This window comes from Varroa destructor, unplaced genomic scaffold (assembly GCF_002443255.2).
Source record: "Varroa destructor unplaced genomic scaffold, Vdes_3.0 BEIS01000006.1, whole genome shotgun sequence".
Classification (NCBI taxonomy): Eukaryota; Metazoa; Arthropoda; class Arachnida; order Mesostigmata; family Varroidae; genus Varroa; species Varroa destructor.
In genome coordinates, this window is record NW_019211459.1 from 29,115,690 (window position 1) to 29,184,556 (window position 68,867).

General features: G+C 42.7%; 1 protein-coding gene across 3 annotated transcripts; it reads left to right on the plus strand.

Annotated features, from left to right (window-relative positions):
- The first annotated feature begins 33,540 nt into the window (after positions 1–33,540).
- Positions 33,541–57,553, plus strand: LOC111252264 (zinc finger protein basonuclin-1-like). Of its 3 annotated transcripts, XM_022809822.2 has the most exons (3): positions 33,541–34,767; positions 39,506–39,753; positions 53,773–57,553. In XM_022809822.2, the coding sequence occupies exons 1-3, from the start codon at positions 34,662–34,664 to the stop codon at positions 56,773–56,775; spliced, it is 3,357 nt and encodes a 1,118-aa protein (XP_022665557.1). In that variant the 5' UTR covers positions 33,541–34,661; the 3' UTR covers positions 56,776–57,553. The 3 variants fall into 3 exon arrangements, with proteins under 3 accessions (XP_022665557.1, XP_086848644.1, XP_086848645.1); XM_086992518.1 differs by lacking the exons at positions 33,541–34,767; positions 39,506–39,753 and adding an exon at positions 48,042–48,593; XM_086992519.1 differs by lacking the exons at positions 33,541–34,767; positions 39,506–39,753 and adding an exon at positions 53,180–53,655.
- Positions 57,554–68,867: the final 11,314 nt, after the last annotated feature.

Sequence of the window (68,867 nt, forward strand, 5' to 3'; positions counted from 1 at the left end):
TTACAGCATCTATAATTACGAGGATGCTCGTATAGGCAAGAAGTAATACCAACTTGCTTTGCTCAGAGCTTTTTGCCTGCCAAGGACACAACAGACCTCCTCGGGGACTTTACTTTATGTACTATTCATCATCTCCCGTTAGCCTGCACTTTTGTCCCCTTTATTAGATCCTAGACCTCATCCACAGAACCGGTACTAGAACGTGAGGAAGATAAGGTATAGGTCGGTGAACGAACGCAGTAATGGTTCCATTAGAGAAGACAGGTTGAATCGTCATAAGGTACAAGATACGTTCGTTGCTGCTGCTGCTGCTGCTGCATGTGCCTGATTGAGCCCGACTGCACAGTGACCGTTCGCGGACGGATCGTGTTACCACGTAGATGGTGGCAACAAAACGCTTGTCGGCACTGGCTGGCTGTCGTTCACTCGACTCAAATATTGTATGTTATGTGCTAGCGCGGCAAAGGAATTCTCTCGATGCCACCTTGACGCAAGCAAGCGGGCTTGTCCATTAACATGGATGTCGATTGACCGCCCTCGCTTCGCTTATGACTCGCTTGCCCCCCTGCCAAAGCATCCAGGCCAGCCGTCCGAAGTGGGCGAAGGCTGATGGATGAAGTCGCCGGAGAGGCAAAACAACACCACTACTATTGCTACTGCTTGGACGACGACGACGACGACGACGACGACTAGCCCAGCGAACGGGAGCCATTGATGGACCTCCGCGCCCCCAATGTCAAACCACTTAAGTCCAAGACACCACCAGCAACAACAATGGCATTCAAGACCTCTTGAACGAGAGGTAGCTCCTGTAGTAACCTTGCTGTGGGAATGGTGTAAGTTTGTTTCTAAATATCTACAATGAGATATAATTGATGCGGGAATAGTTTGGTTTGAAGGAATGAGTTTAAAAACAACACTATCCTATTTCGCATCATCATATGCAGTACTCTTGCTTTTTTGCTAAATATTACGATTAAGATATTATAGGACAAATTGCAAAACAAGCTAATTAAGGTAATAAGTATCTAATGAAAGAAAAAATCGACAGATCTGTTAACAAAGTTTGATTCATCCAGTATTTGAATAACAAATAACTGTCAGTGATATTATAGGGCAATGTAATGAAAAAGAACTGAAATTTTCCATGTCTTGCGTATTGCTAATTGGCGCAACTGTTTGAACGATACCCTCCAGCAGCTATGAAAATGGTCAAATAGTTAGTCGTCTTTAAAAGAACGATGTGTTGAGATTGCGGCCTGAGTCTGCATGCGGCCTGCCACTTCGATCCTTTAAAGAGATTATGTTCTTTTTTGTTTACATTCTTAGGGAGAATATTTTTAGGAGGTAAATTTTTGTGTAAGATCAACCGTGCAAAAGGATAACTAAGAGATCTGGCGTTGAATCAGAATAACGGTGCAGTACTGAAGGTCTCTGCGCGCCTCGTTGGAGACCTCATCAGCAGTAACAAGCCCACTCTCGTGTCTCAGCGGCCTGTTTAATCTACTGCAGATGATGACCTTTCATTCTACTCGAAAGGGTCCGCGCAGCAAACACGACGTCAGAAGAGAGACTTGCAGAGGCGCTTTCAACGACTGATGCTGCTCTTGCAAATAGAGTTCATGTGCTGCTATCGATCGATGCAACGAATGGGAAAAGTTCACGAAACAGCCAACGTTACCGTCAATTAGCCACGGTGCACCTATTAGCTCTACCAGAACAACTGATAGAAGAAACAACAGCAGAGAAACAAGATCAGTTAGAATCGGTAGAAGATTTTAGAAGACCTAAATCTGTTCTAATTGTTAGCAGGAGCAATGGAAATAGCTTTGAGCAATACGTCGTAAATAAATTAAAAAAAAAATGAAATTAACGTTTTCCGAAGGCTACAGGAACAGTAATGGTAGAAACTACTAAAAGCCACGTGGAGCATCACGTTACTCGCTGATATCGGACGGTCTAAATAACACCACAAACCAAAGTACGTGCAAAGGCAACGCTTTTTATGAATATAACACGGGCTTTTCTCGATTTGACCGGGCATATTTTGTGTATCGTACTCTTCCTAACGATGTGCTTGATTCAAATCTACGCCAATTTATATTTAACTGTATATATATATTATTTTCTGGTGGCCGTTATTGCGTTTGTCAGAGTCGTGTTACCTTCTTGGGTGGTGTTTGCATACCCATCGACAATGTGTTTAAATATTGGGAAACAAAGTCACTTTCTGTGGTACAGATATAGACAGCGATGGATTAATATAACTCTATAGCTCAGATAAAGCTAATTATTCTTTTTATAGCTGAGATTTTGTTCGAATTTTGGATATGCATTTACCGCCAGCGTCGAAATTAGGCCCACTCAGGGGTACAGAAGATGCCTAGTCGAAGGGTATGTTATTGTAATTATTCGCGATTGTATTCATTTATATGGCCCTTTCTACGTTCTGACTCATTGAAATCGGGTTACATCAATCAGTGCAAAAAAATAACCTTCTTATTTAAACGAGTCAACGATTGAGAACCAGTCAAAAAATAGTAACGAAAAAAAATAGGCACTGTGAACGTTCTCTCAAATTTATAAACCGGAGCACTGTTTTAAGCTTACCTTTAACAGCTATCGTAGATAAACTGTTTATCTTCTTTTCTCTGATCTTCTCCAATCATGAATGAATTATTTCACATCGGTCCCAGGCCGCGAAGTGGATAGGCCTTGGACAAGCGAATAGTACTGCATTGAAGCTAGATCATCTTCGGAGAAAACCGCCTTTAAGCATTAATACTATTCACAGTATGTTGAGTACCTTATGGCGTATACTTTTAAGTTTTTAGACACTAAAGTCTATGAATGTGACAACTCAAATGACGCAGTCTATTATCATCGATAGTTATTTATATATTCTGTCGTTATGTATTTTTATATTAGTAAATTGTTGAACGTGTACCATCCAATGCGGACAAATGTTGCCTAAGTTTCCATCCAAGGGTCTGTGCGAGAGTAATAAAAGTAAGAAATCGATACATTTTTGTAACAAGACTAGAAGCCGCCATAGACACAGGTCTAGATACAAAAAAGAAAGGCATGCACTCGGAAAAGAACGTTAGAGGAATCGGATTTTACCAACACAGATGTTAAATGCTTGGACGTACAGAAACTAGGTGGAAGAGACACGGAAACTGTAGGGTTCTTTGAACCCAGATGGCAGGCATATTAAAAATTAATTTTTACAATAAAATGAAGAATAGTTTAACGTCTGATTCGATTCTATCGACGTAGAAAATGAAACCTGTTGATTATCAAAGGCTCTCCTCTGCATCTGCTGTAAATCCTCCACGATTAATATGATTCCAGCGTACCAAGAAGAAAAACTAAATGGTATAGATAGTTATAGGCCAAGTGCTCGGCTATTCCCATTAAAGATTATGCAACTCTTAACTAAATTTACTTTTATTCTCCTTCCTAGTAAATTCCTCTTCGCTCCTGAAAATTAGTGTCACGTCTGTTCATTAAATCAAAACGTTTATTTGCCCTCGAGTAAATAATAGTGACAGTAAATAGTGCCTCTGTATAAGGATACAATGCCAAATCCTATTACTTTTGTTTATGTGCACGAATTTATGTTCGGCTAATTTTCAAAAAAATAAAAGGTCCCAGATGCATTATGGAGATGAAGCACTAGAAATTATGCCATTGTTAAAACATATCAGTTTATGAATATATGCCAACAGATATCAGTCAACAAATGTAACATGTTACGAGTTTTCGTTGCTTTATTACATGGAAAAACGTTGGAACAAACATGAGTGGCTACATTTAATTTACGTACACTTCTGTAGACCATATCTCCAGAAACATATAAAAACAATCACAAACAAAACGTCTATTGCTCAGGTTCAGGACAAACGAAATATTCCTAATCTAGCTCCTACTGCAATTTCGCTTCAACAACGCTAACATGCGTATGTGTAGGAAAACTTTGAATTCAAACTCAGACGGGGAGAAATATTGTAATAATCAACGAAATGATCTATAGGGTCAAATCAAACGTTACTGTCGATCGAAATGGCTTGTATAGTTCAGCAAGAAACTCCTATAACGTTCCACTCATAGATTTGGCTACAAGTAAATGCTCTGAGTTGATAAAGAAAAATAATTTATGTATAAGCTTTAAACAAACCGAATTTATGTCGGAAACCGCTGCGAGGCCTTTGTATGATATCAACAATTCTCTTGCCTATTGTTGTCAAAAAAAAACGTACTCTAAATATGAATTATTCGTAGGAAAATTGTGTTTGTTTATAGTAGTGTAAAATAAATCCTATCTTCCTGCGATAACGCTTCCTCAATATAGTTTAACTCAGCTGTTAAAAACTAGTACGTTACATAATTGAAATGCGTAATAGCTTTCAATGGAAGCTTACGAGTAATTTACCGACAATCCTTCGAGGCTTGTATCATTTTTTCAAGTGTCACTTTGCTGTTTACCCATTATGCCTCCGAATCCAACATTCAGCACCTCTGACATCATTAATCATATGTTACAATAATTAAGGGCTCTACGAACATCGGTCCTGCTACTTGTACTGCTTCTAGCTCTGCCACTATGACGATTGTCAAGCGACCGTTAGAGCGTATTGGTCTGTCATCATTTGCCTCCCAATTTCTATCGCAATGTTAGCCCATTGCCTTTGTCGCTATTGATCATGACACAGCAAAACACGGGGAACGGCAAAGCTCGGTGACGGGACCTAAGAACAAGGGTGGGGCGCCTGGTGTTCGTTGGCCTAAACGGTCCTGCTTTTCGTTTCACTTGGGTCCTAAGTGGCAACGACCAACTATTATGATTATCCTGATATAGCGGTAGCAACCATTTCGGGTGTCCTCTAACAAACGGGAGTCTCCAACAGCAGCTGTACTGAATGAGCAGTCGTTGTCTTAAAGTATTTACATGCTATTTGGTTAACAGAGCTCGCTAGCCTGTTCTGCGTGGATTCGCCTAACTATGCTATTTAATATCATCCGAGTTCATCAAGAAATCTAAGTTAGCAAATAATATTAGGCATTACAGGCGGTTAGAATTCTCAAAGGAAACTAATAGTCCGATATCAGAAGTCGACGAACTGATAATGGGTCCGGTAGAATCAGTAACCCATTTCGTTTATAATGCCGCAAGAGCAACGGAATACGGATTTTGGTATTGCTCCTAAGTCCAAGAGTAAAATAGTTAGAAGTCACCAAAATCTGTGGGGTACGACACTCAAATGTCACTCTAGCGACATCGTGGCTGTCGGCGTCACAGAAACGTAAATTTGGAAAATGCAATCCAAGCTTTCGAATAATGCGAACAGACCCATTTTTGGGTAAATCACATCAAGAGCCTTAAGTAACATGTATAATTTTACATTAATTAATAATAACATTTGAAAGCCTCGCTACTACATGGCTCTAGAACATGCTGAGATGTCTGCACCCAAATTTTCGTGGTTTTTGGTTATGCAAAACGATGAACTTCTGTATTAGGTGCAGCAGAGTTGTATCGGTCGGTGACGTAGACGAATAGAACGAACCAGAAATCTTAATTTCTGACAGTGCCGAAGCGCATTGGGCCTGTGCCTTTTTATTAAGTCACGCTGAGGAAAATCTAAATCTTGGTGATCGCGTGCAGGGAAAGTACAACGAATTTTATCGCGAGTAACGTGTATAGGATATGGAAGGGTCTATAATCGAAGTTTAATATATGATTAGGGTATAAGCTCTGGAGAAATAGAAAAGCAACTGATTCTGAAAAAGGGTCACCAACCAGCGCATACGAATTTGGCTGGTTATGGATAACTGATAGTCCCTATCAGACTACGGTGGCGGGGCAAGTTTTGCGAGTGCGTAGCTCTCGAGATAAACATTTTCAGTATCGAGGGACGATTTCGATTGCCTAAAATTTACCGAAAACGGCGAGTTCTACAAATATATCTTCATCAATGTCTATTGAAAAATCTGATTTTTATCTTAATTTGATACGTCTGATAGTGCTATACAAAAACTGAGAATCCCATCATATTTTTCAACATTCTTTCGTCCTATAGTTTTTGTATGTATGATCTTGTATATATAACATAGGCAGGCTATATAAAGCACCGGATAGGCAGCAGCTGTATTACTCAAACAGCTCTATACACTCTACACCCTTTGCTCGATGAATTCGCTTTTTACCTTACGTTTTTACTACACAATCACATATTGTGTACTTCGACTACTCTTATTATATATTAATTATTATAGTTAGTTGTATTATTATGATTATTAATTTTTGTAGTATATATTAAGCATTTTTCGACCTGGTTAAAGATAAGATATCGCGTCTACCGATGATAACCAACATGTATATGGCAAAAAGTAATTCGTAACAATAAACGCGTCGTATTGCAGGAAAATCTTGCTATATTTCACACGTCACCAGATTACGCTTCTATTATCAGAATTCTCTATCTCTCTTTTGTAGTTTTTGTTGTTTGCCTCACGGCTTCTCTGGTGGACAAGGCAATAGGGAAACGATTTTGCCGAATAGTACTTCACAGTGGCTCTTTATGTTTCGAGTTTTACGTCCGGTATCGTCGGTAGATACGTTACCCACTAAGCTATCATGCTTTTTACAAGCCTGGGCTACTCGGACAACTCTGCTACGTATCGGTCTGCTACCTTCGAATAAGCACACTTGTTATCGGTACGTGCAGGGTTTTTCGTACCGCTAAACGGTGTTTTTTTGTTGGATGAATGTATTCTATGTTGAAACGTTGCGGGACATCACACAGGGGTAGCTTTTTATATCGTACTAATAAACGTATAAGGGCCAAACCAAAAATTCATTTTTTTAATAAAAACCTTTGCTGGTAGTGGCATTTCTCATAACGGACACATTCTCGTACGACTCGTCTCTGGTATTCTATTGAAAACATTAGGTATTCACAGCCAAAATAACGTAACCCGCACCCACCAAAAAGTAAAAATCGAGTCGGCTTTATAAAAATTTCTCTCATATACTATATATATATGCATGACTAATAACGTCATACCTATCTGGTATATGATTTCCACGTAACAGGTTAACTAAGCTATTCTTACAGTCTCCGACATACTTTCGCAATGGGACTGCACAGCCCAAATGAATGTTCCATTCATTTGGGCTGTGCAGTCGATTTTTGAACCGCGGTGTCCCATGAATCAGCAGGCTCAGCGTTTCCCGCGACAATTCCCATGCTTTTGGGGCTCATCTGTTTTGGACGAAAAATGAGTCGTAAAATCGTTTCTTCTTTGTCAGTTCAGCAGGCTCTAGATCCCCGGCGTCTGCCAAAGCCTACTAGCAAAGATAATAAAAAAATTCTATTTTTAATTTATTTAAGTATTCGATTGCAACTATCGACATTGCTGTACTACAAGGCGAAATTGGTTACTTTCTACAGTTTTTTGGTAATAATTCTCGGTTTATCATTAGTAAACATGCAGGATCGACTGATTTCGTCTGGTCAGCCGTCGGTGTCATGTCTGATGAGTAGTCATCATAAATGTGCTGAAAGCAGAAGATTTCCTCACCTTGGCGTTGGAAAGAGTTCGCAAAGCTAAAACATACATTTCGTAACTTTTAACACGAACACGCGTATACACAAGCAAGACTTGGTAATAATGTATTCGATAAAGCCTGGAACTCAGTACAAACGTTCCTCAACATAATTTTCTACTAGACGCTTCAAATTGCATAAGCTTAGATGCTATCGCAATGTAAGCAGGGCCGGCATTGTTTTCGAACACGTTCCAAAGGCCATTCAATCTCCTACCTTTTTAACTGGAAGGCTTGCATGTTCTTCAAACACTGAGGTTCCATGATTTTCGAGCATATCACCGTTTTGAATGCAGTTTATATTTGGTTAGCTTCTAAGATCAAATGTTCCTTATCAAGTAGTACCCAGTTTTACGGGGCTGTCTATGTGCAAGCTCCGTATTTGATGGCTACCTTAGCCAAAATGAATTAAGCGATTACATAGAAATGCTAAAGACAATTTGATGGACAAAGTGAAATATGGCGAGTGACCCAGAAGTGTTAACGAGTGAGACGAGGCAATGCATATTTGTAAAAACAATTTTGTAGTTATTACGTTTTAACTACGCAAGTATGCGGTAGTAATTCTTACATTAGCACCAATATAAAACAACAAATATTAATTTGTTTTGTTTATCTCACTAACATTTGGAGCTCTTTCTATCATAAAAACAATAATCACCGAGTTTTAATTCTACAAAAGCCTCAGATCTCAGGTTGAAGATTCTCACTATACTTCTCCGCAAGATGGAACGGGCCGTTTGAGAGAAGTCTTTCGATTATGTATGTACTATATATAGATGCAACTTAAATGTTCAATCTTGTTATGATAACTATAAGTTTAGGTAGCTTTTAATCACAGGAAGTGGTCACGCAATTCAGTTTTCCATGTCTTATTAGTCTCATCAGTAGTAAATCACCTCATCCGGAATGACGAACTTTTTTTGAGATTTTAATTGAACATTTTAGGGTGCCAATGAAGACCATAGCTTCGTATAAACGATGTTTGGGAGGAATGCTTCTATTTTCAGGAACAGATATCGCGTTATATCCGGATTTATTTGATGTCCCTCTATACCCCCTAGTGGCCTGTGAGCCTGCAGGGTGGTAACCACAGTTGTCTGCTGTACAGTGCACTGCGGCCTATCGAGTTGCGGTTAGTACTGGAAAGCTCGGAAACTCTAGCGATTTGGCGAAAGAGAGAGGTCCTATTTTCGTGCAGGGCGTTTACGTTTGAAGTGAACAAGTAACGACTTCCTAATGCAGAAGAGGGAGGCAAAAAGCGACGCTTGGATTGAGGTGTGCGCTTATATTTACAACCATTTGATCACGGCAAATCATTTAGTCATTCAGATTTGGATTGTATCTAGTGTTATTCGAAATAGCCGAGATCGATTTAAGTCAAAGAGGGAACCTCAATAGAAGAATTACATCGATTTTTATTCGCGAAGTCTATTGATTATTTGGCTGCTTCAAAGACCTTAGTACCAACACACGGTTGTTTTTTTCGATCTCAAATGATAACATGTAGCTTATTTTTTTTAGATATAAAACGCCGTCTAAAGCTAATGTAATTCCAGCTTTTTTTCGGCGCGTCGCAGTTACTTTGTTCAATGGTGGTCGTTGGACCAGGTTACAATTAATATAGACAAATTTAATTGTGCTCCTTTGAAAATATCATACGAACGTCAGTTGTAGCATACAACTTTACAAATGGATCATTTGTTAAATAGATAATTGTGTCTGTGGCGATTCAGAAACTAGCCATTCTGAATATCTTCTGCAATGGACGTTCTAATATGCTATCAGTACGCGATGCGGCGCACAACGCTCCGGCAGATGTATTCTTCAATCGTAACAAACTGGCATAAAGCAAAGTATAATAAGTAAATGTAACCTCAGAGAAAATGATTGGAAATCAATGTCACGATTAGAGCCCTCGAACCCGATCTGTCCGTCGAAACTTCAAACGCAACTTCATTATGTTCCCTACCGCTTGTTTAAAAGGTGCCTTATATACTCGGGTATGGTTTTGTCATTCGTAGAGTTAAAAGAATACTGCAATAGAAAAACGTATTTCGTCTTTGGTGCTTCGGGGATTCAATTCACCTGCTAGAATATCCTGAGCCGTATGACGACGAAAATAAATCACTGTAGTAGTGTAGTATGTCTAAAAAATAAAACGGTCATAGTTATTTGAAATAGGTCAACAGACACCACGCAATGGGTATACTACCTAAGTTCTGTTGGTTGAAATAACACGTTATTTTCGGCTTCTTTTGGTGATGTCACATTGGGTTAGTCGAGCTTTTGCTTCTACCTCCTGATTCCTCCATGTATAATTGTGGCACTAATACCTGGTAATGAGAAAGTGACATATGTCCATTAGTGCGGCAAAATATGTAGATTTCATCGACGAATTGACGTACGAATGAGCAATTGCGTACACCCGCCTAGAGACAGTGAGCTTATCCTCTCTGTGTCACTATTAAGAATCTGCGGGTAACCTATGTCCTTCTTTTGCAGACAGTTCACGATAAAATTTAAATCGTATGCTCACTTCAGGGAACGGTGTGGATGGTATCTGTCACGAATACGACGCTAAAAGCCAACGCAGTGAGCTTCCGAAACGAGTCTCTGTCACCCCCTTCCAATGATCTTCTTCCTCGGATTGCTTCATAAAGGCCAGTGATAATACACCAAAGTTAGTTCGTCTTAACTCAGTGTCAGGGACGCGTGAAGGCCTCTTGTAATATGCGGGTTAGTCAGTTGAGTACCGGAGGAATAATAAATCAGAAATGTTTGCTAGTCTGCTTCAACTTTCGTATTACAACCTTCAAGCAGACCTCAGTCTAGTTAACAGTACTTCAATTCGCCTTCAGCGTTATTATGAATATAGAGTTGCAAGTTAGTTGCGTCGTTTTACAATCATCCGTGTTTTGGTTAAGACTCTGAAAGCTGTAGCCAATTGGCACTGCTGTCTGGTTAAAATAGGGATTAAGCTTTCATCGTTCGATATTGAAAAATCATACTTCCTTTGGGATAATAAGCTAGCGGTCTGGCCAACTACTTTTGCCTGGTCTGGTCCTACCGTCGAATCAACATCCAGGGTGGACCCAACGAGGCTTCCTGAGCCTAGCTAGCCAAAGGTATTTGGCTGTATCATTCAAGTCTTTGCTTGATCGGAAAAGGACGACGATACGGCAAAGCTAACCTCTGCTGGCTCGGCGCGTTGTTGTTAGCAAGCGCTTTCGCCAGTATCGCTCTGGGGGCCGATCCGCTTGTTGGCTTCGTGTAGTCTTTTGCCAACGCATTTGATGTAAACAACGAGGGGACCTGTCCCTTTCAATGAGATCGTTACCCTCCTCTGGCTTCCATCATCTAATGTATACATACACTGCCACTGCTGCTACTCGATAACGACGACGGCCGCTGCCGCACTGTGCGTGGCCAGTGGGCCAGGTCGACCGCGGTCCCCGAACCATGCCTTGTTGACTCGTTGTTGTAACTCGTTTCGTGTGTGATAGGCTTCCGCCAGTTCCAACCATTTTGATTCACTCAACCTATATTCTTTTTTTTGCTAGAGCACTTAACAGATTCCTTCAGTCAGACAAATAATAGATGAAACAAAATAACATCTGATTGCGGTTTTGAAGCAAAATATACACGATTTTCATGATATATTAATATGAATTGAAAATTAAGAGGCAAAATATGCACTCAAACTATGAACCCCTAACTTTGAGCCATATCGTCTTATTCGCGATAGCTACTGATAGAAGTAGTAATATAGGTTGTACTCGTCTTATTCTAATAAGAAAACGCTTCTTGGGCCCGTGTTTTTTTGCATCACTAAACAAAGCCACTCAGAGCCAATTTCGCTTAAGATTTGCTATGTATATTTCTTATGTACAGTATATATTTGAGTTTTAAAGCTTTGTTTTTCTTGCGAACTATATACATCATCAGCCCTAGCTATATGTCAGTTACGTTAAGTATGGTGCATATGCGCACACTGATGATACATCTACCTTTCATCACGGCCTCCACTGAATTCGCCTTTCAAGCAGGCCACACGTTCAAGAGTCAAAATATTGAATTTTCTTAAAAGCACAAGAACCATTGCATTTCTCGTGGATCGCTAAAGCACACCTTTTTCCAGTACTTTCCTATTATTGGTGCTCGTTACCTGAAAATTGGCCTAACAGAAGAGATCGCGACAACGAAATGTGCGTGCCTAACATCTCCATCCATTGTCAGCCCCATGATGCCTCTATTGAATGAGATCAAGCGAGCTTCGTAGGAAATTTGTGCTACCACCTGGGTCCTTTTGGCCTAGGAAGTTGCTGCCCTAAGTTTTGCTTCTACAAAGTATGATGTTTCCGTAAAGCGACATCGTCTTGCACTGCGGCAACAGCTGCTCCGTAGTATTTAAAGTATTGTACTTATCCCTTTGGCACCTGTCGTTATTGCAGGATTTTGTGCATTGGATCTCGTTTAGGATATCAATGGCTCAAAGGTCTAGTGGGAAAGATCATCTCCATTCCTCGAGTTTAAATGGGGGTATACAAGGAGATGCCTCACCTTTTATGTTTAATTCGCTTTACTTGTTTTTTTTTTTTTTTTTTATCTTTAAGCTTACATTGATAAGTGCATATATTGTTTTTACACAAGTCTCTTTGTTACTATCATTGCTAAAAATGCTATCAGTGTAGCATTGAAACACTTGAAATCGAATTTGAAGTTACACGCAATAACTAAACCACGTCCTCAGCACACGTTACAGGCCAAAAGAAGGAGGGCAGGTTAAACGAACTCGAGTAGGAGCGTTGCGTCCGTATCGACAATATAATATGCAGTAATCTTACGTACGTTATTAATAATCAGGTTATTATTATAGTTACAAGGTCTGGTAACATACGCTAATTCATCCAATAGGACTGATGTGTTCCTGGTAGATCAGCCATTTAGCATTGGAGTCCAATTTAAGTAATGCAGGTTAATATAAATAGTTCGACCGGTACACAAGTCTTCACTAGATGACTTCAAAATCTGGCCGAATAATTATTGGGTTTCTGTGTTTGCCGTAACGATCTTGCTAAGAGGTGGCTTTTCTTGGCAGATACGACTGTAGTTAATGACATTCAAATCTAATGCGCACGTGTACTGTAAGCTAAACGGGGTATCCTTAAAGAAAGTACCATTTCAAACAACGCTGATTATTGGTCGGTCGGTACCGCGTACAACGACTGTATCTCTGGGGACCGGCGCTTTTCTTTATAGCCACACGCCAAACCGCAGGTATTCACAAACCCACTTTAAGCTTTGATTTCTAGAGGGCGCTTCTTTGAGGTTTCATGGTGCCGTTTGAACCCTGAAGGGGGTTAAGGGGTACAGGAGCTTGATCTAACCTCAGATTTCAAAGTACCCAAGGTGCAATGCACTCATCCGTTATGAAACAAAGATATTCAAGCCGAGTCCGCGACAGACTATCCAATGTTCGGGTCGGTCTTCGGACAAACTAAAAGTCTCGATATATTTCAAGTTGAGCGAAGGATTCGCTGTGGAATAATTTACAAATAGAAGGAACTCTTTATAAAAAAAAAGATTGTTGGGATGATACAGAGCAGAAATGGGGTTGGTCAACATTTTTTATACGTCATGCGATCGCAGAATTACTGAAGACATCGATTCAAGTTAAGAAATTAGACAGCGAGCTCACAGAAGGCATTTTTCATTAATTTTAAGAACCATGTGACCATATTTGAAGCTTTTTTCATTGCATCAAATTCTACAATGGAAATGGCGAATAAATTCATAAGCACGAAAATATGGCTGACGGCATGAAAGCTGCTTGACAAAACTGTGTGAAAAGTTAGAATTAACTTTTCACCAGTTACTACAGCAAGAGGAAATGTTGGTAGAAGTGCTTGCCGTCTTTACCGAAAACCATGTAACTGACGGAGGTTTGACGTTCTAATCGTTTAGCTTAGTAGCAAATTTTTAAATTTTGATACTGGCTGGATATGTTCACGTTTTCAATATATTTAGTCGTGTTTACTTACTGAGGGTACCGAAACGTTAATATGTTGTATATGATATTTATTTAAAAAGCGGAAACGAAAGAGACGATAACGAATTAAACAGGAATGGCTGTCGTTCAGCTCTCTCAAAAATAGTATTTGAATGTACATATAAGATAGTTGTTATGTCAACAAAATAATACATTTTAAAAACCTAACGTACTTTGACTCCATCAGCAAAACTGAGCAGAGATTAAGCTAGGAAAGGATAAGGTTAGGAAAAATACAAGCAAGTCATAATAAGGCAAAAATAGAAATGGCCTCACATGGCAATGGCATCCCCAGATGCAGACCATGACACTGACGAAGTTGTATTCTGTTTAGGAAGCTAGGGCCATAGAAAAGCTTCGTGCTTGAATCTCGGATCTTGAAAACGGCTAGCGAACAATATAGAGAAATTGTTCGGGACCTAATTTGTATGACTGTGGACCCGATGTCCAATAGCTAGCGGTATACTCTTCCTAGGCTGCTTCGGGCAAGCCGCCTCCTCTTTTGCCCAATTTGTATTGGCACTTAGCTTATTTTCTCTTGTTTTTCGGCAGTCTTTTGGTGGCGCCATCCGTCGTTGTCGTCGTCGTCGTCATCATCATTGTTTTTCTTTCCCTCCTTTTGCTTGTCATTTTCATCCGTTGATCTTTTGCCTCCGTTCCCGCTTCTCGATCGCCTCGCTTGCCCCGGCTCCCCTCAAATTCCCTAGATTTTCTTATCCCTTACTCCCTATATTTCTCGTTGTTGGTTGATGCTGTTTGCGGGCTGCCTGACTGCCCCCCGCCTCTCCGCCTGCAGCAGCTTGCTGCTGCCTTCTTCTCGACTGCCGATCATTCCCGCTGCGTTTTACCGCGCTATGACGGCAATGGCGGTGATGGTTGTGATGGTCAGTGCTGGTAGTGGTGATGGTCTTTACCGCCGTCATCGTGAGAAAAGCTAAGCGCGGGTAGGGGGAAAGCGAAGTAGAGAGTGATTTCGTTTCCATTAGCAGGAAAAGAAGGACCGAAACGCATCCAGGAGTGAGAGCGCGCAAGTAAATACCAGTCAGCCAATGAATCAACAGCCCCCTTTTGGATCTCTGAAACTGCCAGACCACCTCAGCTAGCCATAGGTTACCAGTTTCAGCCGCAGTAACGCTACCAATTCTCCTACGAAAAAGTTATACTAGCAATCGGATTAGAATTAACCCATATAAGGCAATAAATACATTACGATTGTAATTTTTTGTGAGAATAGTTGTTTTCGTGATATTGAGGAAGTAACGGTTTCTTCGGGCGGCACGAATGCATCTGCCCTTTTTCTCATTTTTTGCCACAAATAATCAGGTCGATTTCTTTTTCATTATACAACTTGTTAGCAAGCAATCAAAACGTTTTTAAAGATCAATCTGCCAACAGTTAATTGACAGTAAGTTCGTGAAAGGTATTCTCATAACATTGAAAAGTTCTGATTATACACATCATATTCTTACGGTAAGTCTTAGTCGTATATTCAGTTGTCAATACTCTCGAAACATAAATGCGGAAAAGTACCCACTTGATTAGCTCACATCCGATCTACTTGTGCTTAGTCCCCATATATTAATACTATTGCTGGGTTGAGGTAAGTGAGTAGACCCACAAACCGTTGCTTTTCTTTCTATTAGAGATTAGGCAAATTATCACAACGTGTTGAGCACGCGATAACAAAAAAAAAACGCGATTTTGCCTTGTCGAGTTCGCTGATCACTTCAGAAAGTTTATATCATCTACGGATTTATTACGTGATTCCCTTTAAGGCATTACGGAGAACCAGAAATAGCGAAATGCTCAATGCTAACAACCCCTCGTTTGATTAGTATACAGTAAATAGATAGATAAGCACGGTAACTGCATCATAATAATAATATAATAATATTTCTGTCGATTGCTTGACCCAGGGCAGTCATTTGGCTTATGTCTCATGTAAATTAGAATGCTGACTCGGCGCGAGCTCTTCAGCGTGTCAACCTTTTACTCGACAGCAAAAAAGAGAGTTGAAGAACGCCTTCTCGCAGTACTCGGTGGCCAATGCGGTAGGCAATAAAACAAAGTACAAATAAAAAGTCGCAAGTAAAGTCACTAGTCCCGCTCCCTGCCCCTCACCCGCCGTCCCTCGAGGGCTGACGGGGCAAAGTCCAGGCCGGAATAGAGGAGGAGCAAAGGAGCAGGAGGGGGAGAAAGGAGGCTCACTCATTCTTGCAATGTCGAATGAGGAAGAAGCTGCAGCAGATACTCGACCTGGTAGCAGCGGCATTGAGATCGTCGACGACCGGCCGAGGAGAGGGACTCACTGCGCTCGTGCGCGAGGGTAGACAGCTATGACAAATGCCACCACCTTTGCTTTCTGATGAGTTTTGCTACACCCGCCAACCTATCTCCTCTATGGAACAGCCACCCCCAGCAGATCCCCACTAGACCTATTGCATTTCTACTCTTGTGCACCAGTTTTCCTGGCGTCGACTCTGCCGCTGCTCGCGTTGAGCAAGGTACAGGAGCAGCGAAACACACAAAAGAAATATCGAAGTAGGGAGCAATAGAAGTGAAAGAAGTCGCTAGAGAATGGAAGGATGGCCAAATAAATTTGAGCCATTTATTCATTCATTCAGATCGAGCGAAACAGGGGCCGACACAGAAGCGAAGTTATTGTTGCTTCTGAATCAACCAAGTTGCTTCTTTCCCATCCTTGGCTAGCGGCCGACTTACTGTCTCCAGTTCACTGCAGTAGTTCAATGCTTCGATACCAATCTATGGACAAAGTTGACCACATCTGATGCTACATGATATTCTAGGCCTGAATCTTGTGAAACTGATCATTTCGAATACTAACGCGGTCAGTTCGGATGTTTTAAAAGATGTATTTACTGTCTGTCATTGCAGCTAACAATGTTCGGGCTACCGTATTTGCTAACAATTTCGTTTTTAGCAATTCACTGCAAATATGGAAAATATAAAACCTTTTGCCAATTACTACTTGTTTGCTTGGTTTAAGCAATGAAAACTTGTGTAAGTTAAAAAAAAAGCACACAATACATTTCACCACAATAAAATCATAAGAAGAAACAGGCATTTTCATGTTCCATAAATCTGACTCTCCACATTAACTCCGAATTTACAAATGACTCCGTTTTGTTTATCAAAAAAATGTGCACTCTGTCCTCCAACAGTTCCCGCATATTGGACCCTAAACTTTAGTCCAAGACGCACATTTCCGCTTGGCTTTACCAGCAAAAGCTCGATACTTGTCCTTATTTCTCCAGATGTTCAGCTTACCCTGTTCTTATACATTCGAGCAGAAGTAGCAGAAAAACCAAAAATACAACAACTTCTGAAAGCTGTCGGAACTAAGGATTACGGTATACGTATCGTCGTCCGAGCTGTCAACTGCTTGCTTTACTTAACGTTCTGCATTCCTACAAGGGCAAGGCATTGCGGGGTCACAGATGCCGCTCTGAAGTTTGTTCAGAGATTGTACATGACCACTTACAGGCCCCAAATCACCATGAAACTTTGGTTCGTATGTTTCTATCTGTATTGGAAGTTCTGGGGTATATGAAGCTCATTTTTCAATATTTTGAAGGACAGACAGTTCATAAAGCATGGCTGCATTGTGTACACAGCGCACGAGTAGTAAAGTGTTCATATATATTGGAACTCCTTAATGGTTTATTTGTTAGCATTGTTATGAAAAGGGAGGCGGCTATTTGTTTTTTTTTTTTTTTTTATATATTTCGATGGGTGTCTGTGAAGATCGGCGCTTAAATTTTATACATTTAGCTTTTGTTGTTCGTCAGCTAGTGACATTAGTAATTAGGCCTTTAATACAGATTCGATATGAAACTGGTAAGAAGATAAACGAATGTAATTAACTGTTCTCCGCTGCCAACAACTGCGTTTCAGACGAGGGCCGCGAAGTTCAGCAAAACCTAAGTTAAAATGAAATTTTATTAAATATGATTATGACACTGTTAGCGACAATTTCTACAGTATAGAATGCGCCACTCAGTGGATTAGGCCTAGCTGTAACTATCAAAAAAAGGTTTAGAAAGGACGTAATGGATCACGATAGTCAGAAGCGCTAATTGGCGTAAGGAGCAAAGTACCTAAAGGAAGGAATCAAATATAAGTAATTCGGGTTACCTATATCTAGAATTAGAGTATATTTATCGTAGCAGTGCATAAATCCACAATGACAACCGCTTGTCAGGGCTACTTTGTAGTTACCGGCCAAGAGTGATATCCTATTATATAATAGTGTAGATTGTACGGAAGTGTGTCTGTCTAGTTATCATGGTTGTCTGTAGCGAAAGTATAGAGAGTACGGGCTTGCGTGCTAAACTTAAGGACACATGAGTTGGCCTAGGCCCAAAGCCGCGTGCAGGCTCATTTCGTTTTGTCCTAGTGAGAGCTAGCCATCCAAAGCAATGTTTAACAGGCTTGAAAGCCATGACATACATATATAGGGTGTGGTACAAGTAGAACTCAAGTTGAAAGTAAGTAATGTTGGACCGTAAATTGCATTTTTCTTCAACTGTGTTCTTAAATATAGGTCTACTCTTGCCTTACCTTTTACATTCGTTTTTCATTCTCCTTTAGAGTATGACACCAGTGCGTAATCGTTGAATAAATGTTAGGATTTGCTGATATAGTAGCGTTGAAGTTAGTGCCAACGATATCTGCGTTTGATTACGGTCCTCGTTGTATGGAAAGGACAATATCTATAGTTGGAAATCGATAAAATTAAGCATGCCAGTCCCATTCAATCCGGTATATCAAAAGAGTTTATTTTACGTTAATAAACAGGTTGATCCTTGTGACGTATACATGGGAACATATCTTGCCTAAAACTAGCTAGGTTGATTAAAACTACGTTTTAAAGATTTAGAAGTAACTACTCCGAAGAGCTCAGCCAATCGCTAGACCAATTGACTCGTGTATGTTTGTTATCTCTTATCGTTTGTCTTGAGCACTTTTACTCGAGTAATTACATAGGACGCGTGCAACGAAATTCTGTTAAAATAACTTCATTATAAATTGTACATTAACCGTAACTTTAGTTTGAGAACCTGCTTTTGATGTAGCTGCTAAGTGAATCCTGGCCAGTTTATGGCTGGCCACATTAGAAGAAGCTCAGGCAGTATGCTCAGTTACTCCAGAATGGTGGCAAAATGAAAATCGATGCCAAAAGAATCAAATTTTTACGAAGAAAATGTATTGCGTTATGTACATTTGTTGCACGAGGTCAACGGGAAAATTAAAACCCGGACACCGACATAAAGGACACGAAATAACGTCATAACCCTAACGATTTAAAAGTTTAAATCAGCCGTTCCGTCAGCATTTCCTTTTTTAGTTTCACTTTAGGACAGTAACAAAACGAAATGTTATTTAGAGTAGAAAACACCTTAATACTAACTCTAGACGATTACAGCGGTTTGCTTTCCTCCATTCAGTATGCAACAAAGATTATAGGTAAAGTTGAACCTACGTCTCTGAATAAGTTTATAAAACTCTGCATCCTGTTAATAATTTAATCAGAACTACGGGAGCCACGCATTGCCGAATACATTTGAGCCGCCACTTCGTATTTTCGCCAATACGGCGTATGGAACTCAGCCATGAGGGCGGTCACAATTTTTCTACTGTATCTTTCAAGATTCTGCACTATGAAAACAGTACATTATAATCGTGACTGTGCCGCCTGCAGGAGGCCGACAGCCTTACAGACTTCTGTAAATTAGTCTAGAAGAGCAATTCGGAGCACAAACATTGTCGCCCCAATTATCTAGTGCTAAGTACGGCAAAAAGACTTTACCAAGACGGGAGACACGTGATGATATAATTGAAGCGTTAAGTTTGAACTAAGCCCAAATGTTAATTATTATATACTTGAATGAAGTTTTAATTCCTCATGGTTCCGTAGAGTGCCGCTGCGACATCAACTAGACGACACAGAAACAGAATCTCGTTCTCCGATTATAGTGGTGGTGTGTTATCAGTGATGTTGTTTTTGTTGTAGCTACTGCTGTTTAATATGGCTAGCATCAGCCCAAAGAGAGAGATGTGCCGTTCATCAGAAAGTCGACAGTCGCGTCATTTGTGCCTTGTGTACGCTCGAACCGCTGTTAGTCTATCTTTGCGGTTTAATCAGTCGGCGTTCCTCGAGCCGGTGACGCATAACTCCAATGAACGAACAAGCTATCGTTCAGCAAATGTTGAGGGAGGATGAGGTGAAGCCATTTTTGACTTGATCTTCGGAAGAGCCAACGAAAGAGCGCTAGGGGGGACGACCATTTCGACGAAGTGTATAAGAGCTACGCGACGAAGGCGATATGTACATGAGCAGTAGTCAGCTTCAGGCAATTCCACGGAGACAAGAGCTTCATCTTCCTATGCGCCTGCTAAGACGCAAGTGTCTCCAGCGCAGCTTGACCAGCCGTTGGGAGTTTGGCGTCATATAAGAACAGTTCTCTGAGCACAAACCTCCCTCGCTCGTAACTTCTAAGGGGATATTGCATTACGCCTTACCCTTGTAACGCGTCTAGTCATTTCAGTCCAACTGTTACTTCTACGATATTTAACTTACTTTGTACAATAGCCTCATAGAAAATCAGCAGCGTTTGCCGAGGAAACAATTTTCTGCATGTCCATACGCCTATGAAAGCAGTGACTTTATCACACGCGGGCAAAAACAATGCATGCACGTATCTATATATAGTAAACACCGAAAAACAAACTTCCATAGCCTTTGCATTGGTCTGTAAATGCATAATGGATCTGATAGCTCAACATGATGCACTAGCATGTTTTCAACAGCTCATTTTGCCAAAAAAATACGCAATAGAAATAATGCCATAATTTGGCATTATTTCATTTTTGCCCTAGGCAATTCCCATAGTGGTTGCGTGCTGAATCAATTCTTAAACATCGATCAATTGTATCCCCAAAGGAGCGGAGAGCCTATTGATACAGCTGGGCTCGATTATTTATGTCTACAGAGAAAAAAGAGCTCAGTCTTCAAGGTGACCTCGGTGACACTCCAGCGAATATCCAGTCAATCTAGGAAACCTTTGCGGCATAATAGGCGATCGCTAGTGTCACTTGTTGACGTCAAATAGATGGAACAATTATCGCTTCATTAGTTTGTTTGAAGCCATCCATTGCCGAAGACGGACTCATTTAGTAGCTTCGCCAGAGCAACGACGACTCAAACGCGCAATATCGAATACTAATAATATGCAGACTGGAAATTAGTAAATTTTAGAATAGGGAAAACAGATACATACGCTTATATTGTCAAATCTCTTAGAACCTCAAATTTCGCAAGGACATTGAGGATTGAGAACGCAGGTTATTGATCAACGCGTCATTTATGAGAACGGGGCCTCCCCTACCAACAACCGACAAACGGATCGAAACTACCCTATAATTTGCCACTTAAAGCTAAGTTCAACTAACTGAACAGAGTGCAGCGAATGAGAACTAACCCTTTAGAGCCTTTCTATAGCTTCAGTCGGTTTTCTTCTTCTTCCTTGCTTATTGCTTGCTACCTTCAACATGTCTGTCAAAGACCATAGTGCTCATGAAAAAACCTGGTGTTTCACTAAATGCAAGTAGCTTCCACAGTTTAAAAATAACGCCCAGAGCATTAACCCAGTTAGTGTGGGCTTATTATTTGAAAGTTTCTAGTGCTCATAAATCGGTTCTGATTATTGCAATTAACAACCCAGTAGTGAGATGAGTCCCCCGCAAAAAATGAAAAATTGAAGACGGGTGTAATCGCTTCGAGCTCAAATGCTGCAGGAACCTGGGATATAATGTTTAGGGCTATAAACATTCGACAGTTTCTCATGGTCACTACAGTTATATTGCCCCATGTCAATTTGCAACGACAATTTGGATATCACAAGTTTTAAGTTACCTACAATTCGAATTGGCAATTTTATTTTATGGAATATGTTTTCTAGTTAGCCAACTCCCTGTTCTGATTTACTCGCACCTAATCATTGCATTGAAATCATTTTGTCTCTGACCAGATCTCAATAAATCTGGTTGAGAAAAATCAATTTCCTTGAATTTCTATAGCAGTTTTAATCTTGTGCACCTTAGCCGTTCCAAGGGGTAGTTTAAACGGTTGACCTCGCCGTTCGTAGAAGCTTGACTGGTCTGCCTTTGCTTTTCATTCAGTTTTCATGCAATAAATAAGAAAGGCTTGGTCTATAAACGCTCAATAAAATTGATTCAATTTGGGATTGGTTTTTCCACCAAGGGCGGTCATAGATATTAGTTGTGTCTTCTATTTGATGCTTCTGTCACTTTTGCTTTTGGAAATTTCGATGCGGAAGATGCTCGCTTGATTGTAGATGTTGATCAATTATGACAAAAAGTTGATGAAAAATTATTGTGATAGTCGAGCAAGAACCAAACGTTTACCACCGCTAAAGGGTTTCGAGAAAGCTGGCTACAAATAGAAGCTCGATGTTTAGGTGTCACACGCAGGACGCTTTGCTTCATTTTATTTGCATGCTATTCAAATTTACAGAAATGCAACGAAGTCAAGCTATTTGTAAAGCGGTTGATTACAAGTGACGAAAGCATGTGTGATGAAAAAAAAGTTAAAAATACACAAAAAAGAAAAATGTGCTCCACGACCTATGTTGAAACCTGATTAATGCCGAAGTGGCAAGACTGCAACAGAATCATGCTTCACGGGTTGCTGCCGCCTACAGAAACGATTGATTCAAACCTCTACTGCCAACGACTAACAAAACTATAACAAACTATAATCTCTCTTTGCACAAACTTGAAAAAAAAAATCAACTGAAACTGTCGAGCAGAGAAAACGTCGTTTCTCGCTATAACACATAGGTCTTTAGATATTCGGTAAAGAATGAAACAGTTTAGATAGGAAATTGTAATGCATCTATTGTATGGTCCGAATCTTCTATAATCAAACTATAATCTACTTTACTATACTATACTATAATATATATATAATACTATAATAAATCCGTTAATAGTGCTAAGTTAATTATGGAAAATTGCTTGTTCCAATTTTTCGCCCAGAAACCACAGAAGTTCTACAGTGATGGGATTATGGCGTCACCAGAAAAATGGTAGAATGTCATCGATCAAAAAATGCTTCATAGTTAGTTTAGTAATATCGTTTTAGGTCATAAAAATTATTTTCTTCAATTCTGGTTTCGAAACACGTATAGTATATAAGGAGAAGGCATAGGCCACCAGATTTTTCTCCAGTAACCTAACGCCCTGTACGAGGGATGAACTATGGCGTTAGTTACGATTAGTAAGCCACTTAAAATCTACTTCTCTAGAGCGTCTAATGAAACGTTAAAAAATATGAATACTTTTTTGCAAGCTATCGCTAAGATGTTTAAGTTATTTCAGCGTGTAGCTAGCTTTTCCTTTGACTCAGCGAACTTTTAAGCGCACATAGTAAATGGAGTATAAATTTAGTTGTTGAAAAGGTGCTGATCTAAACGTTCTGAGACACTCTTTGGGAAAAGATTTTGGTAACCCTAAATAAAGAATATTATTAAAATGCTTTGTACTACAAGAATTCTACTGCTAAGAGCAACTTTCTTTATAAAAAAAAAGTCTATACTTTTTTTTTCAATAATTAGTAGGCACTGGGCGTGCCGCTAGAGCAATCGTCCTATTGAGGGCGAGACTCCTTTTGGTGTACGAACAATTGGGTGAAAGTTCTGGTGCCACTAGCCAGGGTTGTGGGTTCTCGTGAGTGGGTATATCGGTTCTTGTAGACGGGTGATATTTTGCCTAGCAAAGGTCTGACATATGGCAGCGCAGCCCGTGTTCTTTACTGAGTCGCGCGGTTCACTAAAACAAAGACCTCTTCACGCCTGGCCGCACCCGCTCTTCGCACAGTGGCAAGCGAACAAGATTTGTGCTCCAGATTTTTTTAGGTAAAGAAATTAAGTCAAAACATTAGCACTGCCGGCGCTGAACTAAATATATCAGATGTTTCCCGCATGTTTCACAAATAACGGCGCTAACGCGATCGTGGCTACTGGCGTTGCTTTTGTTGCGGGTGTTGTTCAGCTACTTGAATTATGAACTGACTTCCCGTTACCGACTGACCATTTCAGGTATCGACCGTCTTCCGTCACTTGTTGAGCCCTTTAAATAACGCAACACTCAACTTTTTTCCCAACTGTTTGGTGGCCTAAACCGACCATTATTGCTGTTAGCTACTTGTGACCAACTTACTACTTCCTGACATCGCTAGGAATCATCGCAGTCATTATGCCCATATATGTTAATAGGTTATATTGAAACATAGCGCTTGCTTGAATTTAGACAGCCGAAATTTTAATATGTAAAAACGGACACAATGTATAACAAGCAAAGGGCAATCATACGCATCTTTTGACAAATTGGGCATGTTTTCAATAAAAAGTAAATTGAATGCACTCACCACGTTACCCCAGTACAGATGAACAGTACAGTCTCGTAAGATGGACGCTAATTTGACCGGATGTCGGGCAGAAATAGCTTTATATTTGTATCATTTAAAGCGGCAGCCCTGACCCGCCCATCGTGACTCCACAGTGCGGTCTACGCTTGAACGACTAGTACCGGATCAATATCTGTAACTGTTATTATGGCATCGACGTGTAATCTTTGATACCTCTCGAAATCGTTGCGTTTTATTTAGCAATTGACAAAAAAAAAAGCCTCATAGATGTTTACGGAACATGTTTTGTTAGCACAGAGACAGGCGAACCGAATGACTTTATAAAAAACAAAATATCTAAAGGTTTATCTAGTTTCATAAACCCGTGAATTACGCTCGCGTTCGTTAAGGTCACAAAATTACCTCGGACCTCTTGGCGGATGATTATGTTAAAAGGCGAACATTTACACTTACAATTTCTTTGAAATTCACTGAATAAAATCGTAATTTTCTTTACGCATAACCTATCCAGGATTGCTTCCGTTCAATATATCTATTATCAGCCATTACTTAGAGGCTGAGTGCGAGGCTCAAGCTAGTGTGTCAGGCGACCACTGTATCAAAGCTTTTGCAAGCTTGCTTTTTAATTAAGCAAGCATTGCAAATAACCAACAAAACGAACGATTTTTTTTGGCCAATCTGTATACGAATGTTGCCATTTATACAGTCGCAAACTCGCATTTTCTAACAGTTCTAACGTCGCTAATTGCACGAAAATGATATACGTAGAATAGTATCTAGGTAACTCGTAAAGTTAAAATTATAACGCGGCGAAGTGCTAATAGCTTTCAGGGTGTTTTAGATTTTTCTATCTCAGCGCATGTGCTGCTTCTGACTCAATGAGCTCTTGCATCCCCAGCGGTCATTTAGTAGGTGCAGGTGGCCAATGCGGGGTGTTCATCGCCTCCTGCGTCACCGTAGTTTACTTGTTGTTGTTATCTGCTTGTGTCAGTGCTTCTCTGTGCCAGTCGTTTTCTAGCTCTCAATGGCAACACGGCTTGTAGTAGCGATCGTGGTGGTCGTCGTAGTTATGGTAGCATCAACAACGCCGCCTACAGCTGAAACTGTCTAGACGACGACGTGCTACCCATCCGTCAGTCAGTTTAATGTAGACAGAAGTGTTATGGTAGTAGGCTGCTCACTTCGTAAAACATTTTATGCTATCTTGGGTGTAATTCTTTTCTTCTTTTTCGTCTCAGTTTGGACGGATCGAAGTGGTGCGACTATGACGACGCGGAGTGGCGACGCACGACCAAGTGGTACTCGTGATAGCCGTAGTGGTAAAATAACTGCGCGGTGCGCGCAGCCGCTTGGAACGGGCTGGGTAACTTGGCCGGATGAAAAGACGGCGGCGGTGGCGGTGGCGGCGGCGGCAACGGCGTCGACTAACGTTGCCTCGATAACGCCAACAGCTGCTAAAGCCATCGCAGAATTAGCAGCAGCAGCAGCAGCAGCACAAGAAATAGCTTCATTAAGAGTCGTGGTAGCACAGGCTAAGTAAGCAGAAGCTGCCGAGTTCGAATAAACCTGCCTTAAGAAGGAAACCACTATATCACGTACATTGCAGCGGTTTTTGCAAATCTGGTAGCTTTGCCTTTGTTGTTTACGCTATAACAATGCATCAAGAAAGGTCGCGTCACTACAGGGTATCACCCTACCCAGTGAATCATCTATTATAGTTCGTTAACAAAACCCACACTATTCTAACTAAGGGTCCATGATAAGAAACGGTTCGTTGTTATTTTTGGAGTGAGAAAGCCAAGGTTTTCTCACTAAAAAGTCCTGAGCGAAATAAATCCACAAGTCACCTATAGCTTCTTCAAATGCAATACGTTATAGTCACTTGTCGAAAAAGTATTGAACGCTTTAAGCCAAGGTGCTCTATCTATATCACTAAACAATTTTGATCGATAGCTTTCTACCATTGATCTGGCGACACTATGATTTCATCACTGTGAAGCTTCCGTTGGTGAAAAATTGAGGAAAATAATCTTTGCAGCTCTCCACTAAAACTGCGTTAACAACATTAAGGGATGATTTCCCACCGAAGCTATCTCAATGTATGCCGGCTAACCGAAGATGTGGAACCTATAAGATTGTCGTGGTGGAAGACAGCGTTCTTTTTTTTTTCTGTTCATTGCTTCTGGTCGATACTGCCAATCTCCTGTTGTAGTTCTGTCGATTGTTAACAGCAGAGACCCGAATCGATCGTTCTGCTAGAGCGCAGCAACTTTCACGCACGATTCTTTTCCAATTTCACCACCTTAAAGCCACTATAGACATCGTCGACAGATGGTCGGACATATTTTTCGATATTTATATAATATTGTCATATGTGATCTAATTTTCATCATTTGTCATCAGCCGCTTTAGAAATGGTTCCATTTAATGCGTCCGTATAGGGTTTCGTAAATGGATATACAGTTGAGTAGATTTTCGCGTGTCAATTCATGTGGCGCTTTTATGTACCCAGCTCCTTGTCAAAATTGTTCGGTGGGTGCTTCGGTAGTTACCGCGTGTCGGTGCTGCTTAGATTTCGCTAGTAATTGGTCGACTACAATGAAGAGCGACAGGGTCTGTTCTCTCTCAGAGACATCCCTGATCCTGATTTTGTACGTCTTCGTCAGCAAGGAGTGTCGTGGAGCGACGGACAGTTTTTCCTATACACAAATACACATAGCGACAGGCGAAAAAATATTAAGTCTTCGGCGGCCTCTTCGGACATCGGTTATACCTCCTTAAAAGGGATCTAGGTTCTTTGCAAGCAATGCATACCGGTTAGATAATCAGTCGGAGTGTGCATTCAGCAGCTAAATATTCTAGTTAGTTAAACGTTGTTCAACAACGAAATACGAGCACATGATTTTGTTTTCGCTTTAAAGTACTATTTGTTGCTGGATTCAATTTAACACTGAGATAAATACTAAAATACGAGATAAACGAATCTGCTGGAATGAGATTGATCGTTGACGTCTTCGAAGCATCGAAGAAAACAACTGAAGAAATACGCTAGATCCAGCTTCTGGCACTTCACACTGCTATAAAATACCTAACAGGAATAAAACAGTGCTCATTCTAGCCATTGACTTATTTGCTAGTGGATTGCTAATGGGTCTATTTTAAATGAGTTGTCAGAAAACGTTGTATATTCTTGATCCTGCGGAGCGTCTAAACTTCATGGCAAGATTGGCCGCCACCTTAAGTGTTAACTGAAAAATAGCGTCAATAGTATGACTTTATTAATTATTAACAGCATTTCAGTCCAGATGGGCTGAATCAGGTAAGGCATAGACTGCAGGTTACTTAAAAATTGTTCATATGTAACAAGGCGTTATGAATCAACATTTTTCTAGGCATGCAAGTATATATGCTGATCCTATATATACAAGCTTTATTAAATGGTAGGTTCCTTTTAGATTTCTACTGTCTCGATGACAAAAAACAAAACCGAATGAAACAATGTTTTCAGTGCGGAACTTCCGTAAGAAAGGAGAAACAATCTATGCGTATTAGCATAGAAAATCAACGACCTAGCACAGAGCCTTGCGGATAAAAAGACAGATGCAGTTTCCGCAATTTGGCGAAATTTCAATTCGATCTTGACTATTGAACACCACCATTCGATATCAACGTAATCTTTCTATATAGATATATATGTGTGTGTGTGTATGTAAAATCTTTACGGTAGACATTAGCTTTCGCATCCTCATGCTTTTCTTGACGTTGTAAAATGAACACGTCAAAGTTTTAGAACTATTGCCAAGCAGCATTTTGTAAAAATGGGAAACGAAACAATTAGTGAATGGTAAGTTCGCAAATTTACTGAAACGTAATTGCCTCGAGTGGCAGACGTGAGTTTTATTTACTTAATTTAATTTGACCAAACAAGACGGAACTTGAGATCAGGTGGCTTCGGAACTTAACAGCATTTGTTTTCCTTCAATTGAAACACCTCGCCTTTACTTAAATACTTATGGAGTAAAATTTTCAATAACTGCGTTACATCTGCTGCGCTTAGTAATACCCTCACAGTCCAATATTGGGCCTCGAAGTAAACGCTTTGCCAAAGAATACGCAGGTAAGAAAAATTCTTGAGGGCTTCACCGAAAGACGCAAGTGCCGTTCTTCATGAAGATGAGCTCAGTCAATGGGAAAACTGGACCAAGTATGAACGCTGCTTAAATACATAGATCTTATCCAAGTTGCGCTCATCGGAAATGAGTAGATACGAGATTAGGGTAACATATTTTACAGTATCATAGGAGTTTTCGTAAAGGCTAAAGTCTGCAAGTGTTCAATGGATTGAAAATTCAACCTCGTTTTTCTATGTAATTCATAGTTCAGTGTTGCTTATTTTTCAACAAAAAACCTTATAAAAATGGCTAAGCCACAAGCCATTAGTTTTCAATTTTCCAACCCCTACATTTACGTTTCAACCGCAACGAAAGGAAAAGATAGCTGTGTGAGAAAGTACATTTCCGTTTGTCTAAAATACACGTACTCTGCCATACAATTTCATATGCAGAGACACGAAAGCAAGACAAGTACATTGCGTTATAGCAGAGCCTGTAAAGTCGATTTGGAGAGAACATGCCCACATATGTGCGTTTAAAATAACCGACAAAACACGGGTATCGTCTACAATTGCGCTAAAACGCTTAACTTTGTGATACAGTGAGTGGAAGAAAGATAACCTAAAGTACCGAAGGCAACTATGATGGACTGAACATTTCATTGAATCATAAAGCCAGTACTAAATTCATGTTCAGAGAACAACACAATAAATCTCGGATGAAAAAAAATACTCCTCTTCTCCTCGTTACTGCTTTTCAGCCTGTCAGGTCATACCTTTCCATACTCTAGAATGTAACACCGTCAATTGAAAATACGACGAACGTACGCAACAAGTTTGAAACGTTCCTACAGAAAGAGTACGGCGTCAAATTCCCATTGTGTGGCGCAATCGGTCATTGACAGAGCATCGAACACCCCAACATTACATTATACTTCTATTGCTGACCAATACTATTCGTTGTCGTAGCAGCGGCGCTGGTGTAGCTTCTTCAGACTTCTATTAACACACAGTTAATTTTGGACCAAGCATCTTCCTAACCAGCACTACATTATCAAAGGAATTTCATTACGGCTGCCTGTCACCGCTCCCTAACAGACGTCGAAATCAACACCAATCTAGGCAAAGTTTGCCGTCTACAAACTTAAAAAGGACAGCGAACCTTGACAGAGTGTAATACTGAATCAAGGAGATGGAGCCCCTCAAGCGCAGGCAGCAGTTTATTAGTAAGGGCAACCTGTGCTAGCAACGACAAGGAGACGCCAGTTTGAAATCATCGTCAACAGCAGTAGAAATATCTCTGCCAAGCCGCGGCTAAGCGACAACGATGTACCACATGCATTGGACAGGCCAAGCCTCGTTGGCTATCTATTACGGCTGTTGTAGATCGGCTCATTTCTCTCTCGTTCATTTGTAAGGGTAGAAAGCGCTATAGTCGTTACCCAGATGCTACTCTAAACAGCACCAAAAGTTGCGGTTTTCGTCCTTTAAGTGGCATTAGCCGACGAACGAAGGCTAACGACAGAAAGCTCTCCTGAAAATGGCACGTTCTAAGAAAATTCAAAAGAGCCAAGACGTAGTAGATTTGCAGCAAGCATTGGACAAGTCGGCTTATGTATAATACAAGACAGAAGGAAAAATACATTTAAATACGCTGGTTCAGCTGTCGAGCACAGGAAAACGCCTACAATTGTTGTTGTCTCTGTATAGCAAGAAACGGGTGCCTGAGAAAAACGGAAACAATTGATTTGACAAAAAACCTCAAGTGTTTCCTCATCCTTGAACAAAAATAAGATAGAAAAAAGGCATACCATCATTTGCTTTCATCAACCGTTAGCTTTAATAAACATCTAGCACGCTATCGGCGTTACAGTTCCTATGGTAAGTAAGGTCAAAAATGGTGCTCTATGTACCTGGCTTGACGGCACGTGTTCCAGAGTTGGCGATCAATGCTGGAATGCCTAAAACGCTGACGCTGTTTCATAACTCAACGCAACCCTGCTTAGGAAACCAGACGACCATGTCCTGTTTATTAAATGTAGAGGAACAATCAGGGCCTGGCAACTTGAATGCTTCAAAATAATATATATTCAGTGTACCGCTTCTTTACGTTATTTAAAATAGTTACGCTGCGCTAATTTTGTCGGATCGTAGCTCACAGGGTGCGAACTTATCTCGATCCGTAGAGCCTCACAGGTTCGATTACTCAAATATTACAAGAGTCAGTTCCCGGCCTAGTAAGTTTGACCTATAAGACCTATAGTGTAGAGAAGGAAGTACAATTGGAACACCTAAAAGTGACGCTTTGCTATTTAGCTCTACCGTTTTACCAACAAAGATCGGATCTGTTCCTTTTTTTCGCTTCAACAATTGACACCGTGATTGCCTATTGACCTTGTACACTAGCCCGCGCGCTGACCTGGACGTTTCTGTACTATATATAAGGAAGTATAAGTTGAAACGGGCGTTAAATACTTACTGTCCTTGGTGATGAAAACGACTAGAAGAGAACAGAGCTGGATGTTTGCTAGTTAGGTTTGCCGTGATTCACTGGATGGTTCACCTTCTTTAACCTTGTATTATGCCCGGAAATATATGCGATGAATAGTGGGTAACTAGACGCGTGAGTTTGATCTGCAGATTGATTTTTTTCGGGATCAATGGACTGCTTTTTAGTAAACAAAGCATGTTAGTATGTGTATCATGGAAGCGGCTTTGCCCTGGAAGGGGTAGTTGAGTGAACTAAGCAGGGTCACCATAACAGGACCACCGCAATAGAGTAGAGACTGGACACGCGAAAATTCTTGACAGGATGAAAACCATCGAATTACCCATGAACGGAAACGAGCGCTTTTTGGTGCCTTTTATGCTTTAGAACGAAAGTCTCATGTGCGCTGCGAAGCTATCAACGTAGCCTAGCATTTGCGGCGATACGTGGGGTCTTAATGCGAGAAAGAATAGAATGATTTTGAAGAACTAGAGCTCCAGTAGTCGGACATTAACTGGCTTTATAGAGCAAATGATAAAAGAGTGATTAATGAGGAGCGGACAAAGCATTGTACAAATAGTGGTTTGCTTCTTTAGGGACATTTCAGACCTGGGCGCCAGAGCTATGGACAAACGGCTTCGCGTATGGTGCATGTGCCGAGAAAGAAATTTTTTACGGACTAACTCTTATATCCCCTCTTATAATACATCCGCACTTCTTACACAACTTAATCAAAATAGTTATTAGGTGTATCAAATACTGGATCATCCAATCGGAACGGCTTTAAAAAACGTAGATACCATTTAGGCTCTAGACAAAGAGGGTTGTTTTTTGCGCACGTTGCGTGCATTGGTGTGTAGCAGGAGAAAAATAGCTGGTCCTATAGCGAAGGCAGAGCTCGTATGACACATGTGAATTAAATGTAAATTTTCTTCATTGCTTAATTTGTTCAACATATGTTTAGCAGTCGGAGCTCTAGAGGACTTGTTAGGGTCGTCCGCCTGACGTCTTCCACTCTTTTTCGTCATCAACATAATCGGTTTAACATGTCGTTTCTGTGTACTAATTTGCTGATAAAGATGATCAGTCGATAGTCACCGCCTCTTTGCTGTGCCAGATGCTATGGTGAGTAAGCTAGCTTTGAGTGAGCTACAGCTGAAGCTTGCTCATCTGTTGTATCTGGTAAAAGGCTAGGGACAGAAGAACCGGCAAACCTCGTGCTTGCTCCAGTCGCTATTCTGGGTGCCAAATTTTGTTTAAATGGCTCTTGTCATATAGGGAACTAGATCCAGACTTGCAGCAAACGACATGTAGTCGGCGTCCTCAGACAATTGCAATCAGCGATCGTCCCGTATTGCCGTTCAAAGCTGAGCTACTACTATGTTCGGGAGTAGTGATGAGAATTAGAAATAGGCTAGAACATTGCGACCATTGAACGCGATTTCAACTCCAAGAATTTATTGTTTTCGAAAAATTCATATGGTGATTAGAGCTTCGGTATAAGTGTCCTTCCAACTCCAATATTTTGCCATAATTTCTCCGTTCTCTGAAACCTTTCCGTACCAACAGACATTTACATACATGTAATTATTCTTTCAAGATGATTTGCACTCACGCGTGCTGCAGTGGGTTGACAAGGGGGCTCACTTGAAGAATGTATCGCTCCGCAACCGTTTAGATCTAAGAACCTTCTCTTAGGATCCTATTAACACAATAAGATCTGCCGTAGAGCGCAGTTGGCAGAAACAGAAATGCCGTTAACGTTATAGCTTCATTTTCAGGTGTGTACCTAAATATAGTGGCTAAGTTAAGCACTTAATCGTTATCAAAGTAAGAGTCGTTTTTGCGTCGCATTTGACTATGTAAATGATCACTTATTTGAACTTGAGAGACAATGGTGGTGTTTTAGAGTTGCAGTTAGTCTCTAAACTCCGCTGGAATGATCATCGATTGTTACGTTTTCCTAGAAAAGTTTTCCCATTAAGGGAGCTCTCCCGTGAATCGAAGAAGTCGGTGGAATTCAGCAGAAAGCTCAATCTCCATAAAATACAAATGACATTTGTGGTACTGAACCGCGCCTACTATTCGCAGCGGTCTGAATATAATAACCCTTCTAATAGTAAATAAGTGCAGGCCGAAATGTGCCCACAGCGCGTTCAATAGTAAACAGAACAAAACCAGCTGAAAAAATCACACGTATAGAGAGAAGGACGGACGGAGAGGACAAGCAGTGGGCAAACGATACGGTAGGTTGTATACATATGACGTATTAAAAGGGTAGGTACATGGGTAGAAAGATCGGACAGGGTGGTGAGATAACGTAAACTAACAAACTCTATTCTACTCTACTCCGCTGCGGCTGCATATGACTGTGCGGCCATCACGATGAGTCGATCCAAGTAATGGCAGTCGTCTGATTTCGGTTGCTGTTATTGTTGTCGGGGTCCGACTAGCTGTATGTTCCGCTTACGCTCTGCATGTCGTCCGTCCCTTCATTGGTCACTGTACGTCTGGGTCGCTGTGCGCCTGTGATGGCCACTGTGGGGAAGTGAGCGAGGCGAGTTGAGGCAGTGTGTGCTTGTTAACTGCTTGGTTCATCCCTGGTGTCATCTGCGAATAGAACAGAAGTGTCGGTATCTATCCAATGTTCACCAGTGGCGCCACCTAGCGTCTGCGCCCTCGTACCATAGCTCCGCCTCCTGGACAGCGGGTGGCGAGAGGGAGAGCAAGCGACCAATTGTGAAACGGTGAGCGCGCGCGGGGGACGGACATCGAGCGACAGGCCGGACCCAGGCGACCGATCCTGGTCACATTTCATAGCGCGAGTGCGCCGGACGACGAGCTGGCAGCGCGTTGACGCTGCTCTTGTCCCGTGTGTGCTCTTCTTCCTATCTGCTGCTGCTGCTGCTGCTGCTGCTACCCAATAGAGCTAGGTACCACTAGCACAATTGTCACTAGCAGTAGACTTAGTCAGTCAATAGCCGTTGTCGTACTTCCCACCTACTGATTACTGCCGCTGTTGTCCACTACTGTCGACCGTGGGGGTTGACAACTACGAAACAGTTGAAGTACGACCTACACGAATACTGCTACCGCGACTACTAATTGTGTGTGCGCGCGTGTGTGTGTTTGTGTGCCACGATAGAACAGGCCAGCCAACAGACGGAAAAGGAAAGAGAGTGAAACAGAGAAAGAAATTCAAGGTGAGATGAATCAATTTGAGCTAGCCTAAGAGGTTACTGGAAAAAGTAAGCCCTCTGCCCCCTACGACCCGCCCAAAATGAACACCAAAGTAACCGTCAATCAGTGATGTTGCCCACATATCCTGCTCAAAACCAGGTGCCATAGTTTTCACCTGATTTTGTTGTGCACCTTCGCTGTTGCTGGATGGAACAGGTTTTCACTAAAAAAAGGAAAAAGCTGCAGGTCGGAGACCTGGCGTAGCTGGAATCTGGTCTGCAACTCTAACAAACGTCGCTCCCGCCACACCTACGACAAGAACAAACACTCGAGGTCATCGTTAGACCACGATCCACAACTTACAAACCCTGGACTAAAGTGCATTTAGAGACGGTTATATGTGTGCGTTACTACAAAGACACTCTCCAGCGCCTTTACAATCCTGCTATACGTGACGACGTGGTGCGGGTGTATTGAGGATGTGTCATCGCCTTCTGTGACGACGGTGGTTCAAGTGTGAAGTGTAAAGGGTTACCAGGTAGAATAGCTGATTTCCTCAGCTGAATCCAGCAATACAAGTGTGTGTCTGTGTGTGTGAACGACGGCCTACGAGTTGATGTGTGAACAGGACGAACTATTATTCAGGAGGTCGTTGTACTCCGTGGAAGTGACGTCAAGGAAGGCTCGGCGGATTTGGGTAACGTGCGAGTGTCGCACAGTGCACCGCCGGGCTCCTCACTTAGGAGCATGAGGTCCACAGCAAGCCCCTCAGGAGTCGCCTCCCCTCGACGAGCAGAAGACCTCACTCAGGAACACCATTTCACTAACAATATGAGGTCACAACAACCGACCGGTAAGAACTGAACAACCACAATGACACAATGTGAGATTTCGAAACACAAGCAGGTGGAACAACGCGTACCAACATTGTCCAATTTTACTCTGCCATTTTCTTACAAGAGTGCAAAACGCAAACGAGTATACTTGGCAGGACTTATATATGTACATATATACACATGTACATCATAAGCCCGTGTACCCTTCTAACATAGGATCTATACCAATAGCTTAATTTGTAACCATTTAAGGCTGATATAGGCGTACTAATATTTCAATTGATCGTATTATAACTTGTTGAATCCCAACATACGCTATTCTTTGACAGATTTATACGCAGTTATAAAATTAAGTGTGACTGGAACATGCCCAAATAGCTACTTAAGCTGCCGATGTTTGGTGGTTTGTTTAGCAGCTCCGTAATTAGCAGTTCGTAACATAGACGAAGGCAAATCTTTTATAGAAAGAAGTGCAACTTATCTGGGCAGTGTAAATTTTGTCCGAGCTCAAAGAGAGACTATCGAATTAGTAAGTCAAAGCTGTAACAAAGTTCACATGTACTCTAGATATCTCCATAGATAAATACTTTTAGGTAAGCATAGTAGTACAACATAAAACATCTTGACGGGGACGAATTGAGGATAAGCTTTATATTGGTGGAGTTAGCGAAGACAAGCTGGCAGTGGGAGATTGCTGTTCGTTTGGAGGTTAGCTGGCCTAGCTAGCTCACTTGGGTGGCTGGCCTAGGGAGGCCAGAGGAGAGGGGACACAGTGACCTCGGGAGGCGGGACCTGGAGAGGGACGCGCCGCTAATCGCGCGATAGGGCTAGGGCCCGGACAGCCCGAGACGACAGGGGACAACAACCAGCGGCAAATCTCCATCAACATCAGCCAACGGTCGGCTGGCTGGCCGGCCGTTTGAGCGAGCGAGTCAGGCCAAACCGAGACCGCCGAGCCGGTCCGGGCAACAAACGGACAGGCAGGCAGGCAATGACGCCGTCCTACAGACTTCCAGCATAGCGCAGGCCATCCGACAAGCAGGTCGGCGACAGACAAGCAAGCCTAATGCAGTTTTATGCGTTATCAATGGGCGTGCCACTCTCGCGCTCCTTCGCTACCGTCCACCACTTTGTAGACAGCGAGCCGAACTGCCGTAGACGAGGCCAGAGAGAACTGCGCTGTGTTCTACCACCCAAACCTATAAATTTCTATATCATACAGCCACCTTCACTACCACCATGATTATGATTTTCACGATCATAATGCTGCTTGCAGTGATTCTAGTGGAGATTATGGTGCTTGCTATGTAGACGACGTCAATGACTGGGATCAAAAAGCAGGTGGGGAAGGCCGCATTGTCAGTTTCCAGCATGTTCACCTGCAGCACATACACATACCATGCTGTAAAATGCTTTTTTTTTTAAAGGTAGCTACCGGTTTTAAGCGAAAAATGTTAAATGTTGAAAGAAAGAGTGGGAACAGTTTTGCTTGCCCAAATAGCTATAACGAGCCGTTTAATATATGTACATTATCCTAGGTTATATGTTTTCATAATTAGATACAACATTTTGCTAGACATCAGTGGGTACAGCTTTATACAATAATTATTGTTGTGTTGTGTGCAAAATAAGTATTTACTATGGGCTGTCCGTCCTCGTCAAATAGCAACGACAGCGTCAGCAATACTGACAACTCTAAGATCCTTAGTAAAGGGGGTGCATGTCTCTCAGAACGTTAACGAACGTAAGCAATGGCCCGCCCGCATTGGGGCCCAATTACTTTTATGCGCTCCTGCTCCAAAAAGACTTCTTATCGGCCAGAATACACAAGAATTTCACGTATGTATACTGCAGGTGCAACGATCAGGCGTTGCTGATAAGCGAATTTCAGAGCGAGACTGGTGACAAACATCTGTTTTGTTGGTCAGATACACTTTAAACAAAATATTAATCGTATAATCAAGAGGATATAATTAGGACAACAGTGCATGCGAGCTTTGAATGTGAGGCTTTATATTAAAGTTAATAAAAACATTTCAACCTAACTGGCGCCTCACACACACATTACACACATAAGGCGCATTACACTAATAAGAACTAGCGGTGTATGTGTGTGTTTTTAATACTCTTTTGGCTAACAGTTTGCGCCATTGCTGTTTTCCGCTTTGGGACCGTAATTTTAAGATGTACGATTTTGTCATAATGATCATATACGTAAGTCTGGCATTATTATAAAGATCGTCGATACTATGTCGAATGTGATACAGCGTATCCTCATCAGACTACACTCAACAATAATATATAGGTACTGACAGATTATCAGATCAAAACGCAAGACATTTAGAAGGCAAGTGTTATCGGCTGTAAAAAAATATATGCATGTCACGGCTACCGTTCCCCTTCTATTTAGTGGTTGACTATTACTAGCCCTGATGGCACAACTAACGGCACGTGATGATCTTACGGTATATCAGTTTTTCCGTCGGGTATCGGAGAATAAGCGCTTAACCAGCTATGCAATAGACAACAACGGCTTGGTGCATTTAGCTGATGGATCGGCAAAATCGATGTCTTCGATATGCATACTACTACTACTACATTTCCTGCTGCAGTCGTCGTGGTCATCGCTGCCACTCGGTCGGTTGCTTGGCGGTGCCAATTAGAGGGTCGGGGGTCGCGTCGTGCGCTGCATCTTCCCTGGTCCACCACCACCGCTAGTGGACAGTCTGGGGTGTCTTCTTTGTGCGCTTTCATTGCTACACCTCCTGCTGCTGTCTGCCAATAACTGTTAGCTACTGCTGATGCAGCTGTTGCTGTGAATACGTACGGGGCGTATGGTGGCCATCGAACGATTTGCCGATGTGGCGAGTAAAGTTGAATCTGATCTGCAGCGTCTGTGGTGGCGATGAGCGCATATGTTCCAGCAATAGCAGCAGTTCATACAACAACAGCGGCTCCCCAAAAGCCAAGCCGATGTAGCCACGATACCAGCCGACGCCATGTCCTGCCGCTGCTAGCTGCGGCAATATTGGCATCAGCTACGTAAAACCAGCCACAACTGATGTCAATGAGATTCGTGGCAGCCAATACTCCGTTCTCCATACATTGGCCGCTTGGAATGGTGACCCTTGGCAGCGAGCGAAATTAGCTGACCTTCGTCCTTCATCACCGCTGTGGTGGTGGTTGCGGCCACGGCTACGTCGTTATCGTAGCTGCTGCTTCGCCGCCACCGCCGAAGTCGTTGTTGAACCTCGGTGTCCGTCGTGTGGCACGTCGAACGTCGTCGTCCTCGTGGTCATCGTGGTGTACCGATAAAGCGCTAGAGAAGGGATGCGTGGCTCTTCTACCCAATCCATCTCGATCGGCGCCATACTGCATCGCATCGACGACGAAGCGACAGGGCAACCAATGGCTAAGCGGCTAGCAGGCCTTCCTGCTGCCTGCCGCCAGATAGATCAATCGACCACAACGAAACAACCTTGTTTGTCCGTTCGTTCGTTCATTCGTCTCCGTAGCAATAGCCGTGTGCCTTCTGCCTACCCATGGCCAGTGTCGTCAATTCCTGCGGTTATACTGGGCAACTGCCCGACTAGATCGTCTAATGCTGTCGCTAGTAATGGCGCTGTTGTTGCTGCTGCAGTTGCTGTTTGTTTCGTACGTCCTACTGGTGCTTGCGACTGTCATACGGCACGATACGACTGGGCACGATCGGTGGCCTCTTGTTCAGCCGATTTAGAGACAGGCAGAGCTCCCAGTGCGAACGACTATCCGATCGCCGTCAGCAGCTCAATCAGCTGATGCCAACGATGACGACAATAATAATAAAGGACACAATGACACTGGCTACAAGCCACCAGCTTGTCATCACATACGCACACACACACGTCTATATACATGCGAGAAGTATCAACGGCAGCGACAGTAGCTGCAGGAACAGCGAAAGCAAATGCCACAGATGAACATGATACGGGCATGATTATGATGGCGAAGGTAGAAATAATCCAGAGAAAAAAGGACACAGGGAGAGAGCGTCGCGTACACCGACCAGAATGCGAGTCGTGCCCGCTTCGTGGTATGAACCCCTCATGACACATTCTCATCTCTGACAAGATGCGACACCTCCACTTCAAATGGGCTTCAAACTCAACCCGCCCAAAACTCGTAACGAGTCCTCGCTTTGTTGGGGTGAGCTACTATCGCACACAGCCACTACTTCTTGAGGGCTAGCACTCCCCCATTTCGCCAGCGCCGTTTCTACTGCTGCTGCTTCGGCCCATCATCATCAAGGCTTGATACCGAGAGCTGTTAGAGTTGCGTTCCGCTCCATTTGCTCACTAAACATGAAGTTGACACGTAGCTATTAAGGAGCTAGCTGACTGCACACGCGAACGTCGCACAGACACAGAGGGTAAGCGGTGAAAAGAACGGAGCAGTCTCTCAGAAGCGTGTGATATGTTCAATTTGTTCGACAAGTACAGATGTGGTGTTGCCGGCGATGTCACTCCTTGACGATGATGATGATGATGATGATGATGACCACGGAAGAAAAGTCTTTTCTGAGCTTTCGATCAGGACCAAGTTCGGCCTTCGATAATTTTGAGCGGCCAATAAGTTCCATTGGCATTACGGTTGTTCTTCTTAGTGATAATAGCTTGTGTGGTAGACAATATGATTACGAGTATATTCTACATGACAGTCAGTAGTACAAGCCTCGTAACATATAACGCATATGTTGTATTGATTTGAATGTTGCAGACAAAGTAGCCGTGAACTCTCGTGCGCGCTCACCAGTTGGGCTCGCTCTTCCACCGGTTGAGCCCGCAAAAGCAGGAACTGTCCTCGAGGTGGCATCGCTCGTGCTTTACGGTACATGCGCCATTCCTGTGAGACTGAAAATTCTCCTAGATCGTCTTCTCGGTGCCCTTCCGCATGACGACGTTAAACAAGTTCTAGGCGCCTTCGGATGGACCTATGATGATTATCTACGGGGTTACATCGCCCAGGTAAGACTGATCGAGAGCAAAGGTACTCTTGTAAATATAAACCTAGAAGAACAATATGAGCGTTTCCGATTAAACGATACTCGCGGGAACAAACGAACGCATGATTGGACAAGTTATTATATACACACCATTCATGAACCGTGAGCATAGACATAGTATGCTGTACTTAACTATAAATTAAAGGGACGCGGACAAACGTGACCGAGACGTAACAAATGAATAAACGTGCGTCATAGATCATTTATAAGAGAATAAAGGAAGTGCACTGCAGCAGTTTCCATCGCCATTTTGCCTGTTCACCCACTCCTTTGCTTATAGATCATTGTCAAATTCGAACATGCGTACGCGCTTTTCACTATCACTTACACTTATCGGAAACGGTCAACAATGGTACCTTATTCTGAACACACAAATAAAGTTTAAGTATTTTTCATCCACATTTAGCGCCTAAAGCAGCTGAAAGATTTGAAATGCACGAGTGCACGCACTGGGCGTCCGTGAGCCCGTGCCCCAGCTATTTTCTTCTGCATCAATAATATTTCATTGCCGTCTGTCGGTAACGGTAATTGTAGCTGCCGTGCTTATCTACCTCTTCTTTTTTAGATATTGTTGTTATTATCCAGTACCTCTCTTGGCTAAAAAACGCACGCACTCCCTTCGCTTTGTTCTGCTACTTATAGTCATAGGTGAGCTGTATATGTCTAAGTAATAGGGGGAGTATAGGAGTGATGCCAAATGGCAAAGCGCAGAATACATAAACTAGAGACGTATTCTTTTGAATCAGAACCAGAATAAACACGGAATTCAGCCAATATGCAAGTGTGATTCTGGAAAATTTTAGTTTATTTGGGACGCTGCTCGCGACAATGCACGAATATCAATAATCATAATATAAAAATATATCAATTAAGAGCAGAAAAATGGCAGCGGCTGGTTTTTCTGCGAGCGCCGCTAAAACTAATTTAAACATTGCATTTTATGCATATATATATATATATAATGTTCATGCGGGAGCATTCTAAGTATTATCTACTTATTTGAAAATTTCTTGAACGAGAACCTGCGAGTTTTTTCTCATTGGCCTCCCAATATAACTGCGTAAACCATACCAGTTGATCTACCATCCAACTATCGCTTTTAAAATCATAGCAATATGACCGTTCAAAATGTGGAGTATATATATATTGTAAATCTTGCCTAGCAATTGTCCAGCTAACCACTGACTAAACCGAGATAGGGAACAAAAGTTTTAAAATTACATGCAACAACTTAATTCACGGTTTTCTTCAAAGCACGAGGTCTGCGAGAGCTGACATGTTAGTGAAACCAATTTTCCGTTTGCGTATTTCAATCGATTTCGAATTTAGGGTTTCCACAGAACCGATAGCCCGCTGCTACTTCTGGACAGTGTTCTTATTGTATTTAGTTTTGGAAATCACGATACATCTATAGCTTATCTAACTCATACGGATTAGCGTATTTGAATTATCCAAATGAAAAAGAAAATTTTTCCTAGATCAGCTATTGCCTTATTTTTACAAATAGACCTGGCCTGTGTTTCAGATCTTCGCGGGCAAGAAGGTAACATGAGATAATAATAAACTCTCGTAGACAAGTAGGATGTAGCGTTGGCTCGATATGTTAGCTAGGAACACTCTACGCGTGCCCGTCACGACAATGTGTCTTTGAACGGTACTGTATTAGTGTCTTCTACGATACTAGCGACGGCTGTAGCGGCCACTGCGATGTTGCGTAGTTCACACTAGCTGGCAATGTTAATGTCTGTGGCCAGGCTTCGTCTCGCTTCAAGCGACGGTGTGACGTTTATCCAGCCCATTCCTCTACACGCGGCGTGAACAAACGACAGGAGACTGGCGTGGCCATCAAGCGTGAATCTGTGAATTATGCGATACATAGATGTGATCTGTCTAAAGTAAGCAAGCAACAACGCCGTCGTCATCACCATCATCGCTACCGGCGCTGCTGCTGCCGCCGCCGCCGCCGCCGCGTAGACCTGTCTCTGTGTATCTGTCTTTCTTCCTTTCGATCTGTCTATATAGCTATGCTAGTAGATGTCTGTCTGTGTGGGCTCCAATGTTCGTATATGTCTGTTTATATCTCTGTGTGCGTGCCTGCATCCCGATATTTGTGAACGCGCAAGACGCTTTTCGACGAAAAGGAGCAAACCAGTTAGCCAGTTGGCTTAGTTGCCTGTTTTTGCTGCTTCTCTTAGGAGGCTCACGGCATCGCCGTCGTTGTCGTCGTCTTTGACGTTGTCATCGGCGTCGCAATATGCGGAGCAGTAGGATCTGGGGTCGTTCTAGCGTGGGGCAGTTCACTTGGCGCCGCGCTTCTTTGAAGCCCCACTATGATTGTCGTGAGTCAGCTTTACTCCACGCGATGACTTGTTTTCACTAGCCGTGAGCAAAGACAAGCTATTCTTATCGCTAGCGCTAGCTTCATTCATTGTTGAGTGTTGATCCGAGGACAATTATGGAGTCGCATCCTTGTTCCTTAGCATGGACTGTTTTTGGCATTATTGCATTGGTAAATACTGTTAATATATCAATTCCAATTAGACATTGCAGAACACCCATTATTCTAACAATGCACATACGCCAGGTCGTTTTATGTTTAAGTTGAAGATGAGATAGCATAGGGACCAGCTTTGTCCCATACTAATGTGATCGGTAACTAAAAGTGTCGGCCTGCCCGTTGGCCTGTTGCCTTTTACTTATGTTTTCAAGGTATGTAGACGTCGTTGTTTAGAGGCAGCAGAAGAAGCCTGACTATCGACTGCTTGAGCTCTCTGGCCACTTGAGTCGGCGCAGCTCGACTTGGTTCGGAATGGCTCTTTCTTCGTGAAGTATAATACCTCCGCTGTAACCGTCGTGACCCAGCAAAGCCGGATCCTCGACTCTTCTCGGTTCTTTGTCGTTATCGGCGGCTTGTGCTGTTATTACTATCATCATCAACGGCAACGGCAGCGGCATCAGCACTAGTCATCGTCAAGACGATGTTCTGTTCTTGTAGATTCTTTTTTCCTTTTTCTCCCTGTTTCTCCCCGTCACTGGCGAGTGGTCTGGCTCCTCCGGTCGAACGAATCGATCCGTAGCCGTCTGTCCGAGGGCGTACCACTCATAACAAATTGGTCGGATATTTTTACCTTTCCGTTCGCGAGTGGTAATCCTTCGTTTGAATCTGTTGTAACAAGGTGTACATATGTGCGTTTAGACAGATTCGACGTTTATACGACTGCTGTATGTAAACAATAGGTTTATAATATTCACATGTATGTGTGCTAGACGCAATGGATCAGTATTTGACTTTACGCACTCAAAACAAATAGCAAGTTTTATAGCATTATTTTAAAGTAACAGCAAGTGTCTGGTAGCTGTTGGGATCATGCAATGGGCTCCCGCAAAATATAATCAGGACAGTTTTTGGTTCCTGGCATGGGAGGTCTGTCTTGAACAGACGAGGGTTTCTATCAAGGGAAGTCTTGCTCACTTCTCCTCCATGAAGCTTCTCTCTCTATTAGTCAGTCAGGAGGAGAGAGAAAGCCTAATGACAGACGTTCAGAGCTCACGGTGACATGGAACAGACCAGGCAAGAGCTGAATCAGAATACGCTAATGCTGGTAAATGGTAAAGTTCTACTAAGCTTTTCCCGTCGCCCAGCTAGCCAGATAAACAGGCAGACCGACCGACATCAGCTAACACGGGCCGATACCGGTGCCGGCAACAATGATAGTAGCGTCTGTAACGCCGACCGGGATGGGATTGTTGTAAAGGGCAAAAAGTCAAAATGGAGGCCAGAGAGATATACGCACTCGTTGGAGGAGAACTTGATGTCGACACGCGGCTGCGATTTGTTCGAGAAAGGAAGGACTGGGAGTTGTGTAGTAGCAGCAGAAGTGATAGAGCGTTGAGCGGACAATCTCCCTACACTCTCGGCGGAAGACAATAACTTCAACTACTTTTGTGTGTCAGAGAATCACAGCGAGCACATGGGAGTACTTTGCGAACAAGGGGCAAAGGGTCGACCAGCCCTCGCCCACATCGATGATACAAGCGTGATGGAGCCCTACAACTGGGCTATATCAGCGAAGGTGACAGGACTCCTTTTTTCCCTTGCGGCTGTAACATATGTTCGACTAAATAGTAATAAATAAACGAGATACAATATTAGAGGATCTTACTGAACTAAAGTCTCGCGTACTATTCAAATGTCATACACAATCATTATATAGTGTTATATATAATATTGCACAGCCGCTAACTCTGATTTTGGTTTAAAAAACGATACAGATTTGTTGGGCTGCAGTTAAGCTTGGGTCAGCTTCGCACGGCTGCAAGGCGTATGAGCTTTGTTGTTTCTTTAATTTTCGGCTCTACCAGATATTCATCATGAGCAAACAAGTTTTTGGAATCACCTATTTTTAGGTACGGTGTGAAGGACTTGCCCCTGTTAGGGGGCCTAACCGGACGGGGTCTTGATAAACTTAGTTTCGAAGTTTTCCCGCTGGGAAATGGCATGGCAAGCGCCTGTTTAGGTTGGAATATCTAGACACCGCTAGAAAATATTAGGCTGTCTCAATGGGGCACAGTCACAGTTTAGAGGACCACTGGACATTTTGAATGTGTCAAAGCTTTTCTGTCATAATTTTCGGGCTTTTTATGCCGAGGCAACTAACGAGGATGTTACCGTACGACTACCTATACCCAATTTCATGTTCGTTTAATGACTAACAGCGAATACCCTGGCGCTACAGGCTCGTCTTTCGTATTAGGCAGCAGTAAGTAGCTAAGCCTGAGAAAGGCAATCTAGGTTAAGCTTACAATTAGCTTTTATATTCTTACGTGTGCATTTTTTGCACAATAATATACATAAACACAATATAAAGCATGCTGCTGTGATATTAGAAAATTCTATTTTTGGGTATAACAAGAGCATCATATAAAGACTAATGAGAGGAGAAAAGCAAAATTATCTAGTAAAAGAAACGGGTAGCATTTGAGAGCATATGATATATTTTAATATTTGATCATATAATAAAATTATTTGCAAAGTACGACACGGAAGCATATACTCATATTTGAAAATTATATAACTTTTATTATATCTGGATGTTTATTTACACAGTGCAATATGATAACCTCTATTGCGGGAACAAAAGAAATCATTTTCAGTCCATTTGTCGAATCTCAGTAGTAGTTAAACGCTATGCCACTACGCGAACTCGTTCTGTCCGTCCCATGTTTAATTGGGCGCCCGTGCCAAAGGACACTGGGATGAAGTTTAGTGTTTAGGGCCCAAGATAATTCTGGGGTGCAAGAGCATTTCTTTTGCTCGCACGCTCACTTGCCATCTCGTAGCATTTGCCTAGTCATCTGCGTAGCATTTCAGCAGCAGTCCGTAGCTGTTTCCTCCTATCGGATCGTCGCGTGTACAAAAACAATGAACAATGTCTTTGCACTCCTTGCACTCTTCGCTGCTGCTGTTGTTGGTCCAGTCGCCCCGCAGAGTCAACAGCCGAGGAACAGGCAAACAACGCATTTCCGCCCCTACATCCGGTCGGTCTCTATATCGCAACTCCCATCAGAAGGTGGGCGGGTGATTGAGTGAGTGACCAAACGGAGAAAGCAAACTGCGCTAGTAGGAGTCTCCAAGCGCTTGATTGAAACATGCCATTCGACTTAAAGGAAGCCAGCAACTTTTGTGCAAGCTGTGAAAGATTTATATAAAGCCCCTTACTTTTCGAATCTGTATTATTTTACAAAAACAAATTTCATACTTTAGGGCTGTCTTGTTAACTAAACCGATATCAATGATTAAATATAAGTACACTACAATTGGTGGCGGTCTTTTTTTACCTTTAGATATTGGGTCAACTATTTGTTGAGACCTCGTGATCGTTCGAAGCACAATATCTAACGAATGTCTGAATATGATAAACCGATCTAGATGAACTTTTCAAAATACGAAAAGGAGTACGGGGCCGTTAAGAACTGTCAAGACGATGCCGGAGCTTCTCGCCGTTGGGCGCTCGTTAGTGTTGTCTGACCGTTCATCATTTAGAAGCCATTATGTTGCCGTTATGCATTTATCAGTCAGTGACTGGTCACATCCTCGGTTCGTCAGTCACATGTTTCCGAGTCATCACTTGCTCAAGCGTACATGATCTTAGCAGTAATAGTTGTTGTCGTAGCGGTTACGATGCTCGTACCGGTGGTGCTGATTTGGCATTCGCCATCGTCTACAATGACGTGCTTCCAATCCGAATGGACTGAGCAGAGCAATGAAAAGTATCAGTCATGGCCACTACAAACGCTAGCTGATATTGATGCTGTTGCCGGCGCTACCTGGTCTTCTTTTTTCGTGAGCGATATCAAACGGCTTGGCCACGGCTGCACTGTTCGCTACCATCCGGGGACGTTCAGGACCATCACCGTTGCCGGTGTTTGATGCCGTGCGTTATCCGATGTCCTACAATGCTCCTGCTTCAAGCCTTGCCTGCCTGTAGTGTATATGTGGCATATGTCTGCAATCGTGCGTGTGCGTGTGCGTATGCGTTTACTTTTGAACACAGGGGTTTCGTGATGACAAAGAACGGATGACGCCAACAACAGCTAAAATACGATACCGGTTTTTCGTGTTTACCTCCTTGACAACGAGCAGTAGCCAGTACGACACCAGCTGTTCGAAAGGCAAGCACTGCTGTGTTATATCTAAATATTTGGGCAACTAATCTAGCAAAGGGGATACACGTATGTTCTCGCAATAGTTTTATGTAATCTGAAAGGGGTAACCTTTATTCCCCATGAGACCACTATTAACGTAATGTGTGTACGCGCTCGATATACCCGCCTAGTAACCGTGTTCATCAAGAGAGTGTGCAATGCAGGACAAAAGTAGCCATTTAGGACTCCTTAACATGTCCATTATTCAGACTGCCTTTTTTGCAACTGCAATTTTTCCGATTAGTCCGTTGCGTAAGTTGATTTATGGGGCAACATGCATTTTTGTTTCCTTTCTAGGTGGTTTTAAGTAAACATTGATAGCGTTTTACGATTTAGTTTGACCGCTGGATTCGATCAGATATTCTATTGACATCCATACAGTATTTCTTTCACCTGCTCGTGATACGACTTGAGGCATCGCTTTAAACGAAATTCTGCACACCGTCACTCGCCTTTTCCAGTGGTCACTGGTTGCCGTGGCCAAATTCGTGGTCGTGTTTGGCCGATCATCGCCGCAGTCATAATCATTGCAGCAATCAGGAGCAGCATCGTAGGGCAGAGATGGACAAACGACGCTTGGTATTTGGCTGGCCGTTCCGTTGGGCCGTTCCGTTGGGCCGTTTGTCGGTGTACAAGTACCTGCTTGTGTGTAGCCGCTTCTATGTTGGTTGTTTTCGTCGCCATTGTCGCTATTGATCGACCAGCTAGTCGGCCAGCCAGTTGGCTGGTCGAGCGAGCGCGGACCGATCGTTCTGGGAGCCCTCAAAAAGTGACTGCTTACGTTTCGTCTCATTTATCTTGGTGTTGACTGTTACCTTCGAGGTCGCCGTCACTAAATCACGACTTGTCGCCCTGCGCGCCAAAAGGCGTGTGACAAACAATTGCTGCTTACTGGCCCATTTTGTCCCCACATATTTTACCAATTCGAGTACTAGTTGCCATATCTTTCATTATTGTTATCGATCATGTCCAGTAAGGTAAATAGGATCACATGTTAACTGAATTCATCCAAATGTAAACGATATTCATTATACATTGTTGCTAATTTTCAGAGCTATTAATTGAGCTACTCCGACCTTACGTCCAGGTTTTTGTCCGTTCACTCACTCGCTCGTCTTGTTTGATATCTATAAGGCTACCCTTTCACTTATAGATAGCTTGCAGTACAGTTTCTTCCCTTATTATCCTGCGATATCTTCAATATTATTGTTGACGATGCCGTTGCTAATGAAATTATCAGAAACATAGCACGGTAACGGAATGGAGATCAACTATCGATCTATGCCTAGGATTAATTAAAAGGTGACTGTGTTCACTAAAGCGCCGTATATTATAGTTGAAATATTGAACCAACGGAAAGACTAGGGACAAAGAACAATAGGTAGGCTGCGCGGTTGTTCGCCGCCATTTTAGCATTCGTTGGCGACGGGATGAATCGAAGACAGAATCATGTTTGATCGTGTCGCCATCGTCGTAAGCGCCGACGAAGTCGCGTTTTTTGCATAAATGTTTTCGGTGGCGTTTCACAACGCGTCGTTCCTTAGGTCTCTTTTGTTGCCGTTCCCCATCATCAGCATCAATATAATCATCGTTTTCTTCATAAGACGAAACCAATGAGCGAGAGGCCGAGCGAGCGACCGCCCCATACGCCAAAAGATGATTTTATTTGTTTTTGTTGTTGGAAACAATTGAACGTCACCTTTTGCCACAGCAATAGCGGTGTTAAAGCACAGCCGTAGTACCGCTGCAGTTTCTGTAGCAACCGCCGATCAGCCGTTGCTCCTTTTAGCCACCTTCTGTCATCCTTTCCTCTATGTGCGTTGTGCCCCGTTTTCGTTAGTTAGCGACAGGAAGAATAGCGCTTGTGGTGATGATGCCATGTGGGCTGTTGTTGTGTCCGACGACGTTGCTCCTGCCGTTACAACAGATGGTGGAGCGAGAAAAGGAAACGGGAGTGGAGTGTAGGAGTGTCCACGTAAGTGACCACTACCAACCAAAGGCAGCGGGTCCACCGCCGTCGCCGCCTCTGTGTGCTGCCGCTGGTAATGTAATGCAAGACGGACAAGTAGCTTGCCAACGAATCAATCGCGCCTAATGGTAATTTCCTATGACAGACTCCCGTCATCGAGTCATTTGTGGTATAAGCAAGAAGGCCAATATTTTTTTTTATAGGAGAAGTCCTCAGTTTTCGTGAACTCCAAAAAATGTCCTTCTATTTTATCCATTGCTATAAGAAGTGACAGATAACTATGAAATAATAATTTATGAGTACGCACCAAATTCAACGAAGCCATCAACAAGTTTGAACCGTTTATTATATAGTACCAGTAACTCAGATATAGAGCGGTATCCGGTTTACACAGTGAAATAGAAGTTATTAGAGAATATCTCAGTTCGGATTAGAACAACGCACAAAAATCACTAAAGAGTCATCTCATTTTTTTTTTTATACTGCCAATCTTATTATTTTATTTTCGCTATTGTCATTAATAGCACGGTGCCAACATACGTAATATACATCAGTGTAAACTACGTGTGGCTTTCTATGTGTGAATTGAAATATCAAGCTTCAAAATGCATTTACCTCAGTCAAATGTAATAGAAAATGGTTTAAAGGTAATCTTCAAAGTCAAAGTTGTATTTTGGTAGCTGACGTAAGCCGGCACCTTTCGTACGATGAGCGCAAATGTCTCTACCGCAAGAACTATCTGGACTGGGTGACATGAGCTAGAGTCCTACCAGGTCTTATCATTACTAACCAGGATAGAAAGCGTATCTACCCTAGCAAACCTCAGCCATGGAGGATTCCTTGTGTCCTTGAAGGACCCCACATTATATCCTTGATCCTAATGCGGAGAAAATCAGACGTTTTGTTACCTTCAGCCGTGTGACACGCTAGCTACATTAAGGTGTGATCGATAGATACAAACTTTTTTCTGTAGACCAAAGCGGTCGTTCCACATGAATGAACCCAAATCATCCTCGTTATTTATAATCGTAAATACATGTCGAGAACAGCTTTAGCACAACTGGGATAATCATAAGAACGTGTCTCATAGAGTTTCATCTTGTGGGTCAACGAGATAGTCTTCGTTTTTCATGGCTCATCTGTCGTGGTATACGTTTTACTTCATGTTCAACACATGTCCATATGTTAAACCGTATATATTTGTATTAGCGTATGTGACCTGTTGTCGGGTTACTCAGTAAAGAAATTTGCGGGATTAAAAAGGTGACGCGCGTCTGTTGCTATATTACTACATACATAGGATAGTAATGTGTCGCTTTTCGGCTTGTGCAGAGTCGGGACTGAGTGGATGAGAAGTTGGCATGATCATGATTTTCTCAAACTCCTGCTGCTGCTGCTGCTGCTGCTGCTGCTGCTGCTGCTGCTGCTGCTGCTTCTTCCACAACGACAACTTCTACTACTATAGTCAGCCTATCAACAGCACACAAAGACTGCTGCCGTTGGACCTGATGGACCAGGATTCAATCGAGCGACGACGTGAGAAGTTTTGTGTTGTCTCCGTCGTGATCTGTCTTGTCCACCGGCCCTCGTTCTGTCATAAAGGGCCACTTGTGCCCGTCGCCGATAGCATAGATTATGTTTCTATATGGAGGAAGTAGACGGTAGTCAGATATGCAGGTAAATGATCGAAGCCGTATCCCGCCAACACACGCTGTCACTGCTGTGTCGTCTTCCGTGTCCTCTAGGCCATATCGACAGACCGCAACATCGTCGTCGTCTCTCGAGCGTAGCTGCCACACCAGCAATAACAGCATCCTATTGAGTAATCGGCTCCGCTGCCCCCAATACCTGTAGCGGAATGGCCTTAGAGCTAGTCATGTTTGACATTGCCTCGTTGTGAACATCGTGCGTCGCGCAAAGAAGCCGCGTCATCCAATGCTGCTTTCTTAGGCGTAGACTTAGATCGCTGATCTAACTTCTAGGTTCTCCCAAACTCGAACGCTACGCAATGCACACATCTACTATTGTTCTCGGTCCGACAATCCCCATATTGATTTCTCCAAAGGAATTCCCATTTTATCGCGTTATATTGATATCTTGGGCATTGTTATCGTTGAGCAACCCTTAGGTAACATGATCTGGCATTTAACCTTACATAATCCATAAGGGGTTCTCCTATCAAAAGCAGCATAATAAAACTACATAATACACATTGCAGTATTCTTTACATGGAAGAACATTCGATGGGTGGATAAAGCAAAATAACAGTTAGAAAGACTGGAAAAAGGCCGCGTGTCCGGGCAACAAAGTCAACGAAAGTAAGGCTGTACGAAAGGTGTTACTGTTACGATGGGGGTTGCCGTATTTGGGCTACGTAGAAGGTGTCGGTACGCGAGAATTCAACAGCTTCTGGCGTTTGCGGCGAGTTGTTGTTGTTGTTATGCTACCGCGTTACCCTCATGAAACATTGACTGTGCTGCTGTTGTTGCTCTCGAGTAGCTCATAAGCGTTGTGCCGCGCGAAAATGCGTGTCTGTCATGAACAGCGGCGTCAGGAGTCGACAGATGCTGAGCCAGTTTATTGAGCCGGCATCTTGAACAGGAATGACATTGGTCATCGTCGCTATTGTCGTCCAAAGAATAGGAAATGATGGAAATCGAAATAAAAAAAACAGAGCAAGGAAGAAGAAATGATAAAGGTATGAAGAAAAATCGGTTGGTCTGGGCGGCTCATTCCGGTGACATTCCGGTGAATTCTGTCGTGTTCTAAGAATAAGCCGCTGTCTAAAAGGACCATCGCAGAAGGACACCCTGTTTTGGTGTTGTAGCTTCTGCTCAAGAGTGTGCGTTTTGCTCAATAGTGTAGCTGCTACTACTAGTATCAGCATCGTTTCAATAGTAGCCGGACTACATACATCAGCTACTACTACTACTACTACTACTACTACTTCTACGATGATCGCTCTCACCCTCCTATACCAGCAGCTGCTGCTGCTCGCTTTCGATGTTGGCATTACTATTATTCCGACCATCGTCGTGTCACTTCGTCGTATGATGACTCTTCAATGGTTGTTGCTGCTGCTGCTGTTGCTGCTGCTGCTCGGCTGACGGCACTCGCGCAGCAGCATCTCGCGTGTTGTCAAAGATGCAGTCACGGGAGAAGCCGGCCAACGCCGCCAGTTTGCTAGCCAATGGGCCATTGGTGGTACGGCCCTCCTCAGCTGTTGTCGTTGTTGCTGCGCTACCGTTGCCGCCGTGGATAGTGAGTGTGGCGGCAAATTTCGACCATCGGTTCCGATTTGAGATGGCTTTACTTGAAGTGCTTCAATTTGAATTGAAGAAGGGAAGTAGCCTCTTTTTCTCTCGCGTTGCCTTACTACTCAGTTCGACCAAAGGCACTTGGCGTCAGCACTGTCCGGAGCGGCTACGTGCTCGGTATTTCGGGGTGAGCGGATGCTGGCTTCTGCCACAGCCACCAATGCCACTGATCACGGCACCGAAAACGCCGATAGCGATCAAAAAGAAATTGCTATTGAAAGTTGTCCGCCTTGACTTGTTGTGTTGAGGGCCCACAATGCACTCGTGACAGGAACCGCCGGACACTCGGACAATCGTATTGACAACACGAACGGATACAACAGGGTCCAGCACTATTCACGACCCTTCTCTCTCTCTCTCTCTCTCTCTCTCTCTCTCTCTCTCTCTCTCAGACATTTTTTCTCTTGCGTCGTCTCTTAACGAAGGGACCGATGGACTTTGCACACTTGAACCCTTCGATGTATTCGAATTGCTTTTAAGTCTTAGATGTGTGTCGTCGTCGTCGTCGTCGTCGTCGTCGTCGCCACGTAATGGCTGCTATGGCCAGATGAGATGAGACAGCTCCCGAGATCCTCAGAGCATTCGACATCGAGCATCGGCCGACATCAACGGACATCAATAAAAATTACCAAAGCATAAGGCATTGCCACAGGGCACCACAAAACTCCACGGAGCGGCATAGCACCATTTCCATTATATCGTAAGAAAGAACTACAGTCAAGCACCCACTTCGGGTACTACACAAACAGATACCACAACGTGCCATAAGCACCGGCTGCAGGAGCAGCAGTGAGATGCTGAATTTTGTTAAATGGACTGACTCTGTTTTCCGTGCTTTGTCTCATCGCTTGTTTGTTCGACTAGTCGCCGTTAGCCAGTTCAACATATAAATAGATCACTGCTATTAACAGTTACCAACGCTCTCTATCCCTCGATTTTATCCCATAGCGCGCAACAACTGGACGAAGTGGTGTAGCCGCCGCTTCTATTTCGGCCCTGTTACTCATGGTGCTGCCGGTGGTAGTTGCAGTTCTGATGATTTTTGTCTGTCTTTCAGGCAGCCTGATATCTATCTCGCCGCTTTATAGACGCTCATCGCCGCTGCTGGGATGGCAGGTTTTCTCGATTCAGAGAATATAGCTCAGCATGCTTATTTTGTAATGCCGTAGTGGATAGCCATAGGCCTATTATAGCCGCACTGCTGCAGCTCTATGAGCCCGGCTATGGGTAGATATACATGGGCTGAGAAAACGATGACATTGTTTACATTTCCACGACCACTGAATATTATTGTTGTCAGCTGCTATGCACATGGGCGCTCCGTGAACTGCTGTGGCCACCGTCGTTACTGCCGCTTGTTCATTGCGTGCATTGGCCGGCCGCGTGCAGTCACTATGTGTGCGAGGTGCGTGAGAGTAGGACCCTATTCTGGACGGCGATAGATAGCGTCCGTCGTTGTCGTATCATCTATACAGACGTAGACACACATACAAACATACACAATGCTATTAGCACTGTCATCAATGAAGCCTCCAACGCGAGCCAATAAAAAGGGTGAAATATCGGCATGGCGATACCCACGAGAGCGGACGATCTCATCGTGCTGAAATAGGCAGCGTTTATTTGTGATTCGTTACGCCTGCTGGCCGGCTGGCTGGCTGGCTGGCCGGCTGGCTGCCGGAGAACAAGCGCAAAAGAGCACGAACAAGCTTGTTCGAGAGTCGCGTCTCGGCCTGTTTACAGAATGACGCGAACAGAAAGCGAGAGCGGTTAAACAGAGTGACGTCGTATGTTGATCCGAGAGCCAGATTTACGAAGCGCAAGCAAGGCATTCGCGAACGCCTTATGTAGTGCGACAGACCTCTAGAGCTAGGTAAACTAAAGGCTGTATTAGTATATAGATGCAAAAATTGGACACTGTGGAAATAGGGATGTGACAATCTGCAAACGCAAGACAGTTAATTATATGTCAAATGTTCGTTTTTTTCAGGACCCCAGTAGCAGCATTTTGGACAAATGGGCCTTGGTTACCCGTGATGAAGAGCTCGTTGTTCTACGCCAGTTTCTTCGATTTGCAGAAACACGTTCACTCGCGCAACAGTTCATGGTAGCCGATAATGCTATCCAGGCAGCCACCGACCACGGTCAGGACCTCAAGAAGCTCCTCGAAAAGTCGGCTCAAGCGGCCAGCATCCTGAACTCACAAAGGGCCAATGATCTCATGCTGCAGCCAACAACGACGGCATCGTCGTTACCTCAAAGTAGCAGCAGCATGAAGGAAACTGCTACTGCCGCTACCAAACCAAAGGAATTATTATCCACTGTAACTTCGGCCAAGCATACGCAACCAATCTCGAAAGTGAGCGCAAACGATGACAATGCCCCCTCTGTGCCGCACAGTCGTAGTCCAAGCGCCTCCTCTGGTTTCGCGGATCGACAACAACAACAACAACAACAACAACAACAACAACATAGCTCACCGTTAAATAAACTCCAAAGTATGCAGCCGTATGATTATCGCACGCATAAACGACAAGGTCATGGAGCAAGCTGCGAAGCAATCGAGCGGCGTCCGTCACCGCCTCTGTCTTCACCACCTGTCTCGCTTGGGCTAAATTCACTTAACAGCCCGAACGGGACAAGCCAGTCAGGTCATCATATGTCAGCAACCGCCTTTGCTGCAAACCATCATACCAACAATAGCAGTAGCAGTCAACATCATAATCAAAACAGCTCGGATATGAGTCTCAGCGACTCAGATGATGACGGGTTGCCTGCTATGAATCTCTCCGCAAATATGACAAATCCCGAGGCGCTGTTAGCGGCGCAGGCACACCAGCTACAGCATGGTCGTAATAAAGAATCATCAAGCTCTCTCAAACGCCGCTGGGACCCGGTGGTATTGAGTACGCTGACCACAAACCCTTCAACCGGCAAACGTCGCGTTCAGTGCCACGTCTGCATGAAGACTTTCTGCGATAAGGGCGCGCTAAAAATTCATTTCAGTGCGGTGCACCTGCGCGAAATGCATAAATGTACTGTTGAAGGTTGCAATATGATGTTCAGTTCGCGCCGCTCCCGAAACCGTCACAGCGCTAACCCGAATCCCAAACTGCACGCTCCAAACTTGAGACGTAAAATCAGTCCGCATGACGGCCGCACAGCAAATCCATTTCCCGTGCTGCCCCCTAGCGCTTTGTTAGCCCTCAATGCAACTTCGCCTTCACATCTCGGCTCCGTCCTCCAAGAGGGTCTGCTTAATTCCAAACTGGCTGGGTTGGCCAATGAATATACACAAAGTTTGCTGGACTCAGAGCCTACAAGCCTGGGTGGGGCCGGAATGCCACTCTCGCTCATAAAAGGCTCTTCGGGTCAGCCCACCTCACCTTCACCAATACCAGAGTCAGAGGATAATAATTTCTCTTCACTTGAAGGCATCAATTTGTCGATGAAATCACCGCTTACCAGCAAGCATTTAGCTAATGAAAGAAAATCAGTGTTGGAAAAGACCTCTTCACCACCCAGAAGACAGCAGGACGTTTGCGGTTTTGCTGATTTACAGCCATTGTCCTTAACTACTAGTGATAAACCGATGCGCAAACGGAAAGCACTGAACCCAACTCGAGTAGCTGTCGAACAATCGGACGACGAGGTCCGATACGCCAGCTCCGACGACGACGAATCGACGAGTAATAATAGTGTGGATAATGCGTCACTTAAACGTCGGACTGATTTGGCTCGCAACCATCATGTGGACAGTGAAGATGAGGACCTGTCGAGCAGCGAAGCTTCAAAGGACGGCTTCCCTGACCTCTCCCCGCAGCCAACGAAACAGCTCAGAGCCGAGCGCGAGCTTCCAGGTAATGCACATAAACCTTGGAAGCTCGAAGTGGATGTGAGCACGCTGCGGGAGAAGGTGGCGGATGCTCAAGAGCAAGAGATGCTCAAGCAGAAAGACGCTCAAAGCCCTCAAACGGAAACAGAACAAGACCCTGAGCCGGACAACGAGCACCAAACAAGAATTAAGGAAACTGATCATGGTTTTGACCAGGATGATCCGGAACAGGAGCAGACAGAGCTTCGCGAAGACCCTTTGCGCCATCTGGAGTCTCTTTCAATGGGTGCCTTCACTGCGGGTTTTCTCCCTGCGGTCCGGTCCGGGGGTGTGTCCTTCCATGCCCCCGGCCTCGGGCTTGCCGACGGGCCCCTTAAAGATGAGGGTAGAGAATCGCCTGCCAGCTCGGCGGACCCGTCTCTAGTCGCAGCTATGTATAGAGACTCCTCCCTCGAGATCCCCGTCGACAAAGAAAACCCCAGACGTTGCACCGCGTGTGGGAAAGTCTTCCAGAATCATTTTGGCGTCAAGACACATTACCAGAATGTGCATCTTAAACTGATGCACAAATGTACCGTTGAGGGCTGCAATGCGGCATTTCCCTCACGAAGAAGCCGTGATCGCCATTCAGCCAACCTCAACCTGCATCGTAAGCTGCTATCCACATCATCACTGACGCCGGCGCCAGAAGGTCTTGCCGGAGGGGCGCCATTCGGACTCGACAAAATGTTCCCCTACGGCCAGCCAGAGTTCCTCTCGCGTCTCTATGACTCCACGCAGAATCTTGCCGAAATATATCAGCGGTTACCCAGTGCAGCCGAGGCAGGGCTATTATTTCCTTCCCCAGCGGCGTTCGGCGCCTTCCCTCACTTGCTGTCGCAGGTTCCGTGCGTTTTGAGCACAGACCGGGCCTCACCAGCAGTCAGTGGTGCAAGCGGAGGCTCGCTGCACTCACGCTCACCCTCACCGGCATCACCTGTCGCTGCTACGACCGGGGATGACGATACGCCACCTCTGAAGCCACCGGTCAGCGTCAAGAGCGCACCAGCCTCTCCGTCGGCAACTGCCGCGACGACTCCCCCTGCTTCGTCGCCAACCGCTGTTGCCCTGACGACTGCTTCAACGCCCCTTGAACATCCGGTTGCTCTTATCACCTGAGCTGATATCAGCAGTCAACGCTACTGCTGCTACGAACCTGAGCTACTGATGGGGTACTATTAGAGTGTTGTTGCTCCTCAACGTCACTACTTGTCAGTGGCCAGACCAACTAGTCTCCCTCGCCGATTCGAAATCAACGGTTAAGCAACCCCACCAGCCCAATACTGAAAAATATTGGCTGCTATTACAACGTATTACCAATTCACATTATTAAGTATTGTTCTTATTATACGATGTGTGATGGATTGTGGGGGCTGGCTCAGAAAATTGTAAGGTTCTTCGTAAGGACGCGATTACCTGGTAGCTCGTGTATTTCCAGGCAGCAATAGAATTATACAAACAGAAAGTCTGCGACTCAGTGACAGCAGAGGAGTATGAGAAAAAGTGAAATCGAAGAAAGTCTAGACTGAGATTTTCTGAGTGAAGGCTACTGTCAGCTGTGTTGCATATACGTGTCAAAACGATGCTGATGATGCTATAAGCAAAATAATGGTAGAAAGCAATGTCATACGGAGCAAGATAAAGAGCTCTGTTCAGACAATATTATTACACACCTAGAGTACTGTATATATCTGTAAATCTAAGTAATTTAATGTTATATTATATAGAATGTAGATGCCACATTATTATGTAGGGAATCAACATGAGCGCTAGAAACATTAAATAAAAAATGAAACAACTTATCAATAAATCAACAATATAAGTAACAAATACAGCAGCAAGCAACATGAACGAAGAAACAAGAATAAAAACCAAACGTGTGCTGTGCTCGTGCCAACCTTGTCTAACTCACCTGCATGTTCGACCATATGTAGTGCATAGAATATACATACATCGATTCATCGATTACTTGGCTGGGTTCCGAAGAGTTGGATGTGGGTCGGCCAATCAAAGATCGAACCAGTCATAGCCGTCAATTTACCCTAACGAAACCCGTAACCAACTCTCAGCACTAGACATCCAACTCCGCAAAGAATCAATAACCCTTTAAGGGTGTTTTCTACGACTGTGATTATCACCCCTGTTTGTTTAATTATTTACTGCTGTTAGTCCAGTCCTTCTGTCGTTCGCCTTGTTCCCTTTTAACATAACAGCAGGCTCATCTGTCTGTCTGTCTGTCTATGATGTCCTATGACGAGGTTCTATGTTTCAGAATGCGCAGCGTCGTCGGGGGAAGGAGGGAGAGATCCGAACTCTGATCTACAACACGAGTGAAATGTAGAAACGCAAACGCAAAATGTACACGTACACCGCGACGCATACACACAGACCAGATATAAACGCATAGAAAGTCAGAGAGATACATGAGTACGTGGCTGTTTAGATCAGGCGGAGCAGCACTGGGAAGAGGCCGAATATAAATGTGGAATGAAGATAAACATTGACAGCAAACAATCCGTAACCTTCGAGTACTTCTAGTACTACTAGTAGTGGTCGTCGTAGTAATAGTATTTGACCTTAGTTGTTTCTATGTTTAGAAGAACGAAGAAGAGACAGACAGGGAGACAGGAAGAGCTAACGAGAGAAAGATAAAGAAGCAACCGCTTCCAGAGGTTACGTCTCTGGGAGGGTCTTATTTACACCAGCATCAGACTCTCCGTGTTTTTGTTGCAAACACATAGATGCTGCTAGCCCTCCACGACAGCAGCATCGGCAGCGAAGTCCGTCTTCTCTGTAGCGTAGTCTTTCGGCACTGGCGGAGCGCATTGGGGATAGTTGGAAGCTCTCGCTTGATTTTACCTAGCTAGTGTTTTTGCCTTCCTCTCCTGCCTTCCATCATCCCAATCGTCGTTTGTGACTAACGTTTACGATTCTAGCTATCGCATATCATATATTGCCATATGTCCCAATCACAGAAACTTCATACGAGCCCTAAGATTTCGCGTTTACCGTTAGTCTTTGCATTTTCTGCTTATTCTGTTATCAATCAAATGTATATAATCGAAGGTATTCGCTTTTATGGGTACAGCAGTATTGGGTGAATAAAACACTCTAACAATATAACCTTTGGGCAGCTTCGTTGTACGGATTGATCTCTTCAGTGGCTATGCGGAAATGTCAGGAGTCTCGTTCTACAGAATTTTGGTGCCGGTTTCGAGTAACCTATATCAATGGTTATCTGTCTGGTGCGCTGTGATGGTCTTTCTGGAATAAGCCTTGTTAACATACTTGTACCATGATTTCACATAAGCAATGTCACCAAAGCGGGCTGTAATAAGCGAAAAGTGCTAGCTACAAGTTCATGTAAACAAATAGCCGTTTAGTTATTACGTTCAGAAATGGTTCATCTCTCAGTCGGATTTTAATTTCGCCCTTCGTCTGGCGTCCAGAAGCCGAACAACGGCCTTAGAGGCGTGCGACCCGGCTTTATACTAAATTTATGAATAGCGTCGCCGTCGCCGTCGCCGCCGCCGCCGCCGCCGCCGCTGCCGCCACTACTACCACTAGTGCTAGTTTTGCGATCAAAAACAATCATAACAGCAAAAAACATCGCCACTACGAATCGCCAGTGCCGTTTAGAGGAAGCGTCCAAAAGGTGTATTATGTAGTAGTGTCCTGACAGAAGGTCTGGATAGTCTGTAGCTTCGCTAAATGATTGACCAGACATCAAGTTATAATAGCGGCAACCACAACAACGATAACACGTCAAGATTGACAACCTCTGACTTTTGTTGACTGTAAAGGCTTTAAGTTATTTGCATCAAATGAAATAAACGATAATAATACTGAGAATGATCACAAATATTCAATAAACTATATAGTGTACTTATCTTCCTATAGATAGACAGTAGCTAGATCTCATGAGTGTAATATAGATTTACTTTATTCGCTTACGCATCTTTACGCCAAAAGTCCCCTAAGTAAGAGTCCCCTAAGAGCAAAAATAAAATGAAATATATATATGTTAAGGAATTAATAAAAAAAAAAAAAATTGTTACAATCAAAATTGGCATGTACACCTGTTCCGAAAATTCGTTCACACTGAATGCCAATGAAGTTGCCTTATACAGGCCATCCATATGTAACATTTTCCTTCCGCAGAACATTCTGTTTCATAATGTAGCCTATTCCTAAACGAGTCCTTGACTACATATTACACTTCGTGAGACATTCGTTTAAAGCTCTGCGCTATGTCGCACTAACACTTATCAAAGGTTACGTTTTATACAAGTTTATGGTGCTTCTTTTTTGTTAGCTATTTGCGTTCTATGTAGAGCGAAGCATCCAAATCCAACATTTTCTCATGAGTGTTGTGTTTAGGACTGTATAGAGATAAGAAGCTATGAGTGTGATTTTTGACGGTTAGATTTATCCAGTCTCAAGACAGCAGTTAATTTCGAAAAAAAATCCAAATGTATCAAAAATTGCGTTTTGAGTCATTTTTTTATGAATTTCTCAACTTTTTAAATCCAAACACCGATAAGGATCTTTTGGTTTGCCTCGTTGTACGAAATCTAGCAATAAAATAAGCCGTCATTTTCGGGTAAAAGAAGCTTTTCAATTTTCATAGGGGTCCGTCCTTGATAAAAACATTGCGTAAAACTAGATCTTCGCTTGGATTTTGCAAATGACGTAGTTTCGATGCAATGAGTTTGTCACTTTATTCTAAAGGGAAGTGGCTTTTTTTTGGCTGGTCTATAAATAAATAGGTGACGCATGCATTTTTACGTTGTTCGAATTGAAACGTATACAATACTATCTCATATGGAAAAAATTGTGAAAGATGTTTTGTACTCGATTCCATGTACAATGGGTGCACGCGCGCGTTTTGCGTTCCCATTTCGCACGTGCTCAATTTTCCATATGTGTCTTTGATGAAGTATAAGCATGAGGTAAAAACCAGACTGCAGTCGGAAAAGTCCAAGTTAATATTTCGCAATGTGTGCTTCTTCGTAGTAGTTAGTTCATAGTGTTCAGTGCTCCGCACAGCCACATTTGGGAAAACATTATTTTCCTTCTATTGCCGTAGTTATTGATCAATTATGTTGCGCGGCAAAATTGTACCGACTAGGCTTTCGTGTGACGTTTCAATGGCCTTTTTTCTAAGTTTCTAAAATTTCAGCCAAACTCACCGAGTCGGTAGAACGCCGCAGATGTCTAGCGAAACAGTGTGCAGAAACTGCCCTTAAAAGATTAAAGAAAGCCTTACACCAAAAGCCTTAATGATCCTGTTGCAAGGAAAATGGATGTCCAATACACTGCTAATGAAATAATGTTAGTCATATTATAGGAGATTTCCATAATATGACTAACATTATTTGAAAGACTACTTCGAAAACGCTGTTCCAAAAAGTCACCGCAGCCCATCCAAAGGGGCCTCAAATAATGTAACGTGACATTGCAGCCTAATGGTTAACCTATCTCCACAGAAAATGACGAGATCTTGTATTCCCAAGATGCACTTGCCTGACCTTGAAATCAATACGCTTAAAAATATAATCACTTATTCGTTTTTGTCATGTCATACGAAATTTTGTCAGGAGTTTTGGAAAGCAGGAAACTCTACCGCGATGCCAAGATTCGTGGCCTTTTTGCCACGGCCTTCGACGAAGAAAACTAATATCATTCTTGTATAATCGTAGTTACATTCGCGAGATCTACAGCCGCTCTTTTGACACCTTAGGTCGACTACATTTTGCGCCACAGTGTTATACTAAGAATGGCCTAGAGCTCATGATCAGTAAGAAATAATCGACGGTGGCATTAAAAACCGCTATATTTAGTTGCCGGTTCTAATTCCACTGGTTTTTAAGCAATGCGCTTTCAACAATGGCGTATCGCACACACTCATTTGACCAGCATAAATCCTACCATACTTAACAGTATTGTTTGATGTAGCTGCGTCTCAAGGTTTGCGCCCTTACTTCGATCACAAGTGATATGATGCCGTAAATCAAGTGTTCTTGGAAGCGACGTAATTTTTTGCAAAAAAAGTGTACTGGATTTAAGATAATTGATATCACTATTCTAAATTATGCCTTTAGAGTGTCAATGTCTATTCTTTTCTTTTCTACGCACGAAAAAGGCTACCTATCAATAATTACAATGAATGAGCAATCAGTGATCAGTGATCAGAATTAAGCCCGATTGAGGCTTGCTTGCTTTAGAGAATCTAACGAAGCAACCATCGATTAGATCGTCTAAAAGATCCCGTGTAAACAAGGCTCCGATCTTCTGAGATGCGTCACATTACGTTGGCAGCAGGTGGACTCTTTCCTACCTTGTTCCTCGTCCCCACTGGCCTCTCTAGCCCTAAGCATCTTTCAGCATCGATGCTTTTCATGAGTATACGTGAGTCTTTTTTATTGTGGTCGTCGTCGTCGTCGTCATTGTTATTGTTGTTTTGTCGATCTTGTTAAAATGTGCCCTACTCCGTATCCTACTCGATACCATACAAGAGATCGCTGCCGTGCGTTTCTTCTCTGCGTGCCCCCTCTCGTAAATGCATCGACCGACGAGCACTTTCACTAGTAACGCGTGCTCCTGCAAGACGAGGACTGAGGCCGCAGCAACAGCAGGTAAGGAGTTATTTCCCGGCTGGCCACGGGCCATCGTAATGGCCGATGGCAGTCTTGTTGATGGCGGCGACGACGGCGGCGGCCATGGTGGTCGAACCGAAAGGGGTGCGGCCGCATCTAAAGGCATTGATAAGAGGACGAAGAGGTGGTCCTGTTCACCTGTCTGCGCAGATATGTTGTAACACCTAGGTGCGACTGCTCCTGAGTCCGGTGCTTGGTGCTATCAACAGGGCTAGATGGGTGTCGGTCAGTCTGTCCGCGAATGTTCCGCTAATGAGGGGACACACGCCAGCCATGAAAACAGGCCTAAGCACAAGGAATGCGACGTTTTGCATGGATAAAAGAAGGCGATCGTTGTGAGCAACCAATACCCCTCGTGCTCTCCCAAGGGGGCCGTGTGGATATGCATCATCATACGATGCACTGTGCTACGAGGTTTTCAGATTTAGAAAAAGTCGCTCCTCTTGTTCCGTGTTCAGCAAGGGCGCATATCACTTGTGGTTGGACTGCGCATGCCGCTAGCCAGGAGGTTAGCGTTGTACAAGCGCACTGCTTAAATCCACCTCAGTTATTAGAAAAACTGGTCTCTATTTGATCTGATAACAAAGCGTCTCACAGTAGGCTTTTCCGCCACTTTTTGTCTATGCGCTTTGTTAATCAAAGTTTTTTTATTGTCAAGCCTGGCCTCCAAATGCGGCTCAATTCGAGAATGTAGGGGTAAAAATTAACGCAAACTGTGAGTGATACATAGGTAGAATAAAGTTCTAATAAGACTAACACAAGATCCTGTAGTTGATAGTGCTGTAATCATATAGGCCAGATTTCAGCTCAATTAGGACGCGCTTCTAATAGGTTCTGCACAATAAAAGGCGTATAACAAATGACGTTGTAACTTCATAGGGGCTTACATTTAGGTTAGCCTAAGCAGAAGATTTAAAGTCTTACCACTTATGCGCTGTAGGTTTAATTTGAGAAGCATGAGATTTCTCTTCGCCAGTTTTACGGGGAAACTGCTTAAAGGACTCATGTTAACAAAATCGAATAAAACCACAGGCTTCCTTATTTAAAGGTTTCTATCCATGACTGAATTCAGCCTCGGGTGAGATCGACAGAATGATTAGGTATCCCTTGATATTTGATCGCAGTTATCTGTCGAATATTTCTGCCTCCCGGCGTTCCATTGCACTGAATGCAGACAATATAACTATCGATTAGTTGTTATCAATCTATCCATACTATTAAGAGTGTAGGTCCGCAGGCTTGTCCAACCAAAAACGACCCCTTAGAAGGTATGGATTAAGTGGCATGATTTTTGCGGGGAAAATGGCGCTGACTGTCGAATATTTTTGCTCTTAGGAAACAAAGTTTGATTTTTCCCATAAAGCGTAGTGTTAATTTCGTTTGTTGTCAGCCGCAGCCAACAACTTTTTCTTAATTTTTTACGTTTGAAAATTAGGAAACATCAAGGCGGTCACCAGCATTGCCCACGCTAACATTTCATCGAACGACGTTCCAAGGTCTATTCGTGCAAAAATTGTGTTGGCGGACCAGCTCTGCTCGACGAGCTGCGTACGAAGGATTGTGTTTAGACCATATTTTGGAAGCGCCGATTAGGTTTTGTAGCCACCAACACTAGCCTAGTAACTGGCTGTTATCCTTTGTAACCTCTGTTAAAAATATAACTTGCTTGTTGTCTCTATTTAAGTGAAATATATTTCATGGCAAACCAGGCACGAGACGAATCTATTCTAGTCCGACCTAGACTTGTGCAGCCGCCCGATTTTCTCTGGGTCCTTAGAGGGGAGACCTGCGTAAATAAAGTTTTCTTTCCCCATAGGGCGTAATGTTAAATTAGGTAAACTATTATAACACTTCCTGACTACTTACTTGACGGTCGTTGAGAATCTTCGCTCAAACTATGCCAGTTAAGTGGAAAAAGATTGATTTGTAGCGTAATGATGTTTGCCGAACTAATTCATAATCAATGACGTATAAACTAGTTCACGAACAGCAGTTCTGTAAAATGGGTAACGTGATGAAACCTTAGTCAAGTGTACAGCCAGAGGTTAATTTCTGGGGTTCAAAAGAGCTCAGTTATTTCTTTAGGGAGTGCGATGTATTAACGGATTAATAAGTACATTCGGATGACAAGGTGGAATAATGTTGGAATAAGGTAATAGAATAACTACATCGAACTAAAAGGGTCAGTAAGAGCCTGACCGGAGAGTTGGAACGGGAATGTTTCAGAAGGAATGTTACCAGACGCTTGTAAAAGAATAGCTTTAGAATAGACCAACAGCTTATATTAGGGTTTAGGTGCAACACCGTTCAAGTATCAGAAAAGGCAGGTGAGATAGCTACAGACTGGCAGTAGAACTGTTAGAACACACCAACGAAAGGAAGAAATACGTCCAGCAACGGGATAAACATTGCCAGTAAATTGACTGGGTCGAGAAAATGAGGTAATGAAATGGTTGCAGCGAGATAGCGAAATTAGTGTTGCAGAATTCAGTAAATGAACTACAGCTGATGTTTGACTAAGTATAGCGCGAATGCAACCTTTCTTTCGTTGGCGCTATCTGACCAACAATGGGGGGCATCGATTCTTCAATTTCCTTTTTTCGTGCTTAAAGTTTGATTGAATCATCCGGATCCGACATTCCGGATTCAGGGATTGAACGTCCGGAGGGACTGATGTGCATTACATTTCGGTGTGGGTTACAAGCAAATGTTTCCTGACAAAGTGGCAATCAGATATGCACGTGACGTCTACGTAAACGCAGGATTTTTTTTTTGCTACCAGTCGAGAAATTTCAACGAGCTAACTAGATAAAGTGTTACGCCTAAAACGGTTGTTTGGTATGCCAATGATAAAAAAACATGAATGTGGTACCTCTTTCCCCATGTGGCAATGAAGTAAAATTCGGTCCGAAAGAATTTCGAGCGAACTTTTAATACACGTCAATTGGCTGATATGGTATAATATAGTTTTTTCAAAATATACTTTGTTTTTTGTATACCCTCTCATATCTCGGAAAATATCTCATCTATGCAGAGTATGTTTCTTTTCCGGCGAGTTTCGACACGCTTTACAAATATGCAATATATCTTTTTACACCTGAGATGAATATTTCGGTGTAAAGTGAGATCAAAAACTGAATGCGACAACTTCTTCGATTATGTGATACTTAGAGACATTTTTTTTACATGAAATAGGATAGTTCCCAATGCCGATCGGGAGCTTTCAATGAGCCAAGAAGAAACAATAAAAGTAGTTAACAACAATAATATAATACGATTATTGCAGTTGGATGCCGATAAAGATGTCGGCAATCTGTCAAGCAGCAGGGTAACTCTAACTATAAGTTCATGTGAATCGTGAATCAGATTTGTTCGCACAATAATAGACCGACGAAAGAACTGCGACGGTATTGGTTTACACTAAAGATTACATTAGACTGAGCCTAACATCAACAAATTAAATTGGGCAAATTAATCAAGGGCAAAACAAACCCACAGGTCCATCTCGTCTGTCCGACACAAATCGACCTCTTAAATTGGTTGGATCGGAGAAGGGTTGCGCATGAGATAAAACCGATTAAATGACTAATTCTTCTTTCCCAAGGATTGTTTATTTTTTCATACCATAGAACGTAGTGCTAATTTGGGCAAATGATTAGTGTGTTTAATTTTTTTAGGTTAATTTTTGCACAGATCCAAGGTACATGTTTAGTGAAAAGAAGTGGAGTATATTTTAGTGAAATGCTCATTGAAATAATTGACAAAGGGACAACCCAGTGTTCCTATGGACCTATGTGGGTATGTGTCATTTCTGAAGCCCATCGCAAACTTTTGTCGAGTACTGCGCATGTTCCTATACTTAAAATGGATCTTTCGTCGTAAAAATGATCAAGAATTCGGGCAGGAGAGAGCCAGTAAGTGTTCATTGGAAAGTTGCAGTGACCTATATTGCAAGCATTCTAGTTAAACAACATTTTGTGTCAAATCTACTCAGTGGAGGATTTTTTTTCAAAACAAAAATATATTTCCTATGCAAGGTACCCTTGGTTGGTGCCGATTTTTTAGAAATCGACAATATACAAAATAGACAAGCCGAGTAAAAATACGAGGTATATTTATTTTATATTTAAAATTGATATTTCGACGTGCAAAAAAAGCGAGTGTGATAATTTTTTCACTTAGATGACACTGGAATGAAGTTTTTCTACGAAAAAGTTTACGTAGCAAGATAGTTTTTGGCATCAGTTACAAGTTCTTAATAAGCTGAAATGCAATACATGCTCATGTACCTGATTTTCAATTTTTGGATCAAAAACGTCGTTTAAGGGCTGAACGTATAACATGGTATTCTACGTAAGAAGGTTCTCTTGACCACAAATGATTAATAGGTCTGGACGAGTTCAACAAAAATGTAATACATATATTTGCTATCGGTATCTTTGTGTAAAATCTGCAAAAACCCTATTCGCTGTTGTCGTATCTATTGTTTATGTCACTGTGAAGTGAAAATACGTTTTAAGCTTAAGTTTAAGTTCCTTAAACGAATGTGTAATAGATGCCTAAAGTGATTTTCATGTTTCTTAGTGCATTTTCGAGGAGAAATGCCGAAAAATATCTATCATCAGTTTTGGTAATGTTCCAAACGTATATATTTCTCGGTTTAGCTTTGAAGAAAATGCCGAAATGTTAAAAATGTAAATAGTTATTATTAAATAAATATTTGAACAAAGGGTAAAAAAATCACTAAATTCTAGAAACGTCCCAAAAAGCAAGGCATAGCGAATATTTTGTTTTTATTTACTATATAAAATATGCAACGATTTGAGAAATCTATAAGCCAGGCACTCAACTAATCAAATCCAACATATATCCATCCTCGTTTAGTAGAATACATAACTAATTACTATAAAAAAAAAAAAAAAAAACTTTAAGCCCGGTGACATCTTAGGAACAAAATCGATAACCGACCCGGAACCGACTCTATCAATCCCAACACATCTATTAAGAGTCTGCCGCCGCGTGCGTCTCAGAAACAGAGTCAATCAGTTAGCGCTACAAAACCCCGTAATTACATAAACATCGATCGTAGTTGTGCCAACATACCACTACTGAAGCAAATCTAGAGTCGGCTGACCATTCTGGCGTATATATTAGAAGAGGTTACAAAAAACAACAGGTGGGGGTGAGGCAGAGTAGTTTCAACATAGTAGCTGTTTGTAATGTACGGCTCAGGTTAGATAAATTAATCAACAATAAAATAGGAGCAAATCAGTTTCCTGTTTGATCCAAAATGCCGGACTTAGGCCCATTTTTTTCCGAGTCGCTGAAATTTCTAGATGGGATACGGCAGAGGAAGTTAATTGGATGGATACTTTTTGTCAGGAAGGAGTTCCTTTTTCTTCTAGAGCATAATGCTAATTTGAGCAAATTTATATTTGAGAATTTTTTAAATATTTATATTTGAAAGCTGTTCGTCTTTAAGCTTGCATTTTGTGAAAGGTTTTTGATTTCCGCCATAAAAAGGTGTAATTATAATTTTTGCCCAAACGATTAAGAACTGATGAAGTACGTCAATTTTAAGATTGAGGGTGATATGAGTGAACTTGATTAGCTTATTGATAATAATTTTTCCATACTCTATAGACAGGATTTTGGGGTGCGATGTTGCCTCGCTTCAAAATATTAAAATTATATTATGTAGTTCAATTACATAGCAAACTGTATTGTTAATCATATTGTATTTTGCCTAAGTGGGTCATTTCAACAATTCCTTGTCTAAATGCAGATGTTCTAAACTGCACAGAATGTTCTTAGAACTTGTGATATAGAACCCGTATTATACTGCCGATTTGCCCTATATAAAAAAGGGTCAACTTTCGAAACGGTATCCGAAGCCACACGTCGATCGTAAACTGTATGCCGAAGACTCGAACCCTTTATACAGGCGAGTCCCACGAAATAGGAGGTTTCGTAGGTTGTAAAGAGAGTCCAGCGCATAAAGTGCATGGAATTACATCACGATGGGTTATTTTATACAATGCTAAACTTCTGAAGACATTCTATTAGTATTTGAACGTTGAAATATGCTTATCGGTGGAATCGATCAAGTGTATCATAGTATATAGACTTAAAGGAAGTGACATGACGATATTTAGGATGAACGAAATCAAGCAATACTTTAGCGATCAACAGATAGAGCCATATTGCACAAATGCCAAGTTTCCTGACCCATGAGCGATGCCCGTCGATCGAACAACTTTCCATAGGAAAAACACGTATTTTTTGAGGAAAGCACACGAGCGCAGTTAAAAAACCGTACGTATACGACATTTGTAGATTTTTGTAACCACGATAAATTTCTTGTAGCTAGATTCTATACTCCGATCAATAGCGAGTGGAATAATAGGACAGAGAACTTAGAAATTCCTCTCAAATCTACTATATGCTACTTTTACTTCATAATATTTATAGATCTATCCGCTTTAACTCTACCTCGCGACATTAAAAAATTGTTTATGTTTACGCAGAAAATTACTGTTCGAATACCATCAC

Excerpts from the sequence above, each read along its gene's own strand:
- LOC111252264 (XM_022809822.2), top strand. The coding sequence starts at position 34,662 with ATGAGGTCCACAGCAAGCCCCTCAGGAGTCGCCTCCCCTCGACGAGCA. Across the intron at positions 34,768-39,505 it reads GAGGTCACAACAACCGACCG|ACAAAGTAGCCGTGAACTCT; the intron begins GTAAGAACTGAA and ends TGAATGTTGCAG. Across the intron at positions 39,754-53,772 it reads TACGGGGTTACATCGCCCAG|GACCCCAGTAGCAGCATTTT; the intron begins GTAAGACTGATC and ends CGTTTTTTTCAG.